The sequence below is a fragment of the Canis lupus genome, chromosome 11 (assembly GCF_003254725.2).
Source record: "Canis lupus dingo isolate Sandy chromosome 11, ASM325472v2, whole genome shotgun sequence".
NCBI classification, from domain to species: Eukaryota; Metazoa; Chordata; class Mammalia; order Carnivora; family Canidae; genus Canis; species Canis lupus.
Window position 1 is genome coordinate 9078520 of NC_064253.1, and position 71559 is coordinate 9150078.

Sequence of the window (71559 nt, forward strand, 5' to 3'; positions counted from 1 at the left end):
CATGACTTAGGCATGGTTACATAGTAACTTAGTGGCAGAACTGAAAAGTGGAGCTTAGGGTTTATATGCTGAAATCCAGAAATCTAATGAGCTAAATGTCTAGTAAGTAGAGTGTAGCTCTGAAGTTACACACTGGAGCTGTATTACTGAATTTGATATAAACTAAAATTCACTTCATTCAAGTGAGAACTATTAGTTGCTTAAAAATAATAGTGGGATATAATTTCCTCTTTGACTTTGCTCTGAATCTATTTCTGATAGCTTGGTGATGATAAAAAATTAAAGCGAAAAAGTTATGTGCGGGAATAATAATTAGGCTCTGAGGACAGAGCCTGTAATAGGTAGGAATTGTAGGTCACCATCTTAGGCTATGAAGTCCATAGTAATGGACTACTATTCATAGTAATGTTCCTAACAGTTTGGGGGCCATCATGTGCTGAATATCAAGTATTAATTGACTCAGTCTGTAGGTTGTAAAGTGTCTGTAGGAACAAAGTGTCATTTGCTTTTCTCTGAGTGATGCTAAAGTACATTCCCAAAAGATTCTCACTTTAAATGATAGTCATTTTATTTTTATTTTTATTTTTTTTAAATGATAGTCATTTAAAGAAATCTTTTCCCTCTGAGTCTACAATTTAGAATATTCTACTCTAGACTGAAGGTTTAGGTGGTTTTTTGCATCCAATCTCATGGTCATGGAAAAATTTTGAGCTTTCCCCTCTCCTCATCATGGGGAATAAGGGGGAGCCCAGACAAGGTGCTCACCTTGGAAATGTACAAGAAGGTTTATATAGTGGAGGAACACATAGAAGTGACTATTTACTAAAGCCATTTAATTTGCTCATTCAGAAGGTAAAGCCAAAGGATGTGAAACAATCTAGAAATGGAAGACAAAACCAAGGGTAGAATTGGGATGATATAAATTCAGGCATGGAGGGTCTGTTTTTATATTTATTGATTTTCAATAAAATGTGTGTGGTTTATTAGTTTTGGAAGGCAAATGTGCACTTAAGCTTTGTGTATGTGCAACATTCTTGTTTCCTTTTGCTGAGAAGCCCTGGCATAGGGTAGGATTAAATTCAGTAATGGTTAATGGGTAGAATTGACAAAGGCGCAGATCTCAAGAAATAGCTCAGTTAAAGAACTTTATTAATTAACCAATAATTGCATGAGAAGATAGGGCATGTTTCAGCCAGTGCATACAAACATTTTATGTGCAAAATATGCTATCTCCATCATACATACTCACCTCCCCTGGGATAATTCTAGGAGAGAGAAAGTACTTTGCAGTTAGTTGGATTGTTATCAGCTTCCTACCACTCTGCTCCTGAAAATACTTTTTGCTTTTTATATGAAAACTTACAGACTTTGTAGAGTAGATATGACCTAGAATATATATTCCCCATAGATATAATCAATAGGTAGTTAAAGTAGCTTGCTGTGGAACAGAACTGAAATGTATTGTGAATAACCAAGTGTTCATTTTATTCCAAGGAGGGTGTTGGGTCAATGACTCTGGTTTGGGGCCAGATATTGTCTGACAACCTGAGGTAGTGGCAACAGAGACTGGCTATGTCACCTCAGGAAGGGTGTGTTTACGAATGTAGTCACTCTTTCTGGTGGGTGGTCTTTCTCATCATTCGCCATAGTTGAGCAGGGAGTCATTGCCCACAATTTTGTTTAGATGACAGATGCTTCTTGCATGGAAGCTTTGAGTTAACTACCTTTCTAGAGATTCTTTGCCAGCTCCAGCTAGGATTCCAGAAGCCGTTCGACAAATGAACATGGACTGGGCCAGCTGTTCCATCTATAACATGCCGAGGGCCTTCAACTTGACTGCAGCCTCTTATGATTTGTCAGCACAGGTGGTGCAGGTGGAAAGCTATTAAATTTTCATTTATGCTGTGTTTCACCAGAGGCATAGAGCTGGAAAGGGTTACACTCTTAAATGATAGGATTCAAAGGAAGCTCAGATCTTATGGAGAGAAGCAGAAACATGTAGGCGATGACCCTGTTTGTTCATCATGTCTCCTTGGTTTCTGAACGCAGTCAGTGCCTTGTCCTCCCCAGCCCCTCCAGATGCTGCTGTGCCACATTCAGTAACACATTCACTTTCCTTTTCCTTTTCATGCCAAACATTTCTAATGTCTAAGTAATAAACAGTGGTCTTGCTGGTATGCTGCTGATCCTGGACTTGTTCTGAATTTGCCAGCTGGCTGGAGTTTGTCCTTCAAGGCAGGCCTGAAATGATCATTTTTTGATGTGAAGTGAAGAAAACTGATCAGAAATGGTCAAAAAGTTAGATCACCGCAAAATGGATGATTTTTCCCCCCACCCAAACACAGACAGAAGAGACACAGGTGGGATAAATACCTCCTGGTGGGGCATGGCATGTCAAACGTGAGTGGGAATGCGAGACAAATACAGAGATCCTGGGACACCTGGGTGGCTCAGTGGTTGAGAGTCTGCCTTTGGCTCAGGACATGATCCCAGATCTGGGATTGAGTCCCGCATCGGGCTCCTTGCGGGAAGCCTGCCTATATCTCTGCCCCTCTCTCTCTCTCTCTCTCTCTTTCTCTCTCTCTCCCCCCCCCACCCCACCATGTCTCTCATGAATAAATAAATAAAATCTTAAAAAAAATACAGAGATCCTTTCACCTTCCTATTAGAGACTAGAGGTAGAAGGACATCTATCAAGTTTTTAAAATTTGTTTAAGAAATGATTTCATGATTTCATCTTTGCCTCTGAATTTATCTGAAGTTAAGTCCAAGTTAAATGGAACCCGTTGGACTCCTGATGTTGTGGTGGAACTCCTATACCAGCTTAGTGAGATGCCTGAATAAGCTGCACCTTCTCATCTACTCTGTTTCCATTAGAAAGGATGTTAAAGTAGTTGCTTTGTATCTTAGGGAACCTATGACAAGACAGTGCATCTTTGCAGTGGCATTCCTTCTCCTCTGCTTTTTTCCCCTACTTCCCCAACTCCTTCTCTGAAGAAGGCAGAAGTTGCCTAATCTCCTTTACCTTTGGTTTTTAAAATACTCACCATGTGCCTGGCTCTATGCCAACCCTGCAGCCTTCATGACCTCTTTTAATACCCCAGTAAGCAGCAGAGGTAAGCTTTATCAGCACCATGGTATAGGCAGAAAACTGCAGTGTAGAGAGGGAAGGAAACTCAGGAAGACCCTATAAGTAGTGAGTGATACAGACCCATGGGATTCAGATCAGTGTCTCATTACAAACTCCATCCCACCCATCATTTGACTGATCTGCATTAACTCTGAATCCAGATTTTTAAAAAAAATATTTTATTGATTTATTCGTGAGAAGCAGAGAGAGAGTGAGGCAGAGATATAGGCAGAAGCAGTCTTCTCTCAAGGAGCTTGATGTGGAACCTGATCCCCGGCCCCGGGATCACACCCTGAGCTGAAGGCAGACGCTCAACCACTGAACCACCCCGGCATGCCTGAATTTAGGTTTTCTTTAAAGAAGTTGGTGGGAGAGAGACCAAGTCTTTGACTTGGGTTGAAAAGGAATTGCACACAACTGAATCTCAAAATGCTTTTAGATTAATGAAACGAGAAATGGTGAGAAGTCCAGATATTCTTGGGGTTGCCAAGAACAGTTGCCATTTCCCCCGCCCATACTGTGTCCATTTTATCAAGTAGGACTTAATGACGTTTCAATACGAAAAGACCACTGAGACATGAAGCAGGACAATTTCAAGTCATCTTTGGAGACCTGACAGTCATGCATGTTTTAGGTCCTAAGGCAAATATAGATCTGATTATAAAATGTGGTTTCATTCCTCCCCATATTCTAGACAGTGCATTAAGCTGTAGTGACATTTACTCAAAAGAGATGCGTTTGGCGAGTCATAGGCAGCATGGGCAATTGCTCATCCAGGTAGCCCTGCTTCTATGGATTGATGGACATCTTTGAATAAAACCTAGCAGTTATGTAGGAGGGCTTAGAAAGGTTGAATGCTGACAAATGATAGTTCCATGGGTCTCTTGGGTCGTTGTAAAGTCAGTCATCATTATGCAGGTCAGGGTTTGTCTAAACTCCAAGCACGGAGATGGTTATTGTTATGAAATGGAATATGGCTTTTAGACTATGAATACGGAGTTACTGAAGGCCCAGAGGATTTTCAGTTTAAAGAGGAAAATCACATAGGCCAATGATGCAGTGCCCACCTGGACAGGTCTTTGTCTCTGATGCTTTGGCGTGTCCTTGGACACAGCCCATCCTTCTGGTGTGTACTTCAGGCACATGGACAGGTGTTTGGGTGCCACTGTACTGCCTGATGGTCATTAAGGGGAGCTGCTTGATAATGGGCTGATTGGCCACTCCTCATGTGTCTTCTTGCTCTTCTTACCCCTGAGGGGTCATGTCTCTGTCTTCTTTCACTGCTAACTTCAGGCACAGCAGGTGCTTGTATCCTCTGGCACTAGTGTTAACTTGGAGGCTTTGCATCTGTTTTTGAAACTGGTTATTTCAAGGGTTGAAAATGTGTATACTTAAGCCTGGTCAAAGGCTTAATTGGAAAAAAAAAAAGCTTAATTGGCAGGTGCCTGGATGGCTTTGTCAGTTAAGCTGCTGCCTTGGGCTCTCTCTGGTCATGATCCTGGGTTAGAGCACCACAGGGTGCTCCCTGTTCAGTGGGGGTCTGCTTCTCCCTTTGCCCCTCCCCCATGCTCATGCACTTTCTCTCTCTCTCACTCTCTCAAATAAATAAATAATTTTTTTTTTTTAAAAAAAGCTCAATTGGCACAATGGCTTCTTGAAGAAAATTCTTCACATTTGTAACGGAAAACATTTTTTGAGCTTTCTCCATCTTATTTCGTTGGGATTTTCTTTTATTTGTTGTAAATTTGCTATTCTCAATTCATTCAAGGATCAAATCTGATGTGGACTTTATTCATTGTTGGTGTTCTATTCCTCACTATCCATTGATTTTTAAATTCCTGTACGCATGTTTAATGGTGGCGCTGGCTGTGCCCAGCAAATGTGAGGTTCTCAGAGCCGCTTAAAGCAGGGAACTTGAAAAATTCAATCTGAATTTTTACTGTTTTAGAAAATGTTGGACCAGAACTTCCAAGGGTCTAAAACATGTGAAATCATTGCTATCTAAAATGGCAAGATTGTTTAAGAATCCATGAGGCATTTTGTTGACATTTCAGAAGGAGAGCCTCTGGTTTCTATGGTATTATGTAGAGTATCTTTTAAACAATCCCTAGTGCCCATACATTTGTCCTGTGAGGAGTCTGAAGATGTCACATTGACATACTACACAATTGACTTTATCTTTCCTGTTACAGTAAGCGGTCTGGTGTCCGTTATAAGTAGCCTGGCTCAAATGTTCGCAAATCATCAGCTGCACTGACATCCTTTTGGCCTGAAACATTTTCACTGATTCTACTCACCTTATTGTGCTCAACCAGCCCTTTTAAGCTTTTTTTCTTATTTCCACTGATTTTCCCCTTAAGTCAGAGGCCCTATGATCAGTTCTGTCAGAGCAGGTGCACTCAGAGTTCACCTTGATGGATCACAGATTATATGCCTACTGAAGGAAGTAGGAAGATACTGTGAAAAGGAAATATGTTAAGTTCATCTGGCATAGCAGGAGACTAACTTGGCATATGGGCCAATATGCATTCATGATTCTCACAGTCTTTGTCTTTAAAGAAATATTTTTAAAATTATGGTAAAATTGACATGACGTAGTTTACAGTTTTAACCATTTAATGAAGAGGTATATAGTTCAGTGGTACTCAAATTGTTGTGCAGCGATCACCGCAATCTCTCTTCCCTTCCTTTTTCATCTTATAAAATGGAAACTCCCACCAGTCATTGGCAACTACCATTCTGCTTTCTGTCTCTTTGAATTTGAACACTGGAGGTATCTCATATAAATAGATTCCTACAATATTAGTTCTTTTGCGATAGTTTTATTTCAAAAAAGATGATTTTATTTCATTTAATGTCTTTAAGATTCATCCATAGCGTGTGTCAGAATTCCCTTCCTTATAAAACCTGCATAATATTCCATGGTATGTGTACACCATGTTGTGTTTATCCATTCATCGTTTGTTGATGGACACTTTGTTGCTTCTACCTTTTGACTATTGTGAACAATGCTGCCTATGAACATAGGTGGACAGATATCTTTTCAAGTCCTTGCTTTCAATTCTTTTAGGTGTATATCCCCAAACTAAAGTATTGGATCATATGGTAATTCTATTTTCTTAAAAAAGATTTTATTTATTTCTTTGAGAGAGTGAGCAAGAATGAGCAGTGGGGAGGGGCAGAGGAAGAGAGGGAGAGAGAGAGAAACAGATTCCCTGTTGAGCAGGGAAGCCGATGGAAAGCTCAATTCCAGGACCCCGGGATCATGACCTGACCTGAAGGCAGATGCTTAACTGACTGAGCCACCCAGGCGCTCTGGTAATTCTATTTTTAATTTTCATACTGTTTTCCTCTGTGGCTGTACCATTTCACATTCCCACCAACAGGTGCAGGGGTTCTAATTTCTCCACATCTTCATCAACACTTATTTTTCTAGGTTTTTAAAAAATATAATAACCATTCTAATAGATATGCAACAGTATGTTGTGGTTTTGACTTGCATTTCTCTAATAATTAATGATATAGAGCCTTTTTTGTGTTTATTGACTGTGATATTTTCTTTGGAGAAATGTCTGTTAAAGTCCTTCACCTCTTTTTAAATTGGGCTTTTTGTTGTCATTGACTTAAGGAGTTCTTTATATATGCTGGATATTAACCACTTCTCAGATGTATAATTGCATATATTTTCTTCTCTTTCACAGGTTGTCTTTTCACTCTGTTGATAGTATCCTTTGATGCACAAAAGTCTTTAATTTTGCTGTAGTCCACTTGATTTTTTTTTTTTTGCTGACTCTTTCCCTTTTCATTCTAAATCTCCTCACAGTATTTTTATCCTGATGGAATATTGTTGGTTGCTTTATCCTGTCCTCAAGCTTCACTGTATCAACCTTTAATTAACCTCCCTGCTAAATATGCTTTTCACTCCCTCAGACCCTGAAGTCCAGCTTGGAGTGTCTCTCTATATGGAGGGTCCACCAACACATTGTGAGGCTAAGGAGCCTCATATCTGCATACTGATATTTACTATATTTTCTCCCAAATTGCAGATCTGTTCTGAGCAATAACATTTTATTTGGTTTGCTTGTGGGCCTCAGAATCCCATCCTTTTTTCCACCTATTTCTTCACTTTTTGTTGGTGCTTATATTTTCTAGTTGTGCATTTAGTTTTATCTCTGTTGGTGTCATCTGAAAAATTAATAAGCATACTAGACACCCTTATCTAGGTCAGGATTTTTTTTGAACTTCCTTCTTTAAAGCAGTTGAACCCCCTTTACAAACAAAAGCTGAAGTGGGTTGTCAGCACAGTTGATAAGAGCAGAACTGCTCTGTTTGGAGCAGGGGATAGAGAGGTTCGATTTGATGCTTTCCCTCCTCTAGCTTCTAGGCTTTTCCTCAAACCTAGATGGAAATTTTGTGGGGTCTACTCAGGAAAGGAGAGCCTACTGATGGAATAGGAAATAGAACATGATCGTTTACTCCCCACTTCCCCAATTCTGCTTACATCAAAGCAATTCAGCTTTTGTACATTAACTGTATTTAGTTCTTGCAACATTCAATTGAAACAACGGGGTTCTCTGCCTGAAATGGCTCTTCAGAGATCCCCAATCTAGCTTCCTGGCCAAATGATAACCCACGTGGAGCTGAGAACTTATAACCATGCTCTTATGGATACTGACCCAGTTTATCAATGACTGCTTCCCATAGGATATTCCAAAGCCCAAGGAGAGTCACCTGGTAAGAAGAGTAGCTACTGAGACATAGGAAACTTAATTTTGATCCACAGAAATTGTAAACTAGAAGGGAACTCAGAGATCACTAACCCAGAGGCTACAGTGGTGTGTTTGGGTTGCATGGCATTTTAAAAATTCATTGCAAACATTGAAACATCAGAAATGTTTGTGTAAAAATCCTGATTCTAGCTTCTCTTGAAAAAAATGTAAGATCTGGCAACATTGAGTCTGTGGTTCTGTATGGCGTGTGATGAACAACGAGGAGGGCTTTTAAAAAATCCCAGTGTCGGGCACCTCGAAGGCTCAGTTGGTTAAATATCTGCCTTGGGCTCAGATCATGATCTCAGGATCCTGGGATTGAGCCTCAAGTCAGGCTCCTTGCTCAGCAAGGAATCTGCTTGTCTTTCTGCCCCTCCCCTTCACTCGTGCGTGCGCGCGCCTCTCTCTCTCCCTCTAATAAGTAAATAAAATCTTTAAAAAAAATCTCAGTGTCTACTCTGCATCCCAAACAAATTAAATGATGTTCTCTGAGGTTAGTACCCAGACATCAGTATATATTTAAAAACTGTGATAAACACATAACAAAAAAACCCAAAAAACACATGACATTAAATTCACCATCTTACTCATTGTTAAGTGTACGTTCAATGGTGTTAAATATATCACTTTGTCATGCAACAGATCTCTAGAACTTTTTTATCTTCCCAAACTGAAACTCTATACACATGTGATAGGATTCCTTTCTCTTTTTTAGGGCTGTGTAAGATTTAATTGTATGTCAATACTGCACCTGTTTATCCGTTCATCTGCCAATGATTTTCACTGGGTTGCTTCCATTCATGGTTATTGTGAATAATGCTACTATGAACATGAGTCTGCACATATCTCTTTGAGCCCCTGCTTTGAATTCTTTTAGATATCAAATGGCAATTTTATTTTTAGTTTTTTGAGGACCCTCCACAATATTTTCCGTTTTATATTCCCACCAACAGTGCAGGAGCAGCCCAGGTTCTCCGTGTCTTTGCCAACATTTGTTGTTTTCTGTTTTGTTGACATTGGCCATGCTAAGGGTGTGAAATGATATCTCAATGTGGTCTTGATCTGCATTTCTCTTATGGTTATGGATATTGAGCATCTTTTCATATACTTGTTGGCCATTTGTATATCATTTTTGGAGATTTGTTTATCCAATTCCTTTGCCCATGTTTTAATTAATTATTTGTTTCTTTGTTGTTGAGTTATAGAAGTTGCCTTTTGTTTTGTTGCACAGAAATGTTTAAGTTTGATGTAGTTTAATTTGTCTGTTTTTGTGTGTTGTCTGTTTTTGGTGCCATATTGAAGAAATATCAACTTTGTTACTCTTAAAAAAAAAGAAAAAGACTTGTTGATGTTTTTCTTTTGTTTTTTAGTTTTCTCTTTTGCTCATCTCTGTTCTAATCTTTCTTATTTTTCTCCTTCTGCTCACTTTTGGCTTAATTTATCCTACTTTTCTAGTTCCTTGAGGTGTGAAGTTAGGTTGCTTGAGATTTTTTTTTAAATGCAAATGTTTACTGCTCTATACTTCCTTCTTAGTCCTGCTTTTGCTGTATTACATAAGTTTTAGTATGTTGTGTTTTTGTTTGCACTTGTCTCCAGATATTCTCTAAGTACCCTTGGGATTTCTTCTTTGACCTTATTGGTTGTTTCAGAGTAGGTTGTTCAATTTCCATCTGTTTCTGATTTTTCTTTTCTTTTTTTTTTTTAAAAATTATTTATTTATTCATGAGAGATTCAGAAAGAGGCAGAGACATAGGCAAAGGGAGAAGTAGTTTCCTTGTGGAGAGCCTGATGCTGGACCCAATCCTGGGAGCCCAGGATCACAACCTGAGCTGAAGACAGATGCTCAACCACTGAGCCACCCAGGTGCCCCTATTTCTGAATTTTCTTGTTTACCTTCTACTTTAGATATCTTAGTTTCTTTTATTTTAATGTTGTTTAAAAACTTGTTTTAGCCTCTATTTTGCATTATTAAGATATTACATAATCATCTCACTTTGCAACAAATCTTGTCCTTTAAAGGCCTTTGATCTGTTTTTTATAGCAAGATGAAATGTAAAATTAACTGGGATATAAGAGATGATGATTAAGAAGAAAAAGTGCCATTACCAAAGTTTATTATTTTATTTTGTTGATTATTTATTATACAAAAATGAATATGGCCCTGGGATTTAGTGTTAACTATGCATAGTAACTTAGAAATTATTACAAATTCAGCAAATTATCTAATTTAGTAAACTGCCTTAGCTGTTAGAAAGATTTCTTAGTCATTCTTTTTTGTTTTTTTTAAAGATTTTATTTATTTATTCGTGAGGGGCACACAGAGAGAGGCAGAGACATAGGCAGAGGGAGAAGCAAGCTTCCTGTGGGGAGCTTGATGTGGGACTCCATCCCAGGACCCTGGGATCATGACCTGAACCAAAGGCAGATGCTCAACCCAAGTACCCCAGATTTCTTAGTCATTCTTATAAAAATAAGAGTTCGATATTATAATTGAAAATAGGAATTATTTTTACCGTATCTGTACATATGTATCCTGGAGCGATGCTGTGGGTTGTGGAAATCCTGCACAGTGCCATATTTTGCACAGTTTTATGAACTTTTATGGCATCATGTACTTGTGTAATTTCAAATAAAGTTCAGTTTTGGGTATTTGGGTATATGTCTGTGAAAATACACTTTTTCACATGAGATTTCACAACTACATTCAATAAATATATTTCTATCAGTGCACAATTTTGCATGTATATTTTCCTTCATATCCCTACTTCACAATCTTCAAAATCAAGTTGCATCTTCTGTGTTAGGTTTAAATATTCTTTGTAGTCATATGAATTGCTTTAATCTAGTTTTAGGAATAGAAGGGATATTTTGAGTTTTCATTCAATGTCCTCCTGTCTTCCCCATATTATGAACTTCTTTTTTTTTTAAGAGTTTATGTATTTATTCATGAAAGACACACACAGAGAGGCAGAGACACAGGCAGAGGGAGAAGCAGGCTCCCTGCAGGGAGATCGATGTGGGACTTGATTGCAGAACTCCAGGATCACACCATGAGCCGAAGACAGACATTCAACCACTGAACCACCCAGGCGTCCTGTCCCCATTATTATGAACTTTAAAAAATTTATCCTCTATCTATTCTGCAACTGCTCCCCTCCCTACTAAATAGTAAGCAAGAAGATTGATAAAACAGATTTTAAGGTTTCATTTTCCTTTACCTTAGCTTTGTCCCACACTATCCTCTTAACTCTGATTATTGTTCAGGAATTTGTTAATGAGTGTGTTTGGAATTTTCTTTAACTTTCTTTTGCTACTCTTTGCCATCTTCCTGCAGCCTTTGTCATGCTTAAAATTCTTCAGGAACAGTGAAATTGTTTTTTCCACCTACCTTGCTCACAGCTGACCCTCCTAATGAGCCATCAGGACAAATTTGGTTTGATGGTATCATTTTTCTCACTTTGTCCAACTCTGTGACACAATGTGACAAAACTGTCCTTCTCAGAGCCTGTTTCATAGGGCATGCAGACCATGCATGTCATGCTATTTAAGTACTGAGTGTACTATTGACACCCACATGAGGTCAATAGTGGCCTGCAGGAATGTTCTTACTATATGTCATTTTAAGCCTTTGGGGCACATGAGCCCGGGGAGAACTTTATCCCAATGGATAAACACTTGTTTATGAGGTAATGGTGATGATGACACTAAATAATATAAATTAGTAAGAAGTTAGTCTACTGCCCTCTCATCTCCTGTTTTCCCCAACCCACTGGGGTTTGGCTCATGGCAGTGCTGCACCAAAATCTGCCTTTTTCTCAGACCCACCTTCTGGACACCAGAGCAGTTCTGGGCTCCATGGTCAGTTTTGATCAATGGTTCTTAAACATTTTAGGGTTATGAATCCCAGTGAGAATCTAAAGAAATACATGGGCTGTATCTAGGAAAAGTAAACATAAGTACATAGAACATTTTAGAAATAAATACAGTGTCTTCACAGATGTCCCTGAGCTCAGGGACCTTAATGAGCATTATGGAAAGCCTGTTACCTGGGACAACTTAACTGATGCCTAGAATAATCTGGTGAGACTGGTTCTGCATTACACTCATTCTTTAAGATGAGGCAGTGGAATCTTAAGATTCAATAACGAGGTGACACAGGAAGTAGGGAGAGATGCCTAAGACCTGGGACTAGAACCTGGGCAGCTGATGCAGCACTGGAGATCTATGGACTCCAGTTGGAGAACGCTTGCCTTTGGAGAATTTGATTTAGTTCTTGGCTGAATTTTAATCAGAAGAGGCATCAGGAATTTTGGACCCTTATGAGCATTCTAAATTACCAATGAATTCAGGGGTATAGTCTACAGATCAGCAGTTTTGACATTTCTGAAGAGTTTCTTAGAAGTGCAAAATGTTGTATCTCACCCAAGAACTACGGAATTTTAATAAAATCCTCAAAGAGGAGACTTGTATGCACATTAAAGTTTGAGAAGCATTGGCTTATTTAACATCAGCAACTTTGATGCCCTATGAAACCCTTTGGAGCTTAAAATTAAATTTTTGGGAATTTGGTAATAGAGCTGATGGTTGGTAGTGATGGTGGTGTTGGGGAGAAGGTGATATATAGAGAAAGGTGAAGTCAGCATTAAATGAATACATGTGAGAACAATATGTTGGCAGCTAATAGGTCCCCCTGCTTTGCTGTAACTGTATGGTCTATGCAGAATGTTCCTTTAAAATGATAGCGTTCTAGAATCAAGAAACAGATTTATAAAAATGCCATTCTTGCTTGTTAGCCACATGCCTTTCAGCAGCACAGGATGATTTGGGGTAGTACACAGCTATGGATAGCTATTAAAGTTTCAGAAAGGAAAGCTTTAATCTCTCCTGAATATTTCCTGCCAAGGCACCATTGCCATGGTAGGTCTTTAAGAACCAGTGGGGATGTGTGACACTTGATGTGCAGGTGTCCTTTGAGCTGATTGCCTATTGCATCCATTCCTTGCTTTGTGACCTGATTTCTGACCTCCAAATGTTGACTATTTTCTTAGGTCCCCACTTAGCTTTGGTGCCAAGTGCCTTCCTTGGACTGAATTTTCCTCTTGAATTGTTACGGTCTTCAACTGGGTTTGCAAGTAATCCCTTTCTTGTTTTTGAACTGTAGTAAATTGAGCATTCTATGGCTACATCATGGTATACCTTAAGCCGGGGCTTTTCCCAAGTGTTGTTCCTAATCCTCAAATCCCTCTTATGTAGGGAGGACTGTCTTTTGTCATTGAGGAGAGTCATGATGAAATTATTGGAGCACACACACATACACACACACAAAGACCTTTATAATCCGTTTAGATACATTCTGGAGTGGAAAAAAAATTCTTTGGAATAGAGGGCTAAAATGAGTAAAAGGCCTACATGGATATGCTTTTTCTTTGAGAACTTGAGACCAGCAAAGATTTTGTAGTTAATTTAATAGGTTCTAGGATAGATACTGGAATTTGGTGATGATGATTGGAGAGATCGTTATTCAAATGTTAAGAGAGCTATGTGTGCTTTTCTGTCTCTGAGCAGGGAGCGTGAAATCTATTTAGAGATGTAACCATCAGCTGAAAATGAAGAGTCTCTTAAAACAAGCAAAAAAGGCACTGCTAATAATTTTGATTCCTGCACCAAAAGTGCTCTATAAAAGTGGTGCTAAAAATTCCCCTCTTAAAAAAAATCTTATTTCATTATATTTTAAAGGGCAGTACAACTTCTTCAAGTGATAGAGCTGTAGAGGACAAAATGTTTCAGGATGTTTAATATGGGAATCTATATTTGAGTTAACTGAAATAACCATGCAGGATTGAAATTATAGACATTTATATCATTACCACTGAGGCATATTGGTATTTAGCAAGAGAATAGTATGACCCAAGATGCAAGGAAATGCACATTCTCAACTTTAGACAAACACATATACCATTTAATATCTGGATGCTACCAGCCCTGAGAGTTTTGCTTTTCCTTTAGTTACTCATTTGAAACAAGCTGTTGGCCAAAAGAGTAAATGACATGTAAACCCATCAGCTGGGAGATTATTTCAGAATGAGATGTAGATAACGTGTAGATTAACTTTTTAATTAATTAACCATTGTCCAAAAGTCAGAGCAAACAGCTGCTTGCCATAGGAATAGAGGAATTACTGTGAACTTTGGAAGTGCCACCATGACAACTACTTTGAAAAGATAGTTTAATGGAAGAGGTTAAATTAAAAGTTTACTTATTTTTATTAAAAAGATTTTTATTCATTCATTCTTTCATTCATTTAGAGTAAGTGGAGGGGCAGAAGGAGAGGGAAGGAAAGAATCCCAAGCCAACTCCACACTGAGTGTGGAGCCCTTCTTGGGGCTCAATCTCATGACACTGAGATCATGACCTAAGCCAAAATCAAAAGTCAGAAACTCAACCAACTGAGCTACCTGAGTACCCTACAAGTTCACTTATTGTATCTGGGAATGCTTCTCCATTGGGAAATACCTTATATAATTAAACTAAATTAAATTAATTCATACTCTTCTGTTCCAAAGAAAAGTCAAGCTACTATAGATACTGCTTTCCTAAATTTAGGATAATCCAATGTTGCCTAAGGAGTCAAAGTACATCACCTGAGGACTCATCTGTTTGTCATCTGCTAATATTTTACGAGTGATCACCAGAATCAACCAGATTTTTATAAGCAGTATTCTTCCACAAGGGGGAAAAAAATCTAGACAGTGGTTCCACATTTCTTGGTATTTGTGAGAAACGTAGTAATTAGAGAAGTTGTCAAGGGCCTTAATTATAGCTCCCACCGTGACTCTTTTACATATGCATATTATTCTCAGTAGTATAATTTGTGAGGAAAGGTTAAGGCAAGTGAATTAGCATTTCGACTATTAATTAAAAGGAAAGAGAAGATCTTGCCAATGAATCAAATAAAGTATTTATTTAGTTTATTTGCTTTCTTTTGCTTGTCCCTTAGACGGGAGGGCAGCACCCACACCGCCAAGCTAGCCTTTTTGTTGGTCTCTTTAGATCACCCAGAAGGTTTCATTTACATATAGAAGGATCTGACAAATACTGATTGTGTCTCTGCTTGTATTTTGGGGTGCTTTGTCACAATGCCTCAAAAACATATTTTTCTGGTGACATTCTGATGGGAATGTCAAGAAAATAAACTATCTCTGATGTTTCTCATGCTGATGTGTCAGTGGCCTTGAAATGGAGAAAAATGAGGTTTGGATAGGAAGAAATGGGAGAACTTGGGGAAGGTGATTGTGGAGCGGGACCAAGGGAAACCTAAAACATCACCAAGTCAGAGTGATGGAAAGACATTAGTAACATTTTACTGGAAGAGAGTTTGAGAAAAAAAGAAATTAGAGAAACAAGGATACATTGACAGAACAGGAATATTTGTTGTCAATATTTTTCATTGAGATTCAGACTTTAAAAATTTTTTTTTCTTTTTAAGCTAATATTTGTAAGCACTTCCTGTGCACCTAGTAGTGTACTAAATGCTATGTATTTTTATTTTATTATTACATTTTAATGTTAAAATCCTGTGAGGAAACAGTAAAGCTAATAAATAGTGCTCAAATGTATGAGCCCTAGGGCTTGGTTGTCTGGGATTGAAATCTCTCATGTGGTACTTACTTGTGTGATCTTGGGCATAGTAACCTTTCTATACTCATTTCTTCGTCTGTAAAGTGGTGACAATACTAGTGTAAATCCCATAAGGTTATGGTGATGATTAGTAGGCTAATATATGTAAAACATTTAGAACAAAGTTGACACATGGATACACTTAATACATATTGGCATTGTTATTATTGTTATTATATTCCAATTTCATAGTTGAATCTCAGAAAAATCAAGGCACATTCTCAAGATGTCTTAGGCATTATAAACTCCTAAGCAGGAGTTTATAATCCAGGTCAATCTACTTGAGGATCCGTGCCTTTAATCCATTATCCCGTAAGGAGATAGACCTCGATCAAGATCTGACAGATATTCTAGACCCCAACATTAAGTGGCTTTTTTTTAGTAAGCTATATTTAAACTCTTGAGCTTTGCTTAAATTTTCCCCCAAAGCAGAACCTGTGACAAGGGCTTGATGAATGGTTCCCCAGAAATACAACTTTTTTTGATGTCTATTATTAACTCCTAATTAACAACTGCAACCAAGGGGCACCTGGGTGGTTCAGTCAGTTAAGCGTCTTCCTTCAGCTTGAGTCATGATCCTAGGGTCCGGGGATTGAGCCCCACTTTGGGCTTCCTGCTTAGTGGGGAGTCTGCTTCTGCCTTGCCCTCTGCTCCTCACTCCGCTCCTGCTTTCTCTCTGGCTCTCTCTCTCTCAAATAAATAAAGAAAATCTTTAAAAAAATCACACAAAAAACAAACCCTGCAACCAAGTCCAATAAAGCAGAGTAGGCATGATGGATTGGAAATCGTAAGACAGGGAAAGAAGGAAGCCAATTCAAAGATACTTTGTAGGAAGATGGCTGGCTGCAGCTGGAGCCTCTATATAACTCTAGTAGAGTTCTATAAAATGTAGCCTGGAATCATTCACCAGGGATGGGGAAAGAGGAGTCCTTATTTACCACTTTCCATCTTCTGTTGATTAAAGGTTGATCCAGGGGTGTTGACTCCCTTGCACTTTCAGCTTTGCACATGACCCAGCAGAAACCACAATCCCAGTGGACCGAAAGCAAGTGCGAGGCATCACAGCTGAGATATATCATTTTGTCAAAGGTAATATCTGTGGCATGAGTTGGTTGGCATGGCTATTCAAGGTAGATTGTGTGCCAAGGGATTGTAAAAGGTATTTACCACATTCCCTCTACTTCAGGGTATACATGGATTTCATGTTTGTGTATATAAATTTTCTGTCATTAGCACTGGGTTATTGAGGAGATGAAATGCGATGTGTATGAAAATGCTCTGAAAAATATAAATTGTGTGGAATATAACACTGTATGTGTTATATCTAGATCTCCAAAGCTGAAGGTCAAACTGGTTGAACAACAAATTTTTTTTTTTTAACTCATCAGTGTGGCCACTTTTGAAATCAATGACTGTCATTTTACTCTAACCGTGTCTGGATTTTAGCTGGGGAAAATAGCCTTGGGAATCCAATAGGGCATGTATAACTAAGTTCCAAATTGATTTGTTGATGGAACCCTCTGGATTGGAGAAATCCAAACACTGTCTGCCTAATGTGTAGTCATTTGGTTACTTGCTATCTTGTAGGCTGTCCCCCTAATATTCTGAGGGAAAGATGAAATAGAGCAGAATAAATGTTTGTTCTCACTAGTGTAAAATCTGAGCCAGTTTGGTACCTCCTATATTTGGTGGAAATCAATCTGTCTCTACTTTTCAGAACAAAAATAGATCTTTGAAAAGTTTAATTTTCAGTATTATCTTTCCTGCCTCATGTTTGAATCCTAACTCCTTCCCTTACTCACCGTGAGAAGTTGGTCATATCAGTTATTCTTTCTGGGCCTCAACTTCCTCATTGCAAAATTGAGATAATATTAGTATTTAATCCTGTGACCTGTGATGAGGATGACTGTAGTGTGTTTGGAAGAGTTCCTGGGACATAAATGCATTCAATATGTGTTGCCTGCTATTATTATTGTGATTAACATTATCTGTTTTGACACAGATCTGTAGCTTTAATTTCTGAGTGTGTAAATGTAATGGTTATTTTTGCTAATCCAATTTAGTGATAAGCTGCTCTGATATAAAGTTTTACAGAAAATATAAAGGCTCTGAGAATCATCTTGATGTCCTGGCTAAGGGATAAGTTAAACTCTTTTGATCCTCTTAGGAGCTCACTGACATCATGAAAGCCCATCGCCTTTCTAAGGTTGATTTTCTAAACAGAAAATTGATAGCCCTGTCCATATCTGACTTAGAAGCAATTTAACAATGTTTAGGACCTTAGAAAGGAATAATGATTAGGATCTTAGAAAGGAATAATGATTTTGATGATAATGCTGTGTATTTGCAGAGGTGGTTTCCCCTTCAAAGAGCTACATACAAGTGCCTTGTGTTCTTATTCCATGGGTTTCACATGTACCCTTGCAGGAGCTTTGCAGGCACGCAGTATCAATATAACAGATCTCTATTTCATAGACTTATACAAAAGCATGTAAGTGTAATCCAGTGTGATAAAGAGTCTGGCTCCATATTTTGATGCTTGATTGCCAACATCTTAAGCTTCATTCCTCCTTCCCCTTCTGTCCCACTTCTGGACAAGCTGATGAGAAAGTCTGGATCTTCCTCATTTGATACTGCTGGGAAATTCAAACCACACAACGCCTTGTCTGTGCACAAGTCCTCATGTCAGTTTCACCCTCTGACTACCATAAAGAGTCACACCAGTCTCCTTTCCTCTTGCAAGGCATTTTCAGGCTATTTTGAGAAGCCTACCCTGCTTTCCCTAGAAAGCCTCATTATATAAGTAATAAACCTTTCCATACCTTCTGGCTGGGCTGTGTGTCATCAGGCTTGACATTCCAGCCAAATTTTGAGTGAAGGTCTATCATATTTCTTCAGAGTGGCTACAACACACAAACACTAGCTTGAACTGAAAAGAACTAAGATTTTCCTGTGGAAATGGCTGAATCTAGGTCTGGGAAAGAAAAATACAAGAGAAGTCTGGGATATTTTTGTTATGCCCTAAAGCAAGAAAGTGCTCAAAGACTAATGGGGTCATGTCAAAAGAATAACAGAAGCCAGGATGAAGGGGCTTCCACTTGCCAAAATGGGACAATTTGAGCATTGAAAAGAATAATGATGGTAATGGATTATATCATATTGAATATAAATCTGTAATGATACAGAGAGAGAATAGGAGAAAGAGAGAGAGGGGGGAAAAAGGCAGAAGCTTTATTTATAAAAAATTATTCCCTATAAATATTGAAAAAAGGAGAGGATTCTGAAAAGTCACCATTTTGCAGCCAAATGTAATTCAAGCAAAGATCATAGAATAATACAAAGTTTTTTAAATAAAACGTTAGGATATTTGCATGGATTCAATGTGTCATCCCATGGATTATGTGTTTTAATTGCCAAGGAAATTTAATTCCTATAATAGATACGTGATACAGTAGGAGATATACAGTATCACCTATGTACTCTGTAGTATTTAGGCAAAAATAATTAACCTGAACCTTATGGTGAAGAAGGATTAACTACAGAACGTGGGGCATAATAAAAAAAAACACTGTCCTGAATTTTTTAATGTCATGAAAACAAAAACGAGAAGCTGAGTGCTCTTCCAAAAGAGATGAAGGGTGTTAAAGAGACAAAACCAAATGTAATGTGTGAACCTTGATTTGATTCTAGATTTAAAAAAGTAAAGCAAACTTGACAATTTCGGTCAGTTGGAGGAAGTTTTAATGTGGTTATGTGAAAGTGATGGTGTGGTTATATAGGTCACTCACTCTTAGCAGATGTGTGATATTTAGGGATGAACTAACGTGGTGTCTGTAACTTATTCTTAAATATTTCAGCAAAAATGTGTATACATTCTTCTGTAAAAGAATACAAGATCAACCCAGATACAGAAAGAAGGGAAGGAAAGGATGAAGGGAGGAAGGGATGAAACAAATTAAATCAAGTGTGACAGAATGTTATTATTTTGATGAATTGAGATGGATGGTATTTATTCCCTTCTTTCAAGTTTTTTGTGGGTTTTAAATTTCTTAAATAAAAAAAATTAAGGCTCAAAGCCAAAAGTGAACAGCAAAAAAAAAAAAAAAAAAAAAAAAAACCAAAACAAAACCAAAAAAACACTAAAAGAACTTCGAGGAGTGCTGAACACCAAAATGCCTGTGGTACTTCCTCTGAAAACTTAATAGACTTGAACAGAATGTAGTATTTGTACTTGAAAATTATTTTTAATGTATAAAATAAATAGCAATTATTATTATGCCAAAAGACCTACTGCAGAGCAGCTCACATTCATGAATCAATGTTATCTTCCTCTGTCTCTGGCATCCATTTGAATTGCTTTGCCCTGAAAGCAGTATAAATATGTGCTATCTGCCAACAAGGACAAATAGACAACTGGCTTGGAAATCAAAAGATTTATGGTTGCTGCAAGTCTCCTTATTGTGGTACCTCGTTAATACCAGATTTGATTTGAGAGCATCTTACTTGAACTGCAAACGAGCCCTGACTCGCGTGATTGGAAAGCTACTGGCAAGACTCACCTGTGATTAACATCTCTTTGCTCAAATAAGAATGACTCCTCAAGGATGACATTTCTGACTTGTTCAGCTTGCGTTATTACCTCTGAAAACAGCAGTAATTCCTCATCTTACTCCTGTGCCCTGAGACAATAATTGGCATGCTCATTATCTTTAAAACCCTGAAGGAATTTATTCTATTAAGACTGTGGGCAAATGAGTGGTTACCTAGCTCTCTTTGACTTTGTGATGCCTTTCCACAACTTGTTATCGTGCCAAATCTTTTTTACCCATTCTGTAGTTTTTGTTTTTTGTTTGTTTGTTTGTTTTTTAAGATGACAACTTATTTTTCTTTTCCTCTGCTGAGAGACTCTGTGTCTGAAGAGAGATCGCCAGGCAGTGTAGTATTATGAATTCAGGATAAAACGTGATTGCTAGGAAATCCTCTGGCATTACCTACTCCATCCTCTGCCCATGTGAGATGCAACTATTACCATCATATTCCATGTTTGTTCACATTTATAACTTAGCAGTTGCTTGGGACTTTTGTGTTTGTTTTTTTGGTAGAGTTCCTTAGATTTCAGTTTTTATTTGACCACAAATCATTTCTCCATGGCAGAGAGCACAGCTTGCTTTACATGAAAATGAAAACCCATCAGCCAGATAATGTACTCAGTGAGTTTAAGGAACATAGGTTTTGGGTAAAAGTGAAACTTCCTTACAAAATGATTCTTTGTCTATGAAAACTGGAAAATTCCTATTTAATGCATACTTTCAATATGATACCAAACTGTTCTCTCAGTATCATAGGAGCGTTTCCAGATAGCTAAAAGAGAAGCCTAACATTGGATCCAGATAGCATAGGTTTGAACGCTGACCTTGTTGCCAGCTATGTGTAGCCTTTGAACAAACTGCCTGGCCTCTCTGAACCACAGTTCTGTAAAATAGGTACAAAAACCACACATAGGAATGTTATAAGATGGTTAAATGATGTTGATGAGGTCTGCCAGTGTGCCTGGTAATTGAAATAAAAGTCTTGAGTCTTTTACATCTCCTGGGATAACATATATCAATCTTTTGAAGCAGTATCTTTCAATAAAAGATAAGATATAGGCTTAATACCTTTTAGAATAGGGATATGTTAACACTAAATATTCCTGCAAATGGGACCACTTGACTCAGAGCAAATGAGCATTCATCTGAAGCTAGCTAGGACTGCCAGATTAAATACATGATGCTCAGTCACATTTGAATTTCAGATAAACAATGGATTCTTTTTTATTATAAGCATGTCCTAAATATTGTACAGGACATGGTTATATTAAAATAATATCTATTGTATTATTAGAAATTCAAATTTAATTGGGCAGCCTATATATTTAATTGCCAAATCTGGCCAACCTACCACAGCAGATCTTAAAATCTGCCTAAGTCAATTACAGGAGCCTGGCTCTGTCCTCCAGACTCCAAAGTGAAAGTAAGACCTTTGAAGAGTAGCCATCAGTTTGTTTTTCCCACTTTTCTGCAAAAATAAATCAGTTTTCCTTTCTAGATCTAAGGGGGACAAAAATAAACCTTGTGTGAAAGCAGTTGCCCTCTTAGCTCTTGAATACTTCTTTGCTGTGATCAACCCTATTTTTTGGTGAACTTCCTAGGTATTAAAATGATCTGGAGAGTAGAGGGACACATAAAAGTATCTGCTGCAGAAATTACACCTGATTTCAAAGCACAAGAGCAAGGTATTGACAAGGATCCACTACAACTAGGGCTTTGACTTTTCACAATGCATTTATCCTTTATATACTTATTTTCTTCAGAGTATAATGGGCATGGTGTTTACCTCATAGGATTTAGGTTGATATCAAATAAGGGCATTTGTGTGCAATCACACCATAAATATGCATTTTTGTTAAGAGTCAGAAGCTAAAATTAGGATTGAACTCGATAGAGGTATGTGCAAATTTAGGTCTGGTTTTGGCATTTAATAATATTCTAGGAATTTATCTGTTTTATCTACCTTTAAAAATTTAGTCGTGTAGGGGCACCTGGGTGGCTCAGTTGGTTACGCATCTGCCTTTAGCTCAGGTCATGATCCTGGGGTTTGGGGATCGAGCCCTGACTTGGGCTCCCTGCTCAGGGGAGAGTCTGCTTCTCCCTCTGCCCCTCCCTACTCCCACTTGTGTGCCCTCTCTCACTCTCAAATAAATAAATAAAATCTTTAAAAAAATTAGTAGTGTATAGTATCTAACTGTTCACTAACTGCTGGTATTATGATTGTCTGCCTGAAAGAACTGATAGGATCCAGAGAGAAGCTACTAAAACCAACAAGAGTTTAGCAGGGTTGCTAGATATACCATTAACATTCAAAATTAAGAAAACATTTCTCTATGCCAGCAATAGCCAATCAGAAAACTCCAGAAAAGTAATATTCCATTTACAATTGCAATAAAACTATGAAGTATTCAGGAGTTAATGTAACTTAGAATATAGAAGACCTTTATGGAGGAAGTTGCCAAAATGAAATCTTCAAAAAGATAAAATCATGATGTTCATGTAAATGGAAAATGAACTAGTGTCAAAGATTTTAAATTAGTTAATTAATAAGGGAACTGGCCATGTCAGGGTCAGGTCAAAGAGCACTTAAGAAGCCAGGGATTTATAGGCAATTTAGTAGAGAAATATGAAGATAAAATTATTGAATTGATTATAACATAAATGTACCACCGACCTTAAATCTTGGGAGTTGTCTGATCAGACACAAAATTATTTGTATCTACTGGATGAAACTCGAGAAATTAAAATGTAACCTCACTAAGTCTGAAACCTTTCAGTAATAGTAAATGGTGAGATAAACCAGATACATTTCATGGCAATCCTTTCCTTTTGTGGCATTTATCCCCAAATGATATTGAAATTGAATATTGAATATTTCAAAATGAATATTGAAAGCATGTTCCATGCATCTTTTGGGCCTTATTTCCAAGTTTCACATGAATTTCCTGATGCTTTAAGATTCTAGTGAAAGAGGGCAGCCCGGGCGGCTCAGCGCCAGCCTTTGATCCAGGGCGTGATCCTGGGGACCTGGGATCGAGTCTCCCATCCGGCTCCTTGCAAGGAGCCTGCTTCTCCCTCAGCCTGTGTCTCTGCCTCTCTCTCTCTCTCTCTCTCTTTCTCTCTCTCACATGAATAAATAAATATAATATTTTTTTTAAAAAAAGATTCTAGTGAAAGATATAAAAGATGATCTAAATAAATGGAGCAACATTTCATGCTCCTGGATGGGATGAATGTATATTACTAAAATGTAGATTTTCTTCAATTCAGTATATAAATGCAATCCAATTTCAATCCAAAGTACAGTTATATATTTTACAGTAAAATCTGTAGAGGCAAATAAAAGCTCATGGATGCCTGTTACTTAAAGAGAAGTCATAAAGTTGGAGACCTTGCCCTGTCAGGTATTAAGACCTACTACAGGGCCAAAGTGATAAAAAGCAATATGCTATTGGTGTAAGATCAGATAAACACATAAGTGGAAGAAAATAATACACTCAGAAGAGACACATGTATTCAGAAGAGACACAATGTATCCATGGAAATTTAATAAACTTTAAAGAAATTACCACAAATCAATGAAAGTTGTTTAGTTGAAGTTTTTTAGAAAGTTGGCTTACTATATGCAGAAAAATTAAATTGGATCCCTACCTAATCCCAAATAAAGATTGATCACCAGGTAGATTAAAGATCTAAATTGGAAAGGGAAAAACATAGAGCTGATAGAAGGGAATGTATGAGCTAATCCTTGTAACCTAGGAATAGCAAAACAGTTCAAAAAATTCAAAAACAAAGTAAAGCAAAAGGTTGATAACCATAGGTAGATCAAAATTAAAGCTTTCCATTCATGAAGACTACCACGGGCCAGATTACTCCATGACTAACTAGGAGGAGGTGTTGTCAGCATCTAAAACTGGCAAGGGATGAATAATTAGCAGAGATTCTGTAAATTGATGTCAGTTTCTGTAGCAGGGAAGCAAAGGATATAAACAAGGAATTTACAGAAAACTCTCAAAACCAACATGTACCAGAAGCCATGCTAGAGATAATAATCAGATGCAGGTTAAATGAACAATATTAAATTGGCAAAAATCAGAAAGCTGGATAATGCTGAGTGTTGTCAGGGAAGCAAGTGCACAGGAAGCTTCCTGGGGAAGTAGACTGGCACAGTCACTCTGAACAATCTGTCATGATGTATGCAAATTAAATATATGTATATGCTATGACCTGGCAATTCTGCTCCTGAGAATTTATGCCCCCCCCCCAAATTCAAACATTTATGGCATGACAAATATAAAGATATTTATTGCAGTGTTGTTTATAGTGGTTAAAGTTGGTGGCACTTAGGGTACACAGAACAGACTTGGAGAATACCACCGTGGGTTCTTAGGAAGCATTAGAAAGAACACATCTGATACGTACATAGAAATAAGATCAGAACTTTAAAAAAAAAAAAAAAGAACTTCATTCAGAAAAATAGAAGCTGATTGAGATCTATAAAGATTTTCATAGTTTAACATAAATGCCAACAAAATTACACATCCAATTTTTAAGCATTTAAAAATAAAAGGAATAAACACAACAGAATGGTTACTTTGGAGATGGGGATAAAATGGAATAGATAAATATTAAAACTAGAGAGCCTCATATGGATCAGTGTGCCTTGAACTGAGGAGTGTAATTAATATCTGATGAATAAATCAAAAAAATAAGAAAAAACAGAGTACCGGAGGATCGATCCTAAGTGTTCATTGTTCATTGTTATAGAGGAATTATGACTTGCCTACTCCTTGCCTCTTTAAATTTACCACCATGATTGCCTTCTGGGGGATAGCCCACCCGGGAGGCTGCTGTGGGCTCATCTGGGGTTTTCACATGGTCTGAGGTTAGAGACCAGCAAGAGAAATCAGAAGGAAGGAGCACATGCACCACCAAAATGGTTGTGATCTCTTTCGTACATGTTGTTAAAATGCTGCAAAAAATTTGAATATTATCTTTGCTAGCAAGAATTCCAATGTTTCTGCATCTCCTCCCCTATCTGTTTAGTATATTACCTTCATGTTTAGTAACAACTCATGCTTCTGTGGTTTTACAATATACAAGTCACTTTGATGAAACAATGATTCGTGTTTGCTACGGATCATTTGGAGACCCTATCACGGTACTTTTGCAGCTAAGAAGGCAAAGGCCGAGAAAAACCAAACAACTTGCAAGATGCCAAATATCTGGGAAGTGATGGAAACAGATTTTAATGTCAGGACTTTTGGCTCCAAATTCCACTTTTTAGAATCTAATGCTTTAGGCTGTTTTAATGCAAAAAAATCTTTAGTCCTAATTGAAATTTAAGAAATCGAAGAAAAAATTAATGGAATTCTTACAGAGGGTTCTATTGCTATTTATGCAGAAATTAGCTAAGAATTAATTGGGAAGAGTTAGTAAAGAAGAGAACCAGGGTAAGAAAACTTTCCAGTGAAGTCTAAAAAGCAGTGATAAGTACTGTAATTCCTTGGTCACCCAGTACTGTTTGGAAACCAAAATGCATTTTTTTCTTTTTTCTTTTTTTTCATAATGCATTTTATAATAAATTCTGAATTTCAAAGAATCTCAATTTGTCCAAATGCATTAGGCTATGAATTGCAGATATTCTGTAGTGTCATCCCAGATGGAGTTTCAAAAAAAAAAAAGGAATATTTATGGCATTAAACTTCTCAAATTCAGAAAAATTTTTGCAAAATAACAGATATGGGAAAACTGATTAAAATGGAGCATAAATGTTGAAGTGAGCGTGACAGTAGTCTACTGCCACGGGGCCTGTGGGCTTTCTCCTTGTGTCTTCTATGAAACAAGACTACTGTCACCTCTCTCTTGAACCACACAATGTCCACTGCCTCCCAGTGCTCATTTGGCACACAACAGTCAGGGTGATCTGATTATTTTAGAGTCCTCCAGCACAAGACTTCCACATTTGCTTTCATAATAAAGAAAGATATATGGCCTCATCTAGTTCTATCTTACTTCCTTTTTTCTTTTAAGATTTTTAAAAAAATTTATTCATGACAGAGAGAGAGAGAGAGAGAGAGACAGGCAGAGGGAGAAGCAGACTCTGCACAGGGAGCCTGAAGGGGGACTTGATCCTGGGTCTCCAGGATCACACCCTGGGCTGAAGGTGGTGCTAAACCTCTTGGCCACCGGGGCTGCCCTAGTTCTATCTTACTTCCAACACTCTTCTCCCTCATCAACCTTAATCTAGAATCAATACACAGTTCTTCCACCTTCTCAACTTGCCGTGATCCCTTCCACCACAGGCCTTCTGCATATGTGCTTCCCCTGACTGGAATGTTCTTCAGCTCCTTTCATCTGCTTACCTCATTCCTTCCTCAGACTCATGTCAGAAATAATTTCCTCAAGAAGTCTCCTGGATCCCCAGTTCAAGTTGGGTTCCATTGATAACAGCTCTCGGAGAACTGGATCTCTCCTTTGCATCACTTGTAGGGTTTATGATGGTATCTTCATTAATGTGATAACTTGATTTTTATTCTACCTTCCCCCAAAAAACTATAGATGCTGCACAATTTGTTGCTTAAGGTGTTTTCTTTCACCTTATTGTTTCATCAGTTTGTGTCTAGTGCTCTCTTGCTTGTTGGAAGCACTGGTTATTTATTTTGACTTTTTGGCACCTTTGTACCTTTCTTTTGTTTGGGGGATTCTTCACTTTCTGAGTCCACGACTCACAGTGGCAGAGCCCAGAAACTTCCTTCCCTAGCCATCCTACTTTGTAGCCATGCACAGACAGTGGCATTCAGCTTTTCACAGGCACAGTCTAGAAGACGCCAGAAATTGTCTTCGGTACCTGGAATCACCAGTGCAAACTATGGCCTTGTGCCTCATGCTAGCTGTGATGCTGGCACCAATTCGCATCCTATTTTGAAGAGTTTTCCTGGAAGAAGTGGTCATCAAGCCTGTCTCTGTGACTTTTCCAGAAATTCTGAGGCTTATGTCCTTTAATAAATGCTTTAGTGAGCTAGAACAGTTTCTTTGGTTTGCAACTAAGAATCTCAAAATGAATGAATGAATGAATAATGGAATCTTTTTGTTGCCAACACAAATTGGATGCTTTGATGTCTATGCTGTTCTATGAAGTTAGTACAAAAGAGATTTAAATTACAGAAATGATCTGAATGTTGTCTAGAGGCTTATTATGGCCTAGTATATTTCAACTGTAGGGGGCTACAAAATGTTCTTAGATTCATGTAAATATATGCATTGTCTTCCTAACATCTATTTCTTAAAATCTTTGACAAGTAGTTTGGAGTTCTGTGTAAGGAATTTCAAAATAATTCAGCTCTTAATGCCTTCTGTTTGTTGCTTTACTGTACACCGCTAAGCTGAAGGAAAAATATTAGATACTTTTGTGTCAGGATTTATACTACTTCATCCTTTTCTTCTACACTGAAGGAAGATACTTCAAATTAAACAAATAAATTGGAAAAAAGATGTATGTGTGCTGTGATTCTCTGAATCACACCAGCAAAGATTCTGTGAATGTATGTATTCTATAAGAAAAGGGTATCTATCATGACTATGTATTCTTCTGGTAATGAACTTTGATATCCTGGGGTGCCTGAGTGGCTCAGTTGGTTAAGCCTCTGCCTTCGGCTCAGGTCATGATCCCGGAGTCCTGGGATTGAGCCTTGCATCAGGCTCCCTGCTCACTGGGGATTCTGCTTCTCCTTCTTCCTCTGCCCCTCCCTCCTTCTCATGAGTTCCCTCTCTCTCGAATAAATAAATAAAATCGTTAAAAAAATTAAAAAAAAAAAGAACTTTGGCATCCTGGATGGAAAGCCTAGGAAAGCAGAAATATAATATTGCCAGTTATTAAATATGGGGTAGCAGCAGCAGTAGCCTAGGAGCTTAGTTGGCCTGTGCTTGAACCACTTACCCCTAGACCCAGCCAGCACTCACTTACATAGGACAGGCCCTCAAGCTCAAATGTCACCGAAGCACAAAAATATGAAATATAGCTGCTAAAGGACATGTAGGAGTGGTAGGGATTGCGCAGGACATTGTGCAGAGCGTTCATGCTAGTAAAAGATAGCCTGAGTTTATCTGAGCAAAAATCTATTCACATCAGGCAGCACCAAGCCAGAAGTGGTCAGGAACGCTCCGTCGACAGGAGCTTGGTGAGACACTTGCATAGAGAAAAGGTCCAAACAAACTAAGGAAGCTCTTGATTGGCTACAGTGAAAGCCTGGTTGGCTGTTTGTGATTAGTTGTTGTTAATGTCATTTTTTAAAATATTTTATTTATTTATTTAAGCACGCATGTGCGTGAGAGAGAGAGAGAGAGAGAGAGAGAGAGAGAGAGAGCATGAGCAGGGGAGGGGTAGAGAGAGAGGGAGAGGCAGGCTCCTGGCTGAGAGCCGGATGTAGAACTCGCTTCCAGGACCCTGAGAGCATGACCTGAGCCAAAGGCAGATGCTTAATGACTGAGCCACCCAGATGTCCCTAGTTCTTATAAGTGTCTTGATTTCATGCTCTTGAGGCATTTGCAGGCTTAGACTTTGATTTGCTTAATTAGGCTGCTATGGCACTAGAGCTATATCGGTCTAATGACCTCCTTGTTTAATTAACAATTCTTGGCTTTTGATCATTTTCTTGCTTTTGTCTCGATGTGAAACTCTTAAGTTATGATGTCAAATCTGTGGAAGAATTGTTTTTTGCTGTTCATCTCCTTGTTCTGTAAGTAAGTAAGGTACCAGGATGGGTTTTTTGAATGTTTTCCAATGTTGGTAGTATCACCAACGTTTCTGATTGTTTCCTGTTACAAGAACAGATTCTTACTGAACTTCTGCAAATAACTATTATCGCCATCAAATTAAGAAGAGGGCTTCTGAATTCCGGTGGCATCAGGTAGGAAGAAAAAGATAAATGTTTCATCCTTGCTCACAAAGGTGTATTTTCCAAATCGCTGATAGTTAGAGAAAAGAGATAAACGGTTTCCTTAAATCTGGAAAAGCAAAACTTTAAAGGTCCCACACAAGTCATAAAAAGTGCAATCATCCTCATCAGTTCACTGAGTCCCATGTAATTAATTCTTACTGATCTTGATTTTTTTGTTACGATTTTGTGAAGCCGTCACTTTCTCTGTTCAAGTTCTGAAGTTCTGACCCTGTTCAGTAGTATGACCTGAAAGTTAGCACAAAGTTGTACTCATCAGAGTCCTTTCCATGAGTTTTCTTGAAGATGAAGCACTTTGGCAAAGGCATCAGAGTAAAACGGTAACTGTCCAGAAGACAAAAGACTTAAAAATGGCCATGGCTAAAAATCTGAGGGGAGAGTTTGTTCTAATGACAATGACAAGGGAATTTGGTTATTTCTTTGACATGCATGGTTTTAAGATAATAACTGGAATTACAACTACAAACATTATTGTACTAGGACATATCAGATGTTCAGGAATTTTTTTAAAAAAAGATTTTATTTATTCATGAGAGACACAGAGAGAGGCAGAGACACAGGCAGAGGGAGAAGCAGGCTCCCCAAGGGGAGCCCAATTTGGGACTTGATCCCAGGACCTCAGGATCACGACCTGAGCCGAAGGCAGATGCTCAGCCACTGAGCCACCCAGGTATCCCAGATGTTCAGGAATTTTATACAATTTCTGGAACATTTATGTTTAGTAACATATATCCATATATTATAAACTAAAGAAGGTTTAGCATTACTTCTTGTTTGCTGATGTTTCCCCTGTAGTTTAATGTATAAAACAAACCCAAATAGTTTAACATCTCTGTTTTTATAAGAAGAGACCAAAAAAAAATCTTTTGAGATGATTCAGGGACCCTCTGCAAACCCCAAAGTTACTTCAAAGTCAAAAAAGGAAAACTTGATTTAGAATTTTATTTTTGAGAAGTGTGTCCCCAAAATATCCACCTAACCCAAGCAATAATTAAAAAACTTAAAAGGCAAATACAGATAGTTACATAGTTGTGAGACTTGAACTCTTTCAATATCGAGAAGACTGAGTTTTATGAAGTAATCAAAGATCTGGTAAAGACAAGAAGCCCAAGGAGTTGAATTCTGATAAAACACAGAATCTCTCTTCTAGACAGATCACTTAAAAGGTAAAGAAGAACATTTCATAGGTCTTATTAATAGCAGACCAATAGATCCAGAGAACTTTGTCCTTTAAGCAGATGAAAGGAAATTCTTAGTTTCACATAAGTAAACTATTTATTGAAGCTTATTTTAAAAAAAAAACCCACTATCATGAATTCATTGCGTTTTTAGCTGACTTGGCCACACAGGTGAAATTCTGTCTCTCTCGGGTGCCTTTCTTCCCCATCCTCCCTGCTCAACTTCCTGCATCTCATTTGTTTGCCCTTTACCTCCTCTTTCCATTCTGAAACAACCACTCAGACTTCAGGACACAATTACTTTCATCTCCTTTAGCAAAAATGTATCTCTGTTGCTCAGACCTTTTCTTCGCCAAATGTGTCCTCTTTCCCCGACAAAGATTATTCCTCTTATTATTTCTCGTCGTTTCAGTTGCATAGACTAGACAGAATTTTTAACCCTTAGAATTCCTTCATTCCTAGTGAAAACGAAGCAGTTAGGCGGTTGTGAATTTTCTGTTACTGCTAGCTGGCAACAGTCAGTAGAACCCCAGTTGGGATGCAATCCCCCTTTCAGCCCAGCTGTATATTTGCAGCCCCCAACCCGACGGTTGGCAAGTCAAGTCCTTAGGATACAAAGTGTGACAAATAAGAAGGCCATGGCTGTCCCAGGAGAGAATGGATCGATGACAAATGGTACCCAAAAGCAAATTCACAAGGCACACTTCAGAGATGTAACTCTTGCCAATGTTTTTGCCTGCCAATCGTATTTGGAAAGAAAGGGACTAAGTAAAATTTTACCTTCCCCTCTTGACCAGGCACCACTCACAGAGACCTGGGAGAGCTGATTTTGGTAAGAATTCTCACTCTTTGCTGACTTCAGCCAGTTTTCCCAGAATCCTGCCTGTAGGCTCTAGAGACAGTGAGGTGTCCCAGCAGGTCCCATCATTATCACTAGAAACTGTAGATGGAGGAAAAAATAACGTTCCCTCTACCCCTCATGATGAGCACTTGGCTAAGACCCCCTTGTCTTTAGGGCTTCTTGTACAGGGCTAAACTTAGGTGGGTTAAATTGTCTCTACTGTGGCCAATTGTAATCTAAGATTATCTTTGGTAAGGTTAACCGTTGTTCAGCCTAATGACAAAGTTTTACTCACCTAAGGCTCACACTGGACCTGGTATCTGGTTTCTAAGTCAGACCCAGCCTGGTTTCTACATTGGACCCATTCTGACCCTGGACACAGTCCAACTTTTAAGTCAGACCTGGTCTGGAAAAAGGAATACTTGAAAAAGGTCTGAAAGCTCATTGTGCAAAAATTATAGAAGCTCAGATCCAAAAGGATGATAGGTCCTTCCTATCACCTCCAGTAGTACTGAGACAGCAGCGAGCTCAAGGGGGCTCAGCAGGTGCCTTCACTTGGACCTTAGCTTTCTCCTTTCCAGTCTTTCTAGGAGACTCCATAGGAAGGTTATTTTAAATACAATTTATGCCATTCTATGTGCTTCTACTGTGTGGTTCTGCTCCCTACTATCTCCTCCAGGATGCTGTGTAAAACATGTCCTGTGGCTGCTATCTACATAGGCCTGCTGTGCCACCAGCACTCTCCTAGCTGCCCATTGAGTGATCCCAATCACCTTTGACCTCTCAAGCTCCTTGTGGCCTCTTCTCTCTGTAAGGCTAGGACTGTAAGTTCTTTACCATCTTTCCTATGAATCTCATAGGCTCACTCCTGTGGCCAGTAAGAAATACTTATTCTTGTCTGGTCCTGCTCCTTATTTCTAGCAGGTGGTAGTGGAGGAATCTACTATGGGAGTCTTGATTCCTTGGTAATATCTCTTCTTTAGGATCCTTTGAGGTTCTTCTTGCTCCTTTCATTCTGATGCTAGAGATTCACACAAGTCACTAGGCAGCTTTTAAGATGAAGTGTTCAGAGAAAAAGAAAAGATGAATTATGGCTTGCAGAGAACAGTCACTTGAGGGAAGTGTACTGAGCCACTGCAGGCTCAGGGTAAGAAGGAGAAGGAAAAAAAAAAAAAAAAGAAGAAGGAGAAGGAGTGGGGCTCCTGGGTGACACAGTGGTTGAGCATCTGCCTTTGGCTCAGGTCACGATCCCAGGGTCCTGGGATGAGGCCTGCATCGGACTCCCCAGAGGGAGCCTGTTTTTCCATCTGCCCGTGTCTCTGCCTCTCTCTCTGTGTCTCTCATGAATAAATAAAATAAATAAAATCTTAAAAAAAAAAAAAGAAAAAGGAGGAGAAGGAATCGTGGCCCTTGTGAACCACAGTGTTCAACTCCAGCAGAGAGGATGTATGCCATCACACAACTGGAATCAACCTCTTGCACCATGATAAAATACTGTCGGTCCTCAATTCAGGCAGATAAAGGGGCTTTGTTTGTCCTAAGGGACCTCCATTTCCAAAGCTGGAAAGATCATAAAACAACTGCTAAATGTTTTTCTAACCTCTGTCCCCTTCAAGGCATGGGACTGGAGTTGTTTTGGTTTGAATCATAATAAAATATGACCACTTCTGGCGTCTCAGACACTGTGTCATTTATGATGCCCTATATTTTCCAAACTCTGGTCCTTGGTCATGTTGAGGCTGACTTATGAGCCATATGGAAGCTAATGCTTTCCTTTGGAAAGCAGAAGCAATACATTGTAAATAGCTATGTTTGACATTTTTTGATGACTTCTTACTTTTGTCTAGGGAAAAATGATACTAATCATAAATGTTTTTTGCCTGTTAAAACATCTTTGTTCTTTGACAAGAAAAAAAATCCAAGGTTTGCCTGGCTTTTAGCGTTTATACTTCTGTTATGATAGCAGAGGTATTGATTGAATGGCTATCATTTCTGAACTTAAATAATCTTTTTGAACCTCATATATATATATATACACATACATATATATATGTATATATTAAGAAGGTGATATGATAGTTTCTTTCTTTTTTTCTTTTTTTTTTTTTTATGTGTCTGCTTGGCTAAACTACATCTCCAGTTATTCAAACACTAATCTGGGCATTGCTGCGAAGGGAATTTGCAGATGTGATTGAAATATTTATTCAGTTGGCTTTACCTATGGGAGATTATCCTGGATAATCTAGGATCTGATTAAAGCAGTTGATTAGGAGCAGGGCTGAGGACTGGTGTGTATGTGTGTGTGTGTATGAGAGAGGGAGAGAAATAGAAATTCTTGTGTGTTAAAATTTTTTTCTAGTTTAAGTGTAATTGACATGTTACATTACATGTTTAAGACATACAACATGATAAATTGACAGAAGTATATATAGCAAATGATTACCACAGCAGTGTTAGTTAACACATCCAGCACATTACATAACTTTTTTTTTTTTATGATGAGGCCTTTCAAGATTTACTCTCTTAACAACTTCCATGTATACAATATAGTATTGCTAACTACATATATGTATTTCAGTGTATAGATCTTTTACCCCTTTGGTTAAATTTGGGCAAGGCTCATACTCTGAGGTCAGGGGAGTTACCACTAGTTGGGCACCATGGTTAAGAGGACCTGCTGGCTGCGCTACATGTTCAGGTGGGGCTGCTGGGTGGGCTCTCGAGTCGGTGCTGGCTGTGATCTGCTGTCAGGTGGGGCCACTAGCTGGTTTCTGCATTTCTCCTTTTTTTCAAACAGAATGTGAGTCTGGTTGAAACCTTCTGTGTCCTACCAACCTCAAAATGTGTTGGGGATGGAAGAAGGGGTAAAATTTTTAAGGTCTCTTCCCAATGTACAAATCTAGGATTTCTGAAATTAAAGCTCCAAATAACACCTGACAATTCCTGTGACTATTTTCCTTTGCTCTCAGGAGCTACTACCAAAAGTTCCAGGAGCTACGGATTATCTCATAATTTACTATGTTGATTGCCTCCAGGTTTTAGAGATTTCAAAGATTTTCCAAACGACATCATATGCAATGAAAAAAAGGAGTATAATTTAATCCTTTCTGTAACACTGAATCACAAAAACTGAGTCTACTAATGTAAAAACTTGATAAACACTATAATTGTCCTGCCAGGATGGGCAGGTCAGCAAGTACATACCTGTGGACTGAATGTTACACGAGGAGAGGCAAGAACGTACCTGGAATAGTCAAGGAACAGAAAGAATCTCAGTGTGTGGAGGCCAGAGTGAGCAAAGTGTAGAGAAGAAGGAAATGGATTCAGAAAGGAAGTTGGGAGGTCTAGATTGCTAAGGCTGTAGGGGCATTTTGAGGACTTCGGTTTTTGCCTTGAGTGAGCAACTAAAGAGATTTAAGTGATACGATTTGAACTATGTTTTAACAGAAGCTCTCTGGATGCCATGTTATTAGAGACTGAAGGGGAGTAAAGACAAGATCAGGAAAACCGATGACTGGTTTAAAGAAGTAAATTTCTAAAGATGACCTTCTGGGACACCTGGGTGGCTCAGATGTTGAGCAACTGCCTTTGGCTCAGGTTGTGATCCCGGGGTCCTGGGATCAAGTCTCACATCAGGATACTTGCTGGGAGCCTGCTTATCCTTCTGCTTATGTCTCTGCCTCTCTCATGAATAAATAAATAATAATAATTAAAAAAGATGCGCCTTCTACTCAGTGAAGGTGTAGGGCAGGGGTTAGCAAATAACAGTCCCCTGGTCCAACTGGGTTCTCAGCCTGTTCTTGTAGGATCTACGAGATAATAATGGTTCTTAAATTTTGAGAAGTTGTTGAAGAAGGAGAAGAAGCTACAGAAACTTTACATGGCCCAAAGAGCCTAAAATATTTAAAACCTGGGAAATGTTTCCAACACCTAATATAAAGCATCTGGCCGGTGGTAGGTCCTCAACAAATCTGGAAGGAGGAATACATGAGTAACTTAGTTGCTGAAAATATTATAAAGTGATATGTGTCAAGGAACATTTGTGTCTTTACCCCTAACCTTGAAGAACAATGTCATTTTCATTGAGCTACTGAAAAACATGGTCTATTTTTTGAAATGGTAAAACCAGAAGGCATTTTCTCACATAAGCAACGTCAGAAACAACTTTCAGGCACAGTGAAATAGCAAAAAATAATAAAAAAACATTTTTATAGAGCTTTAAACTTTACAAAGGATTTTCATGTTCATTATCTCATTTTATCATGAAAACAGGTATTATTTTCCCATTAGAAATTACTACATCCTGGGACGACTTGGTGGCTCAGCAGTTGAACATTTGGCTTTGGCTCAGGGCATGATCCCGGATTCCCAGGATCAAGTCCCACATTGGGCTCCTTGCATGGAGCCTGCTTCTCCTCTCTCTGCCTGTGTCTCTACCTCTCTTTCTAGGTCTCTCATGAATGAATAACTAATCTTTAAAAAAAAAAAAAAGAAATTACTACATGCTAAATCCTTAATGATTTCTCCAGAAAAGTTGAAGTCTTGAATGTTACATCTGTGAATTCTGAGGGTTTTTTTCCCCCTATGGGAATGCTGAGTGCTGAAATCAACACGTATTTTCAGTTCAAGATGGCAGACCAGGAAAACATATTTACTTTCTGTTCCTTTTGACAGCATATTTAACAAAGTGTAGAAATTCCAAAATTAAAGCAATCAACGCCAAGAGACTGGGGAAGTCATCCACCACAGAAAGGTTTTGATACATTTCTAGATGGCAAAAAGTGAAATGTAGGAGTGATAAAATGATCAAGAAAAGACCACCTAAGAAGGGGCTGCACAAAGCCAGTTTGCTTCTGCTGAGCCTTGGTTATAATAAAGAGAAGAGAGAAGAGGGGCTGTAAACAAGGGGACAAAAGGTATTTTAAGGAGTAAAAGTTCATTTAATGAGCTCCATGGATCCTTCAGTCTGCCCTCCGTATTAATTCTGTATGAATTACAATGGATTGTTGGTGAGGAAGACAAGGGAACAGGGGATGCGTGGTCAAACACAGGTTGTTAGCTATGGTTCACTGTCACTACTATAAATTCCATCAAGGCTGCCCGCCCATGGCTTCCTTTGCTGTAATCAGAGATTGTGCTTTATAAACTGTCAGACGAGAGGTAATCTTCCTGGCAACTATAAACTGCTGTTATTATTAAAATATTTTTATTAATGACTAAATTAATCATTTAAAAAAATATTTTGCCTTGACAAATTCTGTCTCAACATGTTTGCTTCTGCCAAGCCAAATTATCTCAGAATTACCACTTGTCACCTACTATTATTTTGACTTACAAGGACAAATAAGAGAATGGTCTTTATTTCAACAAAGCACCTTGTCCCTCCTCTCTCATTTGACAAGAAAAATGAAGAGGTAGATTTTTCTGGGATATCCTTGTCCAAATTTCCTTTTATTGTCCTGAAGTACTAATAACTCTTATATGTTTAAATTTCCCTCCTTGAGAAAAAAAAAGATGTAAATAATATGACTGTAATTTATTGTTTTCACATACTTCTGACATGATCACCTTTTTCAGAGTTCCTATAAGAAATCTTGGCCCAAAATTTGTACAAGCTTGCTATTTTTGTTCAAACAAACAAAATCAAGAAATTGTTCCTTATTGAACTCTTCCCAAATGATATCAAAGAATTATGGCTAAATGTCATAGCTGTAAATCATTTCTGCTTCTAGAGAGATTAGAAAGGGCTCATACCATTTCTCCTTTTTTTCAAACAGAACGTGAGTCTGGTTGAAACCTTCTGTGTCCTACCAACCTCAAAATGTGTTGGGGATGGAAGTCAAATTCGCTCTAACATGCATAAAAGGAATCTCTTCAACAGAACGCTAAAACTAACTTTGTACATATGAATTATGTCCAGTGCTATTTTAAATATAAAAAATAAATATATGACATTTTAAAATGTACATATATGTTTCTTACTTTGTACATATGAATTATGTCCAGTGCTATTTTAAATATAAAAAATAAATATATGACATTTTAAAATGTACATATATGTTTCTTTCTGGTCGGTAGGATTCTTGGTTCTTAAACTTCTGCATGTCATATTCCTAAAACACAACATCAGCCCCGTGAGAGAGAAAACACTTCAATGATGTAAGCCAAAGAAACAAGATTCAAACTAGGCAAAGCTATGTGTTTGGCCAGGATTTTTAAAATCTTCCTCATCGTGCTGAAGCTTCCAGCTCCTAGGCAATAATACATGTTTCCCTTGTCAGATGCCCGAGAGTATGTCTCCTCTCTTGGGCATAAGAATTTCTCGAATTACATATGGGTGCCAACAATGTGAGGTGAAGGGTGAACCTGGTTGGCATACTCATAATGACCGATAAGGATCTTACTTTAATCCATTCATTACATTGCTCCACTATTAACTTACAATAAATGCTGTATTTGCTTTCTAGACATGAATGAGATGCCTTACTAGACATAGTCCTAGAGGCCAGAGAAACCAGCTTCTAATCCATATGCAACAATCCACTGGTGCACTCTTTTCAGGTAGATTACAATTTATCTACAATATAATCTTTATAGATTTACATAAAATCTTTACATAGAATCTTACACATTTGGATCCTGTAGACCAAAGACCACATCGGAGCTGCAAGGCTGAATTACGAATATGGGACGACTGCTGGTCCATGACCTCTGTCTTCTAAGATCAGAGCCCAGTGTGGTCTCTGATCAATTTATGAATCGAACAAAAGAAAACCTAATATTGGGCAGTGCTTGAATAAGTACAGCACCGTGCTAAGTACCCTAAGAACTATGAAAAATAAAAATTAATTTTAAGAAAATGGTAACACACACTCCTGAGTAAGAGCTCTGGGAGCAGTCAGGCTGGGTTCGACCCTGCTATGCCACTACCATCTCCATGACCCAAGGAGCGGTGTACATTGTAAATGTTGTTTTGGCAAATTCCCATAAAGAAAAGAACATGCCAGACAGTGAGGGGGGTCACAGGAGGCAGCATCCAGTCAGCTCAGGTTCCAGTGTCTGCTCAGAAACCTCAACGGCTGGACGAGTGACACTGGTGGCCGGACTGCAGGCCTCGCAGGGCAGCAGGGCAACAGACCTCTCAGGGCAGTAGGGCTGCAGCCTCGCAGGGCAGCAGGGCAGCAGGGCTGTAGACTTTGCAGGGCATCAGTTCCGCAGGCATCCAAGGGCTGTAGGGCTCGCAGGGCACCAGGGTAGAAGGCCTAGCAGGGCATCAGAGCTGCAGGCCTCACAGTGCAGCAGGGCAGCAGGCCTCACATGGCAGCAGGGCAGCAGGGCTACAGGCCACGCAGAGCAGCAGGGCAGCAGGCGTCTCAGGGCAGCAGGGCAGCAGGCCTCACATGGCAGCAGGGTTGCAGGTTTCGCAGGACAGGACAGCAGCAGGGCAGCAGGGCTGCAAGCCTCTCAGGGCATCAGGGCTGCAGGCCTCACAGGGCAGCAGGGCAGAGTACTCACATGGCAGCAGAGCAGCAGGGCAGCAGGCATCTCTGGGCAGCAGGGCAGCAGGCCTGGCAGGGCAGCAGGGCAGAGGCCTCACATGGCAGCAGGGCAGCAAGGCTGCAGGCCTCGAAGGGCAGCAGTGCAGCAGGGTTGCAAGCTTCGCAGGGCATCATGGCAGCAGGGCTGTAGGCCTCTCAGGTCAGCAGGGCAGCAGGCCTAGCAGGGCAGCAGGGCAGCAGGCCTCAGATGGCAGAAGGGCAGCAGGGCTGCAGGCCAACGAGGGCAGCAGGGTAGCCGGCATCTCAGGTCAGCAGGGCAGCAGGCCTCATAGGGTAGCCAGGCAGCAGGCCTCTCAAGGCAGCAGGGCTGCAGGGCAGCAGGCCTCCCAGGGCTGCAGGGCTTACAGGGCAGCATGGCAGTAGGCCTCTTAGGGCAGCAGGGCTTCAGGTCTCGCAGCGCAGCAGGGCAGTAGGCCTCACATGGCAGCAGGGCAACAGGGCTGCAGGCCTCGAAGGGCAGAAGGGCAGAGGCCTCACATGTAAGCAAGGCAGTAGGGCTGCTGGCCTCGCAGGGCAGCAAGGCAGCAAGTGTCTCAAGGCAGCAGGGCAGCAGGCATCACATGGCAGCACAGCAGCAGGGCTGCAGGCCTCGAAGGGCAGAAGGGCAGAGGCATCACATGGCAGCAGGGCAGTAGGGCTGCTGGCCTCGCAGGGCGACAGGGCAGCAGGGCAGTAGGGCTGCTGGCCTCGCAGGGCAACAGGGCAGCAGGGCAGCAAGGGTGCAGTCCTCACAGGGCACCAGGGCCTCAGGCGTCTCTGGTCAGCTGGGCAGCAAGCCTCGCAGGGCAGCAGGGCAACAGGCCTCACATGGCAGCAGGGCAGCAGGGCTGCAGGCCTCGCAGGGCAACAGGGCAGCAGGAGTCTCAGGGCAGCAGCGCTGTAGGCCTCACAGAGCAACAGGGCAACAAGCCTCCCAGGGCAGCAGTGCTGCAGGCCTCACAGGGCAGCCTGGCTGTGGCCTCTCAGGGCAACAGGGCAGCAGGTCTCACAGGGCAGCAGGGCAGCAGGCCTCACATGGCAGCAGGTCAGCAGGGTTGCAGGCCTCGCAGGGCAACAGGGCAGCAGGAGTCTCAGGGCAGTAGCACTGTAGGCCTTACAGAGCAACAGGGCAACAAGCCTCCCAGGGCAGCAGTGCTGTAGGCCTCGCAGGGCAGCCTGGCTGTGGCATCTCAGGGCAGCAGGGCAGCAGGTCTCACATGGCAGCAGGTCAGCGGGGCTACAGGTTTCGCAGGACAGGACGGCAGCAGGGCAGCAGGGCTGCAGGCCTCCCAGGGCAACAGGATAGAAGGCTGCAGGTCTTGCAGGGCAGCAGGGCTGCAGGCCTCCCCGGGCAGCAGGGCTATAGGCCTCGCAGGGCATCAGGGCAGAAGTCCTCACACGGCCGCAGGGCAGCAGGGTTATTGGCCTCTCAGGGCAGCAGGGCTGCAGGCCTCGCAGGGAAGCAGGGAAGCAGGCCTCACATGGCAGAAGGGCAGCAGGGCTGCAGGCTGCAGACTCTTCAGGGCTGCAGGCTTCGAAGGGCACCAGAGCAGAGGCCTCACATGGCAGCAGGTCAGCAGGTCTCCCAGGGGAGCAGGGGAGCAGGGCAGCAGGGCTGCAGTCCTCGTATGGCAGCAGTGCAGCAGGCATCTCAGGGCAGCAGGGCAGCAGGGCTCCAGGCATCGAAGGGCAGCAGAGCAGCAGGTGTCTCAGGGCAGCAGGGCTGCAGGCCTCCCACGGCAGCAGGGCAGCAGGAGTCTCAGGGCAGCAGGGTTGCAGGCCTTGCATGGCAGCAGGGTCAGAGGCCTCACATGGCAGAAAGGCAGCTCAGCAGACCTCCCAGGGCTGCAGGGCTCGCAGTGCAGCAGGGCAGCAGGGCTGCAGGCTTTGCAGGGCTGCAGGAGTCACAGGGCAGCAGGGCTGCAGGCCTCACAGGGCAGCAGGGCTGTAGGCATCGCAGGACAGCAGGGCTGCAGACTTTGCAGTGCAGCAGGCAAGCAGGTCTCTCAGGGCAGCAGGGCAGCAGGCCTCGCAAGGCATTAGGGCAGCAGGGCAACAGGGCTGCAGGCCTCGCAGGGCAGCAGGGCAGCAGGGCAGCAGGGCTGCTGGCTTTGCAGGGCAGCAGGGCAGCAAGCCTCTCAGGGCAGAAGGGCTGCAGGCCTCTCGTCGCAGCAGGGCAGCAGGCCTCGCAGAGCAGCAGGCGTCGCAGGGCAGCAGGGCTGCAGGGCTCGCAGGGCAGCAGGGCAGGAAGCCTCACATGGCAGAAGGGCAGCATGGCTAAGGGCTTACAGAGCAGCAGGGTAGCAGGCGTCTTAGGGCAGCAGGGTAGCAGGCCTCACATGGCATCAATGCAGCAGGGCTGCAGGCCTCGCAGGGTAGCAGGGCAGCAGGTGTCTCACGGCAGCAGGGCAGCAGGGCAGAGGCCTCACAGGGCAGCAGGGCAGAGGCCTCACATGGCAGCAGGGCAGCATGGCTACAGGCCTCGCAGGGCAGCAGGGCAGCAGGCGACTCAGGGCAGCAGGGCTGCAGGCCTTGCAGGGCAGCAGGGCTGCAAGCCTCGCAGGGCAGCAGTGCAGCAGGCCTCTCAGGGCAGCTGGGCTGCAGGCATCGCAGGGCAGCAGGGCAGCAGGCCTCTCAGGGCAGCAGGCCAGGATGCCCTCTGGGCTGCAAGGCTCGCAGGGCAGTAGGGCAGAGGCCTCACATGGCAGTAGGGCTGCAGGCCTCTCAGGGCAGCGGGCTGCAGGCCTCGCCAGGCAACAGGGCATCAGGCATCTCAGGGCAGCATGGTTGCAGGGCTCGCAGGGCAGCAGGGCAGAGGCCTTGCACGGCAGCAGGGCAGTAGGCCTCAGATGGCAGCAGGATAGCTGGGCAGCAGCCTCCCAGGGTTGCAGAGCTCGTAGTGCAGTAGGGCAGCAGGGCTACAGGCTTTACAGGGCTGCAGGTTTTGCAGGGCAGCAGGGCAGCAGGCATCACATGGCATAAGGGCAGCAGGGCTGCAGGTCTCCCAGGGCAGCAGGGCAGCAGGCCTCACTTGGCAGCAGGGCAGCAGGCCTCACATAGCAGCAGGTCAGCAGGGTTGAGGACTCGCAGGGCAGCAGTGTAGCAGGCCTCACATGACAGCAGTGCAGGAGGGCTGCAAGCCTCACAGGGCAGCATTGCAGCAGGCCTCTCAGGGCAGCTGGGCTGCAGGCATCGCAGGACAGCAGGGCAGCAGGCCTTGCAGGGCAGCAGGCCAGGATGCCCCCTGGGCTGCAAGGCTCGCAGGGCAGTAGGGCAGAGGCCTCACATGGCAGCAGGGCTACAGGTCTTGCAGGCAGCAGGGCAGCAGGCGTCTCAGGGCAGCAGGGTTGCAGGCCTTGCATGGCAGCAGGGCAGAGGCCTCACATGGCAGAGGGGAGCAGGGCTGCAGGCCTCCCAGGCAGCAGAGCAGCAGTCCCCTCAGGGCAGCAGGGCAGCAGGCCTCTCAGGACAGCAGGGCTGTAGGCCTCGCAGGGAAGCAGAGTAGGTGTCTCAGGGCAGCAGGGTTGATGGCGTCCCAGGGTAGCAGAAGGCAGGCCTCTCAGGGCAGTAGGGTAGCAGGAGTCTCAGGTCAGTAATGCAGCAGGCCTCGGAAAGCATCAGGGCAGCAGGGTTGCAGGCCTGCAGGGCAGCAGGGTGGCCTGCCTCACATGGAAGTAGGGCAGCAGGTCTCTCAGAACAGCAGGGCTGCAGGGCTCGCAGGGCAGCAGGACCGGGCTCTCAGGGCAGCAGGGCTGCAGGCCTCTCAGGGCAGAAGGGCTGCGGGTCTCTCAGTGCAGCAGTCCTGCAAGCCTTGCAAGGCAACAGGGCAGGGGTCTCACAGGGCAACAGGGGAGCATGGCTGCAGGCCTCGCAGGGCACCAGGGCCTCAGGCATCTCCGGTCAACCAGGCAGCAGGCCTCGCAGGGCAGCACGGCAGCAGGGCCGCAGGTGTCTCAGGGCAGCAGCGCTGCAGGCCTCACAGGGCAGCAGGGCAGAGGCCTCACATGGCAGCAGGGCAGCAGGCCTCCAGGGCAGCAGGGCAGCAGGCCTCCAGGGCAGCACAGTAGCAGGGCTGCAGGTCTCGCAGGGCAGCAGGGCAGCAGGCATCTCAGGACAGCTGGGGTCAGGCCTTGCATGGCAGCAGGGTAGAGGCTTCACATGGCAACAGGGCTAGAGCCCTCACAGGGCAGCAAGGCAGCAGGCCTCACATGGCAGCAGGGAAGCAGGGCTTCAAGCCTCGCAGGGCAACAAGGCAGCAGGTGTCCCAGGTCAGCAGGGCAGTGGGCCTTGCAGGGTAGCAGGGCAGCAGGACTTGCTGGGCAGCAGGGCTGCAGGCCTCGCTGGGCAGCGGGCTTCAGGCCTCGCAGGGTATCAGGGCAGCAGGTCTCCCAGTGCAGCAGGCGTCTCAGGGCAAAAGGGCTGCAGGCGTCCCACAGCAGCAGGGTAGCACGGCAGCAGGTGTCTCAGGGCAGCAGGGTTGCAGGCCTTGCATGGCAGCAGGGCAGAGGCCTCACATGGCAACAGAGCAGCAGGTGTCTCTGGGCAGCAGGGCTGCAGGTCTCCCAGGGCAGCAGGGCAGCAGGATAGAAGGCTCTACAGCCTCGTAGTGCAGCAGGGCAGCAGGTCTCACATGGCATCAGGACTGCATGGCTACAGGCCTTGCCAGGCAGCAAGGTAGCAGGCGACTCAGGGCAGCAGCACTGCAGGCCTCACACGGCAGCAAATCTGTAGGACTCGCAGGGCATCAGGTCAGCAGGCCTCACTTGGCAGCAGGTCAGCAGGTCTCTCAGGGCAGCTGAGCTGCGGGCATCGCAGGACAGCAGGGCAATAGGCCTCACATGGCAGCAGGGCAGCAGGGCTGCAGTCCTCGCACAGCAGCAGTGCAGCAGGCGTCTCAGGGCAGCTGGGCTGCAGGCATCGCAGGGCAGCAGGGCAACAGGCCTCACATGGCAGCAGGGCAGCAGGGCTGCAGGCTTCGCAGGGCTGCAGGCATCGCAGGGCAGCAGGGCAGCAGGCCTCACAGGGCAGCAGGACAGCAGGGCCACAAGGCTCACAGGACAGCAGGGCAGCAGGCCTTGCAGGGCAGCAGGCCAGGATGCCCCCTGGGCTGCAAGGCTCGCAGGGCAGTAGGGCAGAGGCCTCACATGGCAGCAGGGCTGCAGGCCTCTCAGGGCAGCGGGGCTGCATGCCTCGCCGGGCAACAGGGCATCAGGCATCTCAGGGCAGCAGGATTGCAGGGCTCGCAGGGCAGCAGGGCAGAGGCCTCGCACAGCAGCAGGGCAGCAGGCCTCAGATGGCAGCAGGGCAGCAGGGCTTGAGGCCTCACAAGGTGGCAGGGCAGCAGGCATCTCAGGTCAGCTGGGCAGCAGGGCAGCAGGCGTCTCAGGGCAGCAGGGCAGCTGGGCAGCAGGCCTCCCAGGGTTGCAGAGCTCCCAGTGCAGTAGGGCAGCAGGGCTGCAGGCTTCGCAGGGCTGCAGGTTTCGCAGGTCAGCAGAGCAGCAGGCCTCACATGGCAACAGGGCTACGGGGCTTCTCAGGGCTGCAGACTTTACAAGGCAGCAGGGCAGCAGGCCTCGCAGGGCAGCAGGGCTGCAGGCCTCACATGGCTGCAGGGCAGTAGGGCAGAGTCATCACAGGGCAGCTGGGCAGCAGGCCTCCCAGGGCTGCAGGGCTCGCAGTGCAGCAGGGCAGCAGGCGTCTCAGGGAAGCATGGCTGCAGGCCTTGCAGGGCATCAGGGCAGAGGCCTCACATGGCAGCAGGGCTGCAGGCCTCACAGGGCAGCAGGGCAGCAGGCCTCACATGGCAGCAGGGCAGCAGGTCTCTCAGGGCAAAAGGGCTGCAGGCGTCCCACTGCAGCAGGGTAGGAGGGCAGCAGGTGTCTCAGGGTAGCAGGGTTACAGGCCTTGCAGGGCAGCAGGGCAGAGGCCTCACATGGCAACAGAGCAGCAGGTGTCTCTGGGCAGCAGGGCTGCAGGTCTCCCAGGGCAGCAGGGCAGCAGGATAGAAGGCTCTACAGCCTCGTAGTGCAGCAGGGCAGCAGGTCTCACATGGCATCAGGACTGCATGGCTACAGGCCTTGCCAGGCAGCAAGGTAGCAGGCGACTCAGGGCAGCAGCACTGCAGGCCTCACACGGCAGCAAATCTGTAGGACTCGCAGGGCATCAGGTCAGCAGGCCTCACTTGGCAGCAGGTCAGCAGGTCTCTCAGGGCAGCTGAGCTGCGGGCATCGCAGGACAGCAGGGCAATAGGCCTCACATGGCAGCAGGGCAGCAGGGCTGCAGTCCTCGCACAGCAGCAGTGCAGCAGGCGTCTCAGGGCAGCTGGGCTGCAGGCATCGCAGGGCAGCAGGGCAACAGGCCTCACATGGCAGCAGGGCAGCAGGGCTGCAGGCTTCGCAGGGCTGCAGGCATCGCAGGGCAGCAGGGCAGCAGGCCTCACAGGGCAGCAGGACAGCAGGGCCACAAGGCTCACAGGACAGCAGGGCAGCAGGCCTTGCAGGGCAGCAGGCCAGGATGCCCCCTGGGCTGCAAGGCTCGCAGGGCAGTAGGGCAGAGGCCTCACATGGCAGCAGGGCTGCAGGCCTCTCAGGGCAGCGGGGCTGCATGCCTCGCCGGGCAACAGGGCATCAGGCATCTCAGGGCAGCAGGATTGCAGGGCTCGCAGGGCAGCAGGGCAGAGGCCTCGCACAGCAGCAGGGCAGCAGGCCTCAGATGGCAGCAGGGCAGCAGGGCTTGAGGCCTCACAAGGTGGCAGGGCAGCAGGCATCTCAGGTCAGCTGGGCAGCAGGGCAGCAGGCGTCTCAGGGCAGCAGGGCAGCTGGGCAGCAGGCCTCCCAGGGTTGCAGAGCTCCCAGTGCAGTAGGGCAGCAGGGCTGCAGGCTTCGCAGGGCTGCAGGTTTCGCAGGTCAGCAGAGCAGCAGGCCTCACATGGCAACAGGGCTACGGGGCTTCTCAGGGCTGCAGACTTTACAAGGCAGCAGGGCAGCAGGCCTCGCAGGGCAGCAGGGCTGCAGGCCTCACATGGCTGCAGGGCAGTAGGGCAGAGTCATCACAGGGCAGCTGGGCAGCAGGCCTCCCAGGGCTGCAGGGCTCGCAGTGCAGCAGGGCAGCAGGCGTCTCAGGGAAGCATGGCTGCAGGCCTTGCAGGGCATCAGGGCAGAGGCCTCACATGGCAGCAGGGCTGCAGGCCTCACAGGGCAGCAGGGCAGCAGGCCTCACATGGCAGCAGGGCAGCAGGTCTCTCAGGGCAAAAGGGCTGCAGGCGTCCCACTGCAGCAGGGTAGGAGGGCAGCAGGTGTCTCAGGGTAGCAGGGTTACAGGCCTTGCAGGGCAGCAGGGCAGAGGCCTTGCACAGTAGTAGGGCAGCAGGCCTCACATGGCAGCAGGGCAGCAGGGCTGCAGGCCTCGCAAGGCAGCAGGGCAGCAGGCATCTCAGGTCAGCTGGGCAACAGGCTTCCCAGGGCTGCAGGGCTCACAGTGCAGCAGGGCAGCAGGGGTGCAGGCTTTGCAGGGCTGCAGGCTTCGAAGGGCAGCAAGGCAGCAGGCGTCTCAAGGCAGTAATGCAGCAGGCGTCTCAGGGCAGCAGGGTTGCAGGCCTTGCAGGGCAGCAGGGCAGAAGCCTCACATGGAAGCAGGGCAGCAGGCCTCGCAGGGCAGCAGGGCCGGCCCTCGGCGAAGCAGGCCACCCTCGCCCTCTAAGCCTCGGGAGGCTCCTGCTCCCCCTCAGGGCTTCCCCGGGGAAGGGCTGGCCAGGCACACCCTGGGGTCTGAGGCCCCCCCCTCCGCAGTCCCAGGCCCCGCCCCTCCCCCACGCGGGGGCAACCATGCAGGTGCTCTATGGCCTCAGCAGCTGGAAGGTGGGCCCCGCCCCCTCCCTCCCCTCCCCCCGCTGGTGGGCGGGGCTGCACGGCCCGCGTGGGCGGCTTTGTGACGCCTTAGCACGTGGGTGCACGCTCAGAGGCTTGGTGTGCTGGTCCTGGAGAGGAGTCAGAGCCGTGGAGACCCTCTCCAAGGCCTTATGCCCCAACCTCCCACCCTGGCGCCCAGCTAGCCCTAAATGGGCCGTTTATTTTCTAAGTTTCTTCGCCCCCCCCCGCCGGCCCCTGCCCTGCCGGAGTTGCCCGCTGGCCACGCCCGCCCGTGACACCGCCCGTCCTGGCCGGACCACCCTGCGGCTCCTGCACCCGCCCCCTGCTCTGGGCGCAGGCCATCCCAGCGGGGGCGGAGGGGGAGCCTGTACCGGCTCGCTGCCACGGGGAGCCCAGGAGGCGGCTCCCGCTCCCTCAGGCCGCGGGCCCCCCTCTGGGCCTCCTCCCCGCGGGGAGCTGGGGGAGCCCTCCGGGGGGCGTGAGCTGTCTGCGCAGTTGCCCGCTGGTCCGGCCCTCGAGGACTGTGAGGATCCCTCCCCCGGGGCGCGAGGTCACGCTCCTGCATTCACTACCTGCACAGGGAGCCAGGGCCGCGGGTCAGGTACCGACCCGTCCCCTCCCCCTTTCGAGCCCAGGGCACGGAGGAGGAGGTCCCGGAGCACCCCGGAGGACAGACGCAGGCTCTCGGAGAGACCAAAGGGCCGGGCGGTGGCAGTGGCCGCCCCCACAGCCGCGGGGCACGCAGTGGACATCCGAGCCCCGGACACCTGCGGCGCTCTCAGCCTCCACCAAGCCAGCCCTGCAGCCCTGGACCGACGTCTCGCCCCCTCCGGAGAGGGCTCGTGGGCCAGCACCCAGATGTCTCCCATGTCGTCCTCTGCAGGCCGCGTGGCCACCTCTTCAGGCGGTCCCGTGGGAGAGGTCCTCGGGACCCCGACAGGGACGCGCGGTGCTCTCGGGCCCACGCCCAGGCTGCCCCGGGCCGCAGGGGCCCTCCGCAGAGGGGGCGGCGGCTGAAAACCATCCGCCCGGGAGCGTGCGGGCCGCGGGGAGGAGGGGACACACAGGCTGGGGGCCCCGGGCGTCTCGCCACGGAGCCCTCTCCCGCCGGCGTCGGCCAGCAGCGGGCCACACAGAAGGAAACTAGGCCTGCCCCCCGCCTGCCAGTGCCGCCGCCTCTACCACTGCTGTGGGATCGGGGGGACTGGCCCCCACCCCGAAGCTTCCTCGCCTTGCTCCTGACAAGAACCTGGGCACCTCGCAGGACGCCGAGCGTCCGAGGGACAAGATCCCGAAGGACAGAACAGACACCTCGGCCGACTGCTGGGCCGCCCCGCCTGCCCCTTCCTCGCCCCCACTTGCCTCGGAGGCTGCAGGCTCCCCGCCGCGGCCGCTCCCGCTGCCCAGGTCCCCGACCCTCTCTGTCCCTCCGTCTTCCCCAACACAACATGGTGGTCGGGAAACAGGACGTGTCGTTCCTGAATCTCCTCCTCTTGCTGCTCCTGCTGAGTCTCTTCCTCCCCCTAGTTCCTGTCCCTTTGGGGAAACCCCACTTCAGGGAGGCCCTCTTCCCCCAGGCCGCGCTGCAGCACCCACCCCCGACCGCCCCACACCTTACCCCCACCCCCTGCACAAAAGAATCCCCAACCCCTGTGTGTGTGGATTCTCCCCCGCTTTTCCTAACAACCCCGCGTCCAGGCGGCTCCACGGACAGCTCCGTCGTCGTCCAGCCCGGCACCTCTAAGCCGACTTCTTCTACCATCGCAGCAAAGTCATCCACTTTGACCTCCAAGCCTATTTCAGATCCTGCTGTCGTGGACATGGACACGACGCCTCCCTCGCGGGCTGTCACCTCCACGCCCCCACGCTCCGGGATGAGCTGTCCTCCGTTTGCCCGGGGCCGTTGCAGCATGACGCAGCGATGTCCTGCGAAAGTCGCAGCATCCACCAATCCACCGACGTCGATGGCCCCGGCCCCACCCCACTTCTTCATCAACTCTTCGGCCTCCACACCACCCCTCAGCCCACACACGGGACTCTTGCTGGGAGGCAGCCAACAGCTTCTCTTCCCGGTGCTGCTATGGCCACTGGCGTGCCCAACCTCAGTTCTGGAGCCACCGGCACTCCAGTAGGCAGCGCCTCTGCAAACCCCGACGCTCACTGTGACCCCGATGCCATGGATACCACATCGCCCTCCCGGGCTGTCATCTTTCAGGTCCCCCCTGGGTCGCGGAAGAACCAGTTGTCATTTTACAGGGCACTTCCTGGTTCTGGCAACACACCACCTACGGGCAGCACTGCCTCGGCCCACGGCTCTACCACTTTACCTCAAAAGCCAGCCAGCACACAGACCCCCGTTTCCAAGCGTTCTAACGCAGGAATCGCCTCTCAGCCCACACTGGAGGTCACAGTGGGCAACAGCCTAACAATTCCTACCTGTTGGGAAAAACAGTAGCCCCACCACAGGCTGTCGGCCTGACCACGCCTGTATCTCACCCACCCGGAGGCAGCACGGTGCAGGCAGCTTTCAGCGGGCTCTCCTTTTGGCCCCACAGTCAACAAGCAGACGGCCTTTGGTAACCAGCCAGGTATTCTCCACACGCCTCATTCTACCGCGACTGGCTTTGGAGGTCCCACTGGGAACACTAGCTCGTCACTCTCAGCTACTACTACGGACCCACAGACCATGGTGGGGCTTGCGGTCCCCAGTGGCCCACGCCTCATGGTGAACGCTACAGGCCCACAGACCTTTGTGGGGCCTGCGGTCCCCAGTGGCCCACCACTCATGGCTAACAGTACTGGCACACAGACCTTTGTGGGGCCTGCGGTCCCCAGTGGCCCTCCACTCATGGCAAACACTACAGGCCCACAGACCTTTGTGTGGTCTGTAGTCCCCATTGGCCCACCCCTCATGGCTAACACTACTGTCCCACAGACCTTTGTGTGGTCTGTAGTCCCCATTGGCCCACCCCTCATGGCTAACACTACTGTCCCACAGACCTTTGTGTGGTCTGCGGTCCCCAGTGGCCCACCACTCCTGGCTAATACTACAGCCCGACAGACCTTTGTGGGGCCTGCGGTCCCCAGTGGCCCACCACTCATGGCTAACAGTACTGGCACACAGACCTTTGTGGGGCCTGCGGTCCCCAGTGGCCCTCCACTCATGGCTAACACTACTGTCCCACAGACCTTTGTGTGGTCTGTAGTCCCCATTGGCCCACCCCTCATGGCTAACACTACTGTCCCACAGACCTTTGTGTGGTCTGCAGTCCCCAGTGGCCCACCCCTCATGGCTAACACCACAGGCCCACAGGTCTTTGTGGGGTCTGCAGTCCCCAGTGGCCCACCAGTCATGGCTAACACTACAGGCCCACAGACGTCTGTGGGGCCTGCAGTCCCTGCTACCACTGCAGGGACTTTAAATCCAGGCACCCGGGGCCCACCTGCCCAGCGTGTAAGTGGTGCGGAGGAAGGAACAACGTCACTCCCAAGACTGGAAGACCTGGAATTCCCGCTTTATGTCGGCATAGTGGGGGCCCACCTGATGCAAACACAGATGAAAACCTCATCGTCTCTATGATGGCAGCCCTCTGTATCAGCAACCGCCCTCAGAACCCTGGGGGCCTACCTGTCTCTAAGGCAACTGGTGCTACGGGGAACAGCACCATACCTACTGTGACTGGACCAGATAGTGGTCCCCCATTCCTACAGAGCACACAGAACCCCCCCAAGCCACAGCACTAGTGGTGCAATGGGGGATACCACCATGCATCTTAGAACTCTCTGCTCTTGGAACACGTGGACCTGCCCCTAGTCAGGGCACCCCTCTGACTTTGGTGAGCCAGCACTGTGTGTGCAAGTTCTTGGTCCACTGTTCTGTGCTCTGGGCGTGGCTAGGTACCTTCATAACCTGTCTAGGAGCCACCACCCACTGGTTCCTTCCTTTTGTCATGAATCTCAACATCTATGGAACAGATACTCCTCCACATATTTTATGTAATAGTAAATGGATTTTGCTGTATCAGAGCCTCAATGGGCTCTTATCTTTCCCGGATTACGTAGATATACTTATATATCTATAAAACTTTGTTCTTACTAATCTGCTTTTGCTCGTGTGTCTTTTTGTCTCGGCAGTAGAGAAAGAATGAACCTATGTGAGTGTGGTGGGTTGAACCAGACTTTATGCCAAATTTTCTGGAATGTGGAAGTAGCCACAGGTTCTGGCTGCACGCACAGACCCCTGAAATCTGCATTTTGAGTGTAAGGGATGGGCATCCAGGAGGAAGGAAGGTCCAAAGGAGGGAGAGATGAGGTGACTCATCCTTGCCTCTACCCTCTGTGCTTCGCTCTCCTCTCCCCTGACTCTGACCTCAATAGAGGTTGAATAACCCGTGATGAGTGAAAGGAAACCACCCTCAAAATGTTTAAATGTTTTCTTCGGTGCCTTCTTAGTTTAGACTTAGGCCAATCGTTCTTACACATTCCCACTTCGCCCAGAGAAGACAGATTTGAGCCCGGAGAAACAAATGGAAAAAGAGCACATACATGCCTGCTCTGTAAGTGTTAGAAATGTCAGTTTATTTAGAATTTATTGTGCTGCTTAAGCGCAGTGGAACAGATCCTTTTCAATAATCAGCCCAGCTCTGATCTAAATCACTAAAATATCAAATCACCTGTGTTACAATTGTGCCCAGTTCTGGCTGACCCTAAACTTTTCTGGATCTCCACTAGACTTAATAAAGGCAAAATTGCTGACTTTATGGGGCTTACATTCTAGTTGGAGGGGAGAAAAATACATACGTGTAAACTATCTGGTGGGTTAGTCAGTTACGAGTCCTGTGGAAAACAAAGTAGCATATGGAGCATTGAGGCTGTAGGCAGAGGGAAGCACAGCTTTCAATTTTAACAGTGGACAGGATAAGCCTCACTAGAAAGTGGGATTTGAACAGGCTGGAGGGAGGGAACGAATCAAATATCTGAGGGAAAAGCGTTGTAAATAATTGGAATAATCGCTGCAAAGACCCATAAGAAGGGTACCGGATACCCTCAGGGAGCAGTCACAAACTAATGTGGGTGGCTGGCATAGGGTCAGCACAGGGAGGAAAGAGAAGATGTGGGCTGAATACTCTGCACCATTTATTGGCTGTGCGATGACAAATGGTAGACCAACCTTCAGGAGTCTCCGTGGAATCAGTGCTTTTTCCGTGGCCTATTTAACATTGCAGGATTTTTGGAAGGCTAAAATAAGGAAGTAACTTATAAACCATGTTGTTATTCTATAAATAAGGATAGATGATAGGTGGGTAGGTAAGTAGGTAGATAAGTAAGTAGATATACAGAGAGAGAGAGGATGGAGATAGGGCATATACATATATATGCATGCTAATGAGCTCCTTAGGCCAGTAGTGCCTAAGCACTTGCCTTCAGCAGGCCATTCAAATTGGAGACCCCATTGTACAGGGCTGACATTAGCCCTGTAAAAACAAAGAACACCAGGCACAGAGGCTGCTGGACCCCTCTGGGCACCCTGCTGCCTGACTCATTTACTCTTAAGTTGTTTATTACAGTTCCAGAGGATCAAAGCTCCTGTTCCCTGGCTGCAAAAAACTGCTTACCCTTTGTAGTCAGAACTGCCTCTCAGAAGCAGGGTTGAAATCCAGTTTGCTTCTAATAGTCCTGCACCCTCTCTCAGCCCTGTCTGCTAATGTTACCAGGGACAACTTTTAAAAATTTGTACTTCTTGACTTTTTTTTTAAGCCTTCAAGCTAAAAGCAATACCCTGAATAAGGAAAATATTTAACAAATATGTGGTAGAGGTAAAGATGGTTTTGAATATCATGTTTTGATGCACTTACACAGTAGAAGCAATTTCTAAGTAGACATTTTATTTTTATGAAAATAATACATAAGCCTGATAGCAACTTGAATGATAGTGAAATGCAGCCCTTCTCCCTCAAGGTCCCCTCTCCAGAGTCAGTTTCTTGCTACTTTGATGTCACCCCCATAATTCTAAATGTTATGCTTATCCTGCTGTATCATGACATAGTCATTTTAGACAATGTTTTTACCAGTCTAACATGATGGAGGAAGATAAATTCCATTCCCACTGTTTTCCCTCCCTCTTCCTTTCCAAACATCATATTCAATTAATTTTGCTGCTTCCCTGTTGTACCTTCATGTAACTGTGCTGCGTTTATTGGTGAAGGAAGGGGTAGCAAAGGGCTAAAAGCTGTGGTTCTGATGATGCACCACTTGAATTAGAATCACAACCTACCTTATGGGGTTGCTTATGATGATGCAAATAGTAACGTATTTGCAGACTTTAGTGTCTAACACACAGGACAGCTCAAGAAATATTAACAATTATTTATTTCTTGTGTTACCTACCTTCACCCTAATCTCGTGATTTTTCTCTATGCATGAGCCTGTGTGCCATGGCTCCTCTGCCTTGCCTTTCCCCCTGCATAACTAACTCACTTAACTCACTTTCTATCAATAACATGTTTGCTTTTGTTTGTGCTGTTAGTATTTACATGTTTCCATACAATTGTAGCAACGTGTTCTGTGTTTTATCCACAGCTTGGCTCTAAGGGCTGAAAACCAACAGCCTGTATTGACTAAGTATTGTTTAGTCCTGGGGAAAATAATGCGGTAGGATTATATTTTCTACTCTGTCAGTATAGCACTCCTACTTACCATTCCTTGTTTAAAATCAAGCTCTATTTTAGTTTGCTTGATATTTCATCTACTATTTTCTCATACATTTTAAATAATTTTTCCTAAAATTTGAATTGTTTCCCTCTTTTATAAATCCTTGCACTGCTCACTTGCTCATTAGTAATTTTATTTTCTTTTTTTTAAGATTTATTTATTTGACAGAGAGAGAGAGAACATGGTAGGTAGAGGGAAAGGGAGAAGAAGGCTCCCTGCTGAGCAAGGAGCCTGGTTCGGGGCTCAATCCCAGGACCCCAAGATCATGATCTGAACTGAAGGCAGATGCTTCACGGACTGAGCCACTCGGGCGCCCTAAACTATTTTATTTTCAAACTCAGTAGTGTTCACTTGGCCAGATCCCTTCCTTTCCTAGAACCCTTTGCCCCTCCCCTTCTCAGTTTGGAAGACACATGATCAAAGTAAGGCATGATTCTAAGAGAAACGGAGCCAAAGGGGCCATTCAAACTGCTTTTAGGCTAGGCCAGAAATGCTCACTAATCACTAATTATGAAAAATGCATAATTCTGGCCCTACTATCCTAAGTTTGTAGTTCTGTGGGAGAAACAACAATCTTGATTTCAACCAGCACTGCAGGTAATTATGATCCAAATAGTCCACTTTCCATATTATACCAAATACTGATTTGGGCCTTAAGTAAGGGTTCACCAAAGGGCCCATACATTTTACAAGATTAAACATTTTATATGGCATGTTGGGCTACAACTCCAGTTAGTAATAAGCAGGACATTTTCCCTACATATATTTCTCAAGAACTAAAAGGTAGCTTGTGAAAAATTTCAGTGGTTCAGACTCATGTATGCGTATCTTCTTGCCCTAGATATATTCATTTTAGAGATCTAGAAACTACCTGAGTGTGATGAGCCTGCGCAGGCCCTTCCTGACCCAATCACTGCTAAGATCCCAGGGTCATGTGATGTAACCAGGCTTCCCAGCAGCAGTTCACACCTCACCTGAGACAGAGCTGGAAATGTTCATTTTAGCAGTCCCAAGACCGTGTTGTCCTCTGGAAGATATCACTTCCAGATTAGGAAAACTGAGGCTGGCAGAATCAAACAGGTGCTAACAATTAGAGCCATGATGTGGATCTCCTGATTTTGTCTGAGGCTACAGGTGTGAGGAGGGCAACCAAAAAAAAAAACAAGACAAAACCAGGCCTGAAAAACTCTCTCTCTGATGTAGTGTCTTTTTGTTAAATCCATGCTGAGCTTGACATCAGAGACTTAGAAGTAGATTTTCATAACGTGGAGGACGAATGAAAGTTTATGCATAAAGAGATGGCAGTGAAGGGCCTTGAGGTAAAGGCTTTAAAACAGAAGTTCAGTTTCCAGTTTTCCATTAGACTAACCAAGGCTGTCATACAGAAATTTGGAAACACTGGCTAATACCTAAGTTAGCCACATGGACAATCACTCAAAAATTTTTTTCTGGATAGAAATATCTTTCTGGAGAGGAGGGTCAGGATGGCGGAAGAGCAGGGTCCCCAAATCATCTGTCCCCACCAAATTACCTAGATAACCTTCAAATCATCCTGAAAATCTACGAATTCGGCCTGAGATTTAAAGAGAGACCAGCTGGAACGCTACAGGGAGAAGAGTTCGCGCTTCTATCAAGGTAGGAAGACGGGGAAAAAGAAGTAAAGACACAAAAGGCCTCCAAGGGGGAGGGGCCCCGCGAGGAGCCGGGCTGAGGCCGGGGCGAGTGTCCCCAGGACAGGAGAGCCCCGTCCCGGAGGAGCAGGAGCTGCACCGACCTTCCCGGGCGGAAAGGGGCTCGCGGGGAGGTGGAGCAGGACCCAGGAGGGCGGGGATGCCCTCAGGCTCCCGGGGACACTAACAGACACCTGCGCCCCGGGAGAGTGCGCCGAGCTCCGTAAGGGCTGCAGCGCACGGCGGGACCCGGAGCAGCTGGAGGGGCTCGGGGGCGGCTCTGCGGAGGGGGCTGCGGGGCGGGAGCAGCTCGGGGGGGATCGCGGGCGGGTCCGCGGAGGGGGCTGCGGGGCGGGAGCAACTGGGGTGGGGGGCTCGGAAGGCAGCTCTGCAGAGGGGGCTGCGCTGCCCAGGAGACCGAATCCACCAGCGCAGGCCCCGGAGCACAGGGCGCCGGGACACAGCCCAGGATCCGGCCTCCCCCGGGACAGGCAGAGGCCGGGAGGGCCCAGGACAGCGAGGACGCTCCTGCCCCGAGATGAGCAGATCAGCGGCCCCGCCCGGAGCCTCCAGGCCCTGCAGACCGAGAGCTCTGGAGTTCCTGCGGGAGCTGACTCCAGGGCTCCAGAGCTGGCCCCGCCACTGCGGTTGTTCCTCCTGGGGCCTCACCAGGCAGGGGGCAGAGCGGCTCCCCCAAGTGCTAACACCTGAAAATCAGCACAAGAGGCCCCTCCCCCAGAAGACCAACTGAGGGACAAGTTCCAGGGGAAGTCAAGGGACTTAAAGTAGTACAGAAACAGGGGATCCCTGGGTGGCGCAGCGATTTAACGCCTGCCTTTGGCCCAGGGCGCGATCCTGGAGACCCGGGATCGAATCCCACATCCGGCTCCCGGTGCATAGAGCCTGCTTCTCCCTCTGCCTGTGTTTCTGCCTCTCTCTCTCTCTCTCTGTGTGACTATCATAAATTAAAAAAAAAAAAAAAGTATACAGAAACAGAAGATACTCCCCCGTGTTTTTTTTTTTTTGCTTTTTGATTTGTTTGCTTCCCCCACCCCCCTTTTTTCCCTTTCTTTCTTTTTCTTTCTCTTTTTCTTCTTTTTTCCTTTTTTCTTCCTTTTTTCTTTTTTATTTTTCTCTATTCTTTCCTTCTTTCTCTCCTCTCTTTTACTCCTTTTCCCAATACAACTTGTTTTCGGCCACTCTGCACTGAGCAAAATGACTAGAAGGAAAACCTCACCTCAAAAGAAAGAATCAGAAACAGTCCTCTCTCCCACAGAGTTACAAAATCTGGATTACAATTCAATGTCAGAAAGCCAATTCAGAAGCACTATTATACAGCTACTGGTGGCTCTAGAAAAAAGCATAAAGCACTCAAGAGACTTCATGACTGCAGAATTTAGATCTAATCAGGCAGAAATTAAAAATCAATTGAATGAGATGCAATCCAAACTAGAAGTCCTAACGACGAGGGTTAACGAGGTGGAAGAACGAGTGAGTGACATAGAAGACAAGTTGATGGCAAAGAGGGAAACTGAGGAAAGCAATGAAAAGACCATGACGTTAAATTAAGGGAAATAAACGACAGCCTGAGGAAGAAAAACCTACGTTTAATTGGGGTTCCCAAGGGTGCCAAAAGGGACAGAGGGCCAGAATATGTATTTGAACAAATCCTAGCTGAAAACTTTCCTAATCTGGGAAGGGAAACAGGCATTCAGATCCAGGAAATAGATCCCCTCCCCCCAAATCAATAAAAACCGTTCAACACCTCGACATTTAATAGTTAAGCTTGCGAATTCCAAAGATAAAGAGAAGATCCTTAATGGAGCAAGAGACAAGAAATTCCTGACTTTTATGGGGAGGAGTATTAGGGTAACAGCAGACCTCTCCACAGAGACCTGGCAGGCCAGGAAGGGCTGGCAGGGTATATTCAGGGTCCTAAATGAGAAGACCATGCAGCCAAGAATACTTTATCCGCAAGGCTCTCATTCAAAATGGAAGGAGATTGAACACCAATAAAAAAATAAATTAAAAAAAAAAATGGAAGGAGAGATAAAGAGCTTCCAAGACAGGCAGGAACTGAAAGAATATGTGACCAACAAGCCAGCTCTGCAAGAAATTTTAAGGGGGACTCTTAAAATTCCCCTGTAAGAAGAAGTGCAGTGGAACAATCCACAAAAACAAGGACTGAATAGATATCATGATGACCCTAGACTCATATCTGTCAATAGTAACTCTGAATGTGAACGGGCTTAATGACCCCATCAAAAGGCGCAGGGTTTCAGACTGGATAAAAAAGCAGGACCCATCTATTTGCTGTCTACAAGAGACTCATTTTAGACAGAAGGACACCTACAGCCTGAAAGCAAAAGGTTGGAGAACCATTTATCATTCAAATGGTCCTCAAAAGAAAGCAGGGGTAGCCATCCTCATATCACATAAACTAAAATTTACCCCGAAGACTGTAGTGAGAGATGAAGAGGGACACTATCTCATACTTAAAGGATCTATCCAACAAGAGGACTTAACAATCCTCAATATATATGCCCCGAATGTGGGAACTGCCAAATATTTAAATCAATTAATAACCAAAGTGAAGAAATACTTAGATAATAATACACTTATACTTGGTGACTTCAATCTAGCTCTTTCTATACTCGATAGGTCTTCTAAGCACAACATCTCCAAAGAAACGAGAGCTTTAAATGATACACTGGACCAGATGGATTTCACAGATATCTACAGAACTTTACATCCAAACTCAACTGAATACACATTCTTCTCAAGTGCACATGGAACTTTCTCCAGAATAGACCGCATACTGGGTCACAAATTGGGTCTGAACCGATACCAAAAGATTGGGATCATCCCCTGCATATTCTCAGACCATATGCCTTGAAATTAGAACTAAATCACAACAAGAAGTTTGGAAGGACCTCAAACACGTGGAGGTTAAGGACCATCCTGCTAAAAGATGAAAGGGTCACCCAGGAAATTAAGGAAGAATTAAAAAGATTCATGGAAACTAATGAGAATGAAGATACAACTGTTCAAAATCTTTGGGATGCAGCAAAAGCAGTCCTAAGGGGGAAATACATCGCAATACAAGCATCCATTCAAAAACTGGAAAGAACTCAAATACAAAAGCTAACCTTACACATAAAGGAGCTAGAGAAAAAACAGCAGATGGACCCCACGCCCAGCAGAAGAAGAGAGTTAATTAAGATTCGAGCAGAACTCAACAAAATCGAGACCAGAAGAACTGTGGAACAGATCAACAAAACCAGGAGTTGGTTCTTTGAAAGAATTAATAAGATAGATAAACCATAAGCCAGCCTTATGAAAAAGAAGAGAGAGAAGACTCAAATTAATAAAATCATGAATGAGAAAGGAGAGATCACTACCAACACCAAGGAAATACAAACGATTTTAAAAACATATTATGAACAGCTATACGCCAATAAATTAGGCAATCTAGAAGAAATGGACGCATTCCTGGAAAGCCACAAACTACCAAAACTGGAACAGGAAGAAATAGAAAACCTGAACAGGCCAATAACCAGGGAGGAAATTGAAGCAGTCATCAAAAACCTCCCAAGACACAAAAGTCCAGGGCCAGATGGCTTCCCAGGGGAATTCTATCTAACGTTTAAAGAAGAAACCATACCTATGCTACTAAAACTGTTTGGAAAGATAGAAAGAGATGGAGTACTTTCAAATTCGTTCTATGAGGCCAGCATCACCTTAATTCCAAAACCAGACAAAGACCCCACCAGAGAGGAGAATTACAGACCAATATCCCTGATGAACATGGATGCAAAAATTCTCAACAAGATACTAGCCACTAGGATCCAAAAGTACATTAAGAAAATTATTCACCATAACCAAGTAGGATTTATCTCCGGGACACAAGGCTGGTTCAACACTCGTAAAACAATCATTGTGATTGATCATATCAGCAAGAGAAAAACCAAGAACCAGTATGATCCTCTCATTAGATGCAGAGAAAGCATTTGACAAAATACAGTATCCATTCCTGATCAAAACTCTTCAGAGTGTAGGGATAGAGGGAACATTCCTCGACATCTTAAAAGCCATCTACGAAAAGCCCACAGCAAATATCATTCTCAATGGGGAAGCACTGGGAGCCTTTTCCCTAAGATCAGGAACAAGACAGGGATGTCCACTCTCACCACTGCTATTCAACATAGTACTGGAAGTCCTAGCCTCAGCAATCAGACAACAAAAAGACATTAAAGGCATTCAAATTGGCAAAGAAGAAGTCAAACTCTCCCTCTTCACCGATGACATGATACTCTACCTAGAAAAACCAAACGCCTCCACCCCAAGATTGCTAGAACTCATACAGCAATTTGGTAGCGTGGCAGGATACAAAATCAATGCCCAGAAATCAGTGGCATTTCTATACACTAACAATGAGACTGAAGAAAGAGAAATTAAGGAGTCAATCCCATTTACAATTGCACCCAAAAGCATAAGATACCTAGGAATAAACCTAACCAAAGAGGTAAAGGATCTATACCCTAAAAACTATAGAACACTTCTGAAAGAAATTGAAGGAAGACACAAAGAGATGGAAAAATATTCCATGCTCATGGATTGGCAGAATTAATATTGTGAAAATGTCAATGTTACCCAGGGCAATGTACATGTTTAATGCAATCCCTATCAAAATACCATGGACTTTCTTCAGAGAGTTGGAACAAATTATTTTAAGATTTGTGTGGAATCAGAAAAGACCCCGAATAGCCAGGGGAATTTTAAAAAAGAAAACCATATCTGGGGGCATCACAATGCCAGATTTCAGGTTGTACTACAAAGCTGTGGTCATCAAGACAGTGTGGTACTGGCACAAAAACAGACACATAGATCAATGGAACAGAATAGAGAACCCAGAAGTGGACCCTGAACTTTATGGTCAACTAATATTCGATAAAGGAGGAAAGACTATCCATTGGAAGAAAGACAGTCTCTTCAATAAATGGTGCTGGGAAAATTGGACATCCACATGCAGAAGAATGAAACTAGACCACTCTCTTTCATCATACACAAAGATAAACTCAAAATGGATGAAAGATCTAAATGTGAGACAAGATTCCATCAAAATCCTAGAGGAGAACATAGGCAACACCCTTTTTGAACTTGGCCACAGCAACTTCTTGCAAGATACATCCACGAAGGCAAAAGAAACAAAAGCTAAAATGAACTATTGGGACTTCATCCAGATAAGCTTTTGCACAGCAAAGGATACAGTCAACAAAACTAAAAGACAACCTACAGAATGGGAGAAGATATTTGCAAATGACGTATCAGATAAAGGGCTAGTTTCCAAGATCTATAAAGAACTTCTTAAACTCAACAGCAAAGAAACAAACAATCCAATCATGAAATGGGCAAAAGACATGAAGAGAAATCTCACAGAGGAAGACATAGACATGGCCACCAAGCACATGAGAAAATGCTCTGCATCACTGACCATCAGGGCAATACAAATCAAAACCACAATGAGATACCACCTCACACCGATTAGAATGGGGCAAGTTAACAAGGCAGGAAACCACAAATGTTGGAGAGGACATGGAGAAAGGGAAACCCTCTTACACTGTTGGTGGGAATGTGAACTGGTGCAGCCACTCTGGAAAACTGTGTGGAGGTTCCTCAAAGAGTTAAAAATAGACCTGCCCTACGGCCCAGCAATTGCACTGTTGGGGATTTACCCCAAAGATACAGATGCAATGAAATGCCGGGACACCTGCACCCCGATGTTTCTAGCAGAATGTCCACAACAGCCAAACTGTGGAAGGAGCCTCGGTGTCCATCGAAAGATGAATGGATAGAGAAGATGGGGTTTATGTATACAATGGAATATTACTCAGCCTTTAGAAACGACAAATACTCACCATTTGCTTCGACGTGAATGGAACTGGAGGCTATTATGCTGAGTGAAATGAGTCAATCAGAGAAGGACAAACATTATATGTTCTCATTCATTTGGGGAATATAAATAATAGTGAAAGAGAATAGAAGGGAAGGGAGAAGAAATGTGTGGGAAATATCGGAAAGGGAGACAGAACATAGAGACTCCTAACTCTGGGAAATGAACTCGGGGTGGTGGAAGGGGAGGAGGGCAGGGGATGGGGGTGAATGGGTGACGGGCACTGAGGGGGGCACTTGACGGGATGAGCACTTGGTGTTATTCTGTATGTTGGTAAATTGAACACCAATAAAAATAAATTTATTTAAAAAAAAGAAATATCTTTCTGTTCCCCTTGAAAAAGTTATGACAGAATGTTGAGAAAGTTATATGCTTGGATTTTGCATTTATCATTGTTATCAAACATATGTGTAGGGATCCCTGGGTGGCTCAGCGGTTTGGCGCCTGCCTTTGGCCCAGGGCGCGATCCTGGAGACCTGGGATCGAATCCCACGTCGGGCTCCCAGTGCATGGGGCATGCTTCTCCCTCTGCCTGTGTCTCTGCCTCTCTCTCTCTCTCTCTGTGACTATCATAAAAAAAAAAATATGTGTAGTGCTTACACTATGACAAGTACTTAGCAAATATTAACTCACTTAATCCTCATAATAGCAACCCTATAGGTATTATTCATAATATCCACTTTTTGGGGGAAACCAGAAAGGTTATATAGCTTGTCCAAGTCACACAGTAAGTTGGTAGCAAAACCCAGGATTTAAAACCAGACCATCAAAAAAAAAAAAAAAAAAAAAGACAAAATAAAATAAAAAAAACAAAAAACAAAAACAGACCATCTAGACTTTAATCACTTTGCTGTGTTGCCTTATCATAAACTGTGTTTAGGAAAAGGACTAAGTTGACAAGCATGAACTCAAAGCAGAAGAGAAATGAATGAGGACGAGGAAATGAATGTGCGCAGAAACTGAGGGGAGTTAAGTTTCAGAAATTGCTGGTAGTAAGACCTAGAAATAATAATCTGGTTGAAATGTTAATTTCAGGTAGCACCTGAATCCGTTGAGAAATGCAATATATATATATATATATATATATATATATATATATATATATATATATTTCAATTTGCCAACATATAGCATAATACCCAGTGCTCATCCCATCAAGTGCCCCCCTCAGTGCCGGTCACCTAGTCACCCCCCACTTCCCCACTCACCTCCCCTTCTACTACCCCTCGTTCATTTCTCAGAGTTAGGAGTCTCTCATGTTCTATCACCCTCACTGATATTTTCACTCACTTTCTCTCCCTTCCCTTTATCCCTTTCACTATTTTTTATATTCCCCAAATGAATGAGACCATATAATGTTTGTTCTTCTCTGATTGACTCATTTCACTCAGCATAATACCCTCCAGTTCCATCCACGTTGAAGCAAATGGTGGGTATTCGTTGTTTCTAATGGCTGAGTAATATTCTATTGTATACATAGACCACATCTTCATCTTCATCCACTCATCCTTCGATGGACACCGAGGCTCCTTCCACAGTTTGGCTATTGTGGACACTGCTGCTATAAACATTGGGGTGCAGGTGTTCCTGCGTTTCACTGTATCTGTATGTAACTCTGTTTAGATTACTTTTTGCCATGTAGAATTTTTTAAGTTACACAATGTCCAATCCACTGCCTGGTTCTTTCTGACATCTCACTTTCATGTTTTGCTTTCACAAAGACTTCATTATAATAAGAACAGTATTTCTCATCCTACCTTACGTTCCTCTACATTATCCTTTTCTTACAATATTACCAAATGCATGCTATACAGGCAGTTTTTGCTCTGCATTGCACACCTTTGCACAAATTTCAGTTACCACTATTTAGTTAAATAATCTCGGTCCCAGGGCAACACAATTCACATTTTAGTTACCACCATATATTAAGGGCGAGAAAATACATGAAGTACAAACTTCATAGCTAATTCCTCAGAACTCAAATTACCATACAGATAACAGATGTGCGTCATGATCAGCCGTCACTTCCTTCTCAGTCAGGCAGTGCTTGGTCCCCGTGCACGTTATTCAGTTCACACACAGATACCCAGACAGCAAACATGTCATTCTGCTGCATCTTTGTCCTCCTCTTGAACATCCACATCACAGATCACAAAACTGGATAATCTTGAGTGGGAGTGAGAGACAACAAAGGCACATGTGTCACAAGGGAACAGAAAGCGATTCTTTGGAAATGCAATTCTCACAGAATATGAAGGAACCACTACAGAATAGCTGCCTCTGAATGTTGAATCTGCAGGCAAAGTGAGAGTAAATATGCAACTAAAGCTACTTAGTAAAGGCACAATCAGTACCTGTGGAAAGGGGTCAGGACAAAAGGATGAAGATGTCAGAGAGTAAATGATGTCAGCCAAAAGCTTCACATTAAAGGAACATTAAAAGCACAAAGGATAAAATGTCAGAAGTGGATACCAGACTCAGAATGGAGTATGAGACTTTGCCAAGGCATGGAAGAGATTCTTGCTCTTTATTGTCAGCTACACGGCAGGAGGAGGGCAAGCACTGTGCAAAATAGCCTTGATATAAGTCTTTTCTTTTCTCCTTTAAAATTAGACTTTATTTTTTAGAGTGGTTTCAGGTTCATAGCAAAACTGAGCAGAAAGTAGGGAGTTCACATATCTCTTCTGCCCCATGTAAGCGCAGTATCAACTTCCCACACCAGAGTGGCATATTTGTTATAATTGATGAGCCTATATTCTATGAGTTTGGACATATGTATAATGACATATATCTACCTCTGTAGTATAGTTTCCCTGGCCCCCAAATCCTCTCTGCTCTGCCTTTTCATCCCTTTCCTGACCCTAATCCCTGGAGAACTATTGACCTTTTTACCATCTCCATACTTTTATGTAATCTAATATGTCATAGAGTAGAAATCATATAATGTGTAGTCTTTCAGATTGTCTTCTTTGGTTCAGTAATATGCATTTAAGTTTCTTCCATGCCTTTTCATGGCTTGAGAGCCCATTGTATTTTAGAACTGAATAGTATTCCAGTGTCTGGATGTACCACAGATATTCATCCATTTACGCATTGAAGTATACCTTGGTTGATAACAAGTGTTGGCAATTAAAGCTACTGTGTACATCCGTATGCAGCTTTTTATATGGACTTTTCAACTTCTTTGGGTAAATACCAAGGAGAGCAATTGCTAGGTTGTATGGCAAGAAAATGTTTAGTTTTTCTTGTTTGCTTTTTAATTTTTTTTATTTGAGTGAGGTTGACACACAAGATTACATTAGTATCAGGTGTATAACATAGGGTGATTCAATATCTCTATAGATTATGCTGTGCTCACCTTAAGTGTGGCTACCATCTGTCACCATACAATATCATTGACTGTATTTTCTATGTTCTACCTTTAATTCCTGTGACTTCATTCATTCCATAACTAGAAGCCTATATCTCCCACTCCTCTTCACACATTCTGTCCATCTGCACACCCCCCTTCCCTCTGGCAACCATAGTTTGTTCTCTGTATTTATAGGATTCTGCTTTTTGTTTGTTCATTTATTCATTTAACAGTATGTTTACTTTATATAAAATCACCAAACTATCTTCCAAAGTAGCTGCACCATTTCGCACTCCAACTAATAATGAACAAGACTTCGTGTTGCTCTACATTGTTGTCACGAGTCAGCATTTGATGTTGTCAGTGTTCTGGAGGCTGGCCTTTCTAATAGGTGTGGACAACCTTCCTCTGATCACTTATTAGTTTCAGAAGTTTTTGGATATTTTTCTGTTTTTTTTTTCACATATTAGTCATGTCATCTGCAAAAACGAAGACAGTTTTAGTTTCTCCTTTTCCATCTGTACTCATTTTATTTCCTTTTCTTGGCTCATTGCATCAGCTAGAATTTCTGGGAAATGTTGAAAGGGAGTATTGAGGGATCCCTGGGTGGCGCAGCGGTTTGGCGCCTGCCTTTGGCCCAGGGCGCGATCCTGGAGATCCGGGATCGAATCCCACATCAGGCTCCCGGTGCATGGAGCCTGCTTCTCTCTCTGCCTCTCTCTCTCGCTCTCTCTCTGTGACTATCATAAATGAATAAAAAAAAAAATTTAAAAAAAAAGAAAGGGAGTCTTGAGTGGAAACCTATCTTGTTCCTAACCTTAGCAGAAAAGATTTTAGTTTCTCACCGTTAAGTGTGATGTTAGCGTAATGCTGGCCTCATAGAATGAGTTAGGAAGTATTCCCCCGGCTTTAATCTTCTAAAAGATATTGTGGAGAATTGGTATAATTTCTTCCTTAAAGAAATTGAGTTAATCGGTAAACACATCTGGGCCTGGTGTTTTCTGTTTTGAGAGTTATTAATTATTGATTCAATTTTAAAAGTAAATATAGGCTTATTCAGATTATCTATTTCTCTTTGTGTGAGTTTTCAGAGATTGTCTTTCCAGGAATTGGTCTGTTTCATCCAGATTCTTCTCAACTGTGTAGGCATAGAGTTGCTCATAGTATTCCTTTGCTATCCTTCTAATGTCCATGGGATATGCATTGATGGTATCCTGTCCTCCATTTCTGATATCAGTAGTTTGTCCTCTCTTTCTCTCTCTCTCTCTCTCATTGATCTGACTAGAACCTTTTAAATTTTATGTTTTCAAAGAATCAGATTTTGGTTTTGTTGACTTTGTTGATTTCTGTTTTATTTTATTTTCTTAAAGATTTATTTATTAAAAAAGATCTATTTATTTATTCATGAGAGACACACAGAAAGAGAGGGGCAGACACAAAGAGACATAGGCAGAGGGAGAAGCAGGCTTCCCGCAGGGAGCCTGATGTGGGACTGGATCCTGGACCCTGGGATCATGCCCTGAGTGAAAGGCAGACGCTCAACTGCTAAGCCACCCAGGTGTCCCAATTTTCTGTTTTTAATTTCTCTGATTTTTACTATTTCTTTTTTTCTGCTTACTTTGGATTATATTTGATCTTCTTTTCCTAGTTTCTTAAGGTAGAAGCTTAGGTGATTGATTTCAGATATTTCTTCTTTTCTAATTACACATCCAATGCTATAAATTTCCCCCTATGCTCAGTTTTTGCTGCATCCCACAAGTTTTAATCTGTTCTCATTTTCATTTTGTTCAAAATATTTTAAAAGTTCTCTTGGGATTTTTTTTGACCTATGCATTATTTAGAAGTGTTGTTTAATCTCCCAAGTATTTGGGGATTTTCTAGCTATTTATTTGTTCTTGATTCCTCATTTAGTTTCACTGTGGTCTGTGAACAAACATTATGATTTCTATTGTTTTAAATTTGTCATGTTGTGTTTTAGGGCCCAGAATATGGTCTGTCTTGGTGTATATTCCACATGAGCTTGAGACGTATATTCTACTGTTAAATGAAGTGGTCTATAGATGTTTGTTAGATACATTTGGTTGATGGTGTTGTGGAATTCAGCTATATTTTGATTTTCTGTCTGCTGGATCTATCCATTTATGGTGAAGGGATGTAGAAGTCTCCAGCTATAATCATGGATTCATCTCTTTCTCCTTACGTTTTTATCAGCTTTTGTCTCACAAAGTTGGATGTTTTGTTGTTTTAGGTGCATTTCAATGGCTATTTCTATTTTCTCATTTATTAGCACTAGATTTCCTAGGATTTCCTTGGCCTTCTAGAAGCCACTGAGAGTTTTAAATTCTATCTTCAGGGTCGATCTTCAAAGACTTACATGGTTTCCCTGTTCTGTAACATAAAGTCCCGGTTTAAACGGTCTATTCCCTGTGTTTTGGTTTATCCTTTCAGAGTGCAAGCAAGTTGATAAATATATAGCTGACCCTAATATTTGAGAGAAGACTTTTGGGCTTGGCAGGACAGATGGTAGCAGATGATGCTTTCATCATTCAGATACTCTTTTTCCAAAGTCTAGTGCAAGTAGATTTGTCTAACGAATGTATCTTGTAATTTAATTTCCTCTAATATCAGCCTTCTCCAGACCAATTCTTTGGTGTTAAATAACCAGCGGTGGGTATATAGTTACTGTCGCAGCCTCGCATCCTAATCTGAACTATTGTTTCTTTGGTTAGGTTAAATCACATTTGGAAGTATTTTAAAAACCTTGCAAAGGATTATAGACAGCAAGCTTCAGATAATTATTTTGTTTATAGGGTTAAAATGCTTTTGTAGGAAGACTAAAAGCTGTTAGGGCTAGGACATTAGAGATACTTGTGGTTTTGATTCTGCTGGGGTATTTTTGCCTTATAACATCAAGGGAGAAATCTGATGCTGTGCCCAAGAGCAAGTTCCAAAAGCAAGTGGAAAATTCTTCTCTGGTACTTTTAAACCCTGGGAAAATACGTCTCAATTTTTATTTGTTATACTTGGATCCATAATAGGAGGAAAACGCTATGATTTATAGTCCTAAAGGTCTCTTCTTGTCTTGGATTTATTTGTGTTATACAAGTTAATTAGCCCTTAAATATGTTTCTCCACAAGTTACTTCTCTTTAGCTGCTAGCTCCATGCTGCACATGAGGAATCCTATTCAAGAAATGGCTGAGAGACAAAAATAAAAAAGAAATCTTGCTTTTCTTCTCTTTTCTTCTCTCTTCTTTTTAAAAAGATTTTATTAATTTATTTGAGAGAGAAAATGAGAAAGCACAAGCAGGAGGGAGGGGCAGAGCAAAGGGAAAAGCAGACTCCCCACTGAGCCAGGAGCCCTATCTGGGATCAGATCCCAGGACCTTGAGATCATGAGCTGAGGGCAGATGCTTAACTGACTGAGCCATCCAGGTGCTTCTCTTGCTTCTCATGTTCTTTCCTGTTCAACCCCAATCTACTCTTATCAGGAGAAAATTATGAGGGCTTGAGAATAGCAGCTAGAGATACAGAAAGAGTTATCAAACCGTTTATACCCAAAGGAAGTTTAAAAATGATTTTTATTTTTTAAATTTGTAAATTATTATTACAATTATTATTTGGAGAGACCAAAGAGCAAGGTTTGTTCAACAGGAGAAAAAAATTTTCTACTAAGGAGAGACAAGTGTATTTCTATATCTGTATCTATGTGTCATATCAAGGGAGAGATAGATATCTCCTTACTAGAAACCATATATATGGTTTAGTTATATATGGTATAGTTAGATGTATCCCTTAGAACTCATTGTCACCACATAGCCATGAACACTTAAGAATATTTTTGGTGATTAATATCAAAGAGAAATTTTTATCTAGGAAGTTAGCTATACACTTCAGAGGTGGTTCCTAAGATTCCAGAGTACATTTCTAAATCACCATGTAACCTAATCAGACTCTTTACAGACTATGATCTCCTTAAGGACAGGGATCTGCTAAGCTTAGTAGGTACTCAATAAACAAGTGTGATGCATTGTCATTGGGAGAAGAAAATGTGAGGCTTGAAAAATAGAAAAGTCATGCTGGTTTCTCTGAGCTTCAAATGAAATGGCAGAGCATGGATTGTTTCTGTAAAAATAAAGCCCTGAAGGCCCCATCAGGTCTTCATGGGTGGCAACCACAGGGGTTTGCTCCAGAGGCAAATTTGTCAATGAACATGACAAGACTGGTTTATCTCACACAAATAACAGAAATGGCAGAGTCTTGTGCCAATTTTTGAAAACTAATTTCTTTATTTGGAAACCGAAAACCACATCACTTTAGCCATTTACTGGAGTATGTAGGAGGCCTACATGGGGCTGCTTTCCTGCTTGATTTCAAAGATACACAACATAGCTTTCCATAATACCCAGCTTCCTGCTGAGGCTGATTATGGCTGGCAGCCCAGGGGGCGTGGATATGAAGAAAAAGCTTTAATTTTATCTTCAAAGCTAAGGGTGGAATGTGATGATATTCAAGGCAAAGCTTCAGGTAGAAATGCATATGCTCTGGGGGAAGAAAATCAAAAGTTATCAGCACAATTACCATTGGTCTCATTCATAACTACAAACCAGTATAGACATTGAGCAAGGACTCTAAAGGCTCCAAGTGATAGAACTTGAAAATGTACATTTGTGTGTGATTTGATCACAAATTTAAAAGAGATGATTTGTTAGTTCTCAGGGTCTCTTTACCAAGAGAAACATTAAGTTGGCTGGAGGGGAAGTCCTTTTCTGGGAATTTTGCTCTTTGGAGACAGGAGAACAATAGATTTTTGAATGTATTCAAAGCTGTAATGGATACATACTATTTTTGTTTTGTCCAACATCCATCCCCACACTACTGGAAAAAGTACCCCAGTTTTTCTTTGGGGAATTGGATTCCCCATTCATTGGTCAAGTGTCCAGGTAGAAGTCTACACATGAAAAACAAAACCCTCATTTCCCAAGATATCATGTTCATTTTGCGGAAAGCCATCTGACTAAGGGGGCCAATCAAAGTGAAGTCTTTGGGTTGTGAGTTGAGCTTTCTGTGAAATACGCTCTTTATTTTCTACTAGACTTGAACATGAAAGGTGTGGATTAGCCATCTTGCCTCTTCGTGGAATTTGCCAATAAGCCATCCCATTAGGGAACAGGGCAAAGAGAAGGGTAGAGCCTTGTTTTGCTGACATAGGTTGAGCCCTGGATTCAAGTCAGATATAAATTTTTAATTCTAGTGATCCAGTAAATTCCTTTGTTTGCCAAGTTAGTGTGAGTAGGGGGTCTATTATTCAACAAAAAGTGATTTAACATATTAATATGGCAACTAAATAAAAAACAGGATTTTCTTTTCATGCCCCCTTGAACACAATGTAAGTGGTTTTATGGAAAAACTGAAAGAAGAATTATCAGGTTACTATGACAGAAACTAAGAAGTTCACACAAATATAAGATTGTATTGAATGTCTCTTTCCCTTTTACAAAATTGCATTGGAATAGTCTGGTCTCCCTAGATAAAGTCTGCTTTACTGTCTTTAACAAGAATGAAAAGAATAATTTTTCCTTAACAATACACGTTCATCGAATCCCTGTTCTCAACATAGTAGCTTTCTCTCACTCTGCCAAACCTGACGTCTTTAAGTCCCAAGTCATCAGAGACTCGATTTCTCTAGAGAAGATGTTTTTCTCTTCTCTTTAAAGAATGGGGAGGGAATTAACCTGGCACAGGGTGGAAGGGGCATCTAGGGTCCTTATACTGTTCTGTCCTTGGCTCTGCCTCCCAAGGTACCTGGCATCTCCAGGTCCTGAGGGCTTTGCAGAGTTCTCAAGACTTCTCATCAGTATCCTCCTCTGCAGGCTCAGCTTTCTTTGGGCTTTGAGTCATTTTGCCACTTCCCAATCTGCTCACCATCTTCTTAAATACCACCATTTGATGTGGAACTTCCTATTTGCTAATGAAAGAAATCACTTCATGCCTATATTCCATTGTCATAAAGTCCACTGGGGAGATAGACCATGGTTGATATCCATTGGAGCTTTAGGTTTCTAAACACTGACCTTTTTTTAAAAATTATTTATTTATTCATGAGAGACACACAGAGAGAGGCAGAGACACAGGCAGAGGGATAAGCAGGCTTCATGCAGGGATCCCATGGCTAACACTACTGGCACACAGACCTTTGTCGGGTCTGCAGTCCCCAGTGGCCCACCCCTCATGGCTAACACTACAGGCCCACAGACCTTTGTGTGGTCTGTAGTCCCCATTGGCCCACTCCTCATGGCTAACACTACTGTCCCACAGACCTTTGTGGGGTCTGCGGTCCCCAGTGGCGCATCACTCTTGGCTAACACTGCAGGCCCACAGACATCTGTGGGGCCTGCAGTCCCTGCTACCACTACAGACCCACAGACGTCTGTGGGGCCTGCAGTCCCCAGTGGCTCACCCCTCACGGCTACCACTACATGCCCACAGACCTTTGTGGGGCCTGCAATCCCCATGGATGGGCTTAATGCATCCACACCAGGTTCCATTTGCTCACAGGCATCTGGAGCAGTCAACGTTGGGGCACGACTGAAGGGAACATGCAGCACCACTTCTGCGAAGCCTGCAGCCCTGCTGCCCTGCTGCCATGTGAGGCCTGTTGCCCTGCTGTGTGTATAAATATATATATATATATATATATATATATATATATATATATATATGCTATGTATTTATACACATATATATAAATATATAGCCATAAAAGGTTGTGCCACTCAGGATGAGATTGTGCCTCTCAGACAACTCGGATGGACCTAGAGTGTATTATGCTAATGTAAATAAATAAATAAATAAATGGTAGAATTCACTCTTGAATCCATCTCGTCCTGGACTTTTATTTTTTTGGTAGTTTTTTAAAAAATTATTATTACAGATTCAGTTTTGTTACTTGTAATCAGTCTGTTTAGATTTTCTAATTCTTCCTAGTTCAGTTTTGGAAGATTATATACTTCTGAGAGCTTATCCATTTCTTTTGGATTGTCCAATTTTTTGGCATAGTATTTTTCACAATGTTCTTGTAATCCTTTTTATTTCTGTGATGTCAGCAGTTGATTCTCCAGTTCATTTCTGATTTTATTTATTTGAGTTCTTCCTTTTTCTTAATGAGCCTGGCTAAGTGTTTATCAATTTTATCTTTTCAAAAAATCTGCTTTTGGTTTCATTGATTCTTTTCTATTGTTTTAATCTCCATGACATTTATTTCTTGCTCTGATCTTTATTATTTCATTTCTTTTTTCTTTGACTCACTTTGGGATTTGTTTTTTTT

At 43.8% G+C, this 71559-nt stretch overlaps 3 protein-coding genes across 9 annotated transcripts; 2 read left to right on the forward strand and 1 right to left on the reverse strand.

The window, feature by feature from the left end:
* Positions 1 to 39084: 39084 nt before the first annotated feature.
* On the reverse strand, positions 39085 to 40059 carry LOC118350324 (keratin-associated protein 10-1-like). The gene is made up of 2 exons (XM_035697218.1): positions 39641 to 40059; positions 39085 to 39577 (listed from the first exon to the last, which is right to left on the reverse strand). The coding sequence occupies exons 1-2, from the start codon at positions 40057 to 40059 to the stop codon at positions 39085 to 39087; spliced, it is 912 nt and encodes a 303-aa protein (XP_035553111.1).
* Positions 40060 to 46502: 6443 nt separating this feature from the next.
* LOC112659660 (nuclear pore-associated protein 1-like) lies at positions 46503 to 50646 on the forward strand. Its single transcript, XM_049091887.1, is given in 7 exon segments — positions 46503 to 46620; positions 46757 to 47636; positions 47639 to 47700; positions 47703 to 47762; positions 47765 to 48063; positions 48065 to 48480; positions 48483 to 50646. Coding segments are annotated over 7 exon segments (2355 nt in total). The 3' UTR covers positions 49003 to 50646.
* On the forward strand, positions 49190 to 50646 carry LOC125756032 (collagen alpha-2(I) chain-like). Of its 7 annotated transcripts, none has more exons than XM_049115974.1 (2): positions 49190 to 49295; positions 49359 to 50646. In XM_049115974.1, exons 1-2 carry the CDS (start codon positions 49234 to 49236, stop codon positions 50125 to 50127), a joined length of 831 nt encoding a protein of 276 aa, XP_048971931.1. In that variant the 5' UTR covers positions 49190 to 49233; the 3' UTR covers positions 50128 to 50646. The 7 variants fall into 7 exon arrangements, with proteins under 7 accessions (XP_048971931.1, XP_048971933.1, XP_048971932.1 ...); XM_049115976.1 differs by having other exon boundaries at positions 49234 to 49558; positions 49622 to 50646; XM_049115975.1 differs by having other exon boundaries at positions 49234 to 49547; positions 49611 to 50646.
* Positions 50647 to 71559: the final 20913 nt, after the last annotated feature.

Coding starts and splice junctions, on each gene's coding strand:
- LOC118350324 (XM_035697218.1), bottom strand. CDS start 40,059: ATGCCCTGCGAGGCCTATAGCCCTGCTGCCCGGGGAGGCCTGCAGCCC. Junction 39,578..39,640: donor GGCCACAGCCAGGCTGCCCT/GTGAGGCCTGCA, acceptor TGAGGCCTACAG/CGCTGCTGCCCTGAGACTCC.
- LOC125756032 (XM_049115974.1), top strand. CDS start 49,234: ATGGTGGGGCTTGCGGTCCCCAGTGGCCCACGCCTCATGGTGAACGCT. Junction 49,296..49,358: donor AACGCTACAGGCCCACAGAC/CTTTGTGGGGCC, acceptor TGGCACACAGAC/CTTTGTGGGGCCTGCGGTCC.